We start from the raw sequence: 71644 nt of genomic DNA on the forward strand, positions 1-71644 counted from the left end.
TCAGGTTTCTAGCCAAAGTTTACAGCTCCAGGTCCAAATCCACTGTTCTTTCCATTAGATAGCTCCTGGTGCCGCTCCTGGTGCAAGCCCAGACCACCTCCCCTAGCATCCTCCTAGAATATTACAGACCACATCAGGCTCTCACCTCTCAGAACCAGCAGCATGGCCACATGTTCATTTCACCGGCAGAAGCTGCCCAGGCTCAGAGTTTTGTCTCGTTCTTTCCATCCACTGATAGGATGCAGGGCATGTAGGAAAGCAACCGTTTCCTGGGAGCACTTAACAGTCTCAAAGCCTTCTCATACATATTGCCCGCATTTTTCTGTACCACAGGACAGACAAGCTTCCTTTGCTCTGGTGGGGGAGAAGAGAAGAGTGGGAGGGAGGAGGGAAGCAGAAGGAACTTAATGAGTGACTTAGGATCCATTCTTAAAGGACCAAAGCACTAAGGATACTGATTTATAGGGAGCAAGATCAGCTCCATGGTTGGCTAGAAACATTGAGATTAACTTGATTTCTTGAGTACCTACTGGATGCCAGACAGTGCATTAGTAGTTTGTTATGAACATTACCTCATTAATACAAGCCTGTAATCTCTGCAATCATATTTTTAAAGGATTTCAGGGCACAAAACTGAACTAATCTTTATAATACTTTATTCATTCACACTATCCTCATTGGCCCATGCTTGGATCTTAATTATTTTTATTTCAATCATTCACTTTAGTGATCTGAAGAACACTCTTGAACCTACATCTAACTCAAGAATTAGAATACTAATGGTAATTAACCTCTACTCATGTGTTCCTTCCCTACATTGTCACAAATTAAAATAATGTACCAGTACCAGCCCTCTCCTATAGTTAATTTTCATAAGAGACTAGTAAGACCGGCTTCGACTGTCTTGTCCATTATCTCTCGATAACAAAATAAATAAATTTTTCTACATGATTAAGAAAAATCCTTCCCTATATCTCCCCTTACAAGAGGCCAACCCCATCCCCTATCATTTCCTTGTTCTTTTTTAGTTTTATTGTATATACAGGGGAACCTTAAAATAGATTGTTTATTTTGATTATATTTAAATTTTAATAAAAGGACTTGCTTCTTAGCTTAACATCATTTTGCTAGGATTCACCCATATTGTTGCTACAGTACAACTGCAGGCCATCCATTCTCATAGCTGTATGAGTTCCGTTGCGTGAATGTGCCACAATTTATCCATTCTTCTTTTGAGAGCCTTCTGTGTGGTGTCCAATCTTTTACCATTGCTACTAAGTGCTACTGTTGCTACTTAGTGCTACTAAGAACACTCTTGGGCACTTCTTTTAATGTCCACATATTAAAATATTTCTGACAGTTATATATCTAGTAATGGAAATAGCTGGGCCCATTCTCCAGATATGGAAACTGAGGCTCAGAGAGGTTCGGGAAACTGTTCAAGATTGCACAAACTGGTTGATAACCAGATCCAGGATCTGAATCCAGGACTGCCATGAAGAACAGAAGCAAGGAAGCGCTGGGAGAGAGGGGATGTAGGGGGCAAAAGGAATAGCAGGGAAACTATATTTTGTCCTCGTGAGACTAGAACTTATAGTTACTGAATGTCTTCAGCACCTTGCATACCCGTCCTCATGGCTTTGGCCTGTGCTGGGCTTGGGAGGCTCCAGAAGTTGGAGCCAGCCCTGGTTTGGGGTGAAGCCACTTGCCTTTTAATCCCCAGGGCTGACTGCTTGGTTACTAAAGTGGCAAACCTTTCTGGGGTTCAGAAGCCTCCTGTTCCCAGGGCACCTCCTCCCTCCTACCACAGAAGGCGCTCCCATACTCTGCCCCTGCCCAGCACCACCCTCCCCTACGGCGCCCAGACTCTGCCAGAGCCTCTCCTGTCCTTCCTGATGGGAAGCCTCAATCCTCAGCCGCCCTGGGCCACCGGCCTGCCCCCTCTACCCTGAAACACACACTACAGAGTGAGGCCACCCACAGAGCCATTTAATCATCCTGAGTGCAAGGACACACGGGCACAGGCGCCGGGAAGGGAAAACAGGACCTGCAGCTGTGCTCTGATGTCAGTGATGGGGCAGATGGGCACTCAAATAAAAATGAGAATTACCAGGCAAATACACCCTTGGCAGAGCAGCTGTTCGCAGGCCTCAGGCTTACAGGATTCCCAGATCTGCGTGTATTTAAGTAATGGCAAGACCTATAAAACCCCTCCCCAGAGGGCCCCCAGGCACAGATCCTGTTCTGGACAGAGGCCTCATTCTTTACCAAGTCCACAGACCTGCCCTCACCCACGCCTTCAACTTCTAATGGAATTTGCAATCCGTTTTAAGGAAGATTCGAATTTGAAAAATTCCTATCGAAGCCCTATAGATAGAGGGTCAGGGATATCTATGCACAGGGAGGACAGTCCGTGTCACCTTGGATCATCAGGGAGCATCCAGGCATTCACTGTGAGTCGTTTAAGAGCCCTGGACAGCAGAGGCTGCCTTCCAAGAAGGTTCGAACTTGACTCTTGCCGTTGCTTATACTCTGGGTTAAAAGAGGAAGAAAATGAATGACAGATGAAAAGTTAAATAAATAGCTTAGCTCTCCTGTAGAAGAAGTGATCTAGAGAGGTCTCTGCTTCAGGAAGGCAAAGCAGAGCCCCAGGGAGCAGCGGGAGGCCGTGGCCAGGAGCTCGGTGCTCATCGGACGGGTTCAGTCTTCAGAACCATCCCGCCATTCACCTGGGGTCGTGGCAATAACCCCTCAGAGCCACATGTGTCTTTCTATAAAATGGGACAATAATGTCTGCTCCCTGGGGTAGCGGTAAGGATTGAACAATAAGATATTTTTAAGTGCCAGCTATAAAAGAAGTAAGTCCCGGGGATGGCCTGTGTGGCAGCGTGACTGTAATTAACAAAACGATGTCTCTGGGAGTCTATCTTAAAAGTTCTCATGGCAAGAAGAGAAACGCGTCGCTCTGTGAGGTGATGCGTGTTAACTAGACTCCTTTCACGCCCGTTTTGCAATATATACAAAGAGCAAATCATGAGGGTGTACACCTGCAGCTAATAAAATATTAGAAGCCAATAATATCTCAATTAAAAAAAAAAACAAACAAAAGCTAAAATAAGGATAGCCCTGCCTTGTGATGATGAGGGGGGAAAAGAAAGCGTTCATAGGACATGGGCTTATAGTACTCTGTGAATAGCACTGATCCCTCCAGAAAGAACTGAGGGCACACACCGAGTTCTCCGCTCCAGCCGGACGATTATTGGACACATTCTAGTTCCTCACTTTGTCTGTTTCTTTCCTCTCTTCCTTGATTGGTTGTGGATGTGTACATCCACAGCTTTAAAAAATATCTCCCTGCTCCCCTGTCCCTACCAAGCCCTCCTCCTCAAGCACCGACTCCCCAGCCCCCAGCCCTGCCACCCCCAAAGGGGGGCCTTGGAGGGGAAGCTGGATTGGTCCCTGTTCAAGGGCCAGGGCAGGAAGCCAAAGGCCCTGAATGTCTCCACAGACGCCTGGCATGGCCGGCCTCTGCCTGGCCGCTGCTGGACTGCCTGGCTCCGGGACAGATGCTTCCCTGGGGACAGGGAAGTGGAAGCAGGGGCAGGTGCTACCAAGACAAAAAGGCTGGCAGACAGGCCAGCTGCCAGAGGGTGGAGGGGGCCCTGTGGGTGGGGCCTGAGGTGGGGCGGGGGGGAGGGGGGACACGTGACAAGCATCTGGGCCGCTGCACCCTGCTCACAGCTCTCGCCTCCCAAAGCTAATGGCCCAGGCAGACCATGCTGAACGCACCCTTTATTCTCGAGGCCGGACTCCCTCACTCCTCCTCAAAAGAGGGCTTAACCCAGGCTGGTGAGCAGGTGGCCAACAGCTGCTCCCTCGACAGGGCAAGACTGTCTCCGTGGCTACAAAGCAGGCCCAGATGCCACCCCTCTGCGTGAGAATGTTTCCTCCTGGCTGAGACAAGTCCCTCGGCAGAGCTGCCTGAAAAGGGCCATTTGCCAGGGGGAGGGGCTGAGTCCCACAGCTCCCCTTGGCTGTCCACAGGCACTATCTCCGCTCCTCTCCCGCAAGACCCCTTTCTCTTAGCAACTGCCAGCCCTGAGTCAGGAAAGCAAACCAATATATTCTCACAGGTAATTGCTGTCTATTCATCTCCCCAAGACTCAACTCCACGAAGGGAGAGGAAGTTTGCCCTATCAGCAGGCTACCGTCTGGGGGATTCTGTGATTTGAAGGTAATTATGATGCAGAAGGTCCTAGAAGCTCCCTTCCTAGCTCCTCACCCCTTCCTTGCCATTTCCCATGAGGTGCTGCCGACCTAGGTCATGAACAGTTAGGGACTTAAATCATCCCCCATATTGGTTACAACTGACCAGAGAAAGCACCTCCTGGAAAACCCTGACCATTTCATTTTTAAAACGCAGGATTAAAATAATTCCCCTTCACATCCCAGCAGACACACACACCGCCTTTCAGTATTCGAGGCCGGCTCCATTCGATCTACTCCAGCACCACTACTACCCCGCACCTTGACTGAGAACGTCCACCATCAGCTACATTTCCCGTGTTTCTCCGAAGGCTACAAGTCAAAAGTCTAATCCTGGCTCCGGCATAAACTAGGTCAGAGCATACCAGAAGGGCCGAGCAGTTGGTTTGGTTTTGCACGACGTGGGATTTTGTTTTCAGACTCTTCCAACTCAAAGTTCAGTTAATTTGTTTGCATTTTGTGTGTCTCCTTGGAAAGCCTGCATGACAAGTGAGAGTGGTCCCTATTCTATTTAGGTCATAGGGCATGTAAGGAGGGGTCCTAGTACTCTGGCTGGGTCAAACCCCCTGTTGAATGAAAGGCACCTTGTTTTCTTTCTAGGGACAGAGGTCCTGTTTTTCAAATACAGTTTATATTCTACCTACTGTGATAAACTTGCCGACCACCCCAGGACAGGCTCTGGGATGACTGCAAACCAGAGTTTGGATCTCCAATAGTTGTGGCTACTATTCTGAGGACACCTACACAGACCAGCTCCTGCCCAGGTGCTCTGCCCATCTCATCTGCAGACCTCACATTGCCTGGAAACGTGGGTACTATTATCCCCTTTTTGCTAACAGGAAAACAGACTAGGAGAGGCCAAATTCCTTCCCCAGGGTCACACACCCAGAATAAGTAACAGTTTCAGGATTCAATCTCAGGCATCCAAATCCCCATTTTCTTTCCTGCCATGTGTATTAAGAGGAGAGCCCCTGTCCATTTGGGTGCCTGCAAGACGGGTCTTAATGTCTGGGGGGACGGGGCTCTTTGTTCCTCGGGGGGGGGGGGGAAGCCCCGGGAGCCCGAACCCCAAGATTGTGCTCTCCCACCCCCTCAGGCCGCAGCTGTAAGAGACAAAGACTATGCTTATCTGGGGGTTGGGGGTGGGGCTGTGACTCAGCCTCCCCCTGGAAGAAGGTGCCCTGTGAGATGGCAGTGAACTGATCGCCCTCCTAATGGAGAGATATTACAAAGAGCAGAGCAGAAACAAAACAAACTAGCCCAGCTGCACCTGAATGCGCAGCAGCTCGGGAACAGCTCGGGCAGATAATTGGCTAATCCAATTTCCAGCCGGCTTGGTGGTGCATGTCAGCCACCATCACTTTCCACCACGCCTTCAGCTTCTCCAGGAGCCCAGATTTTTGAACGAGCAAAAGATAAAGAACTGACCCTTGTTTTCACATCTCCCCGCACCTCTCCCTCGGCCTGCGCTGACATTGACATGCATCCTTCCCACCCCGGGGGGATCTCAGCTCCGACATCTGTTCCTTTCCCCTGCACCTATGCACCCCACCCCGGCCCTGCATTCCCCTCTACAAAGCAGGACCTGTCCTGGATTCGCTAGCGGTGCTGGGGTTCTAACTCCGATTCTGCCACCTGCAGGTCGCATGACCTTGCCTTTGGCACTTGAGCTCTCCTGCTTCAGTTTCTGTATCTGTATATGGGGATAATAACCCCCAAACAGTATCTACCTGTTATGGGCTGAACTGTGTCTCCCCTGATTCGTATGTTGATGCCCTAACCACCCCCCCAATATTTCAGAATATGACTCAATTTGGAGATAGGCCTTCAGAGAGATGATTAGATTAAAATGAGGCTGTTGGGGTCAGCCCAAATCCAACCTGACTGGTGCTTTTACAAGAGGAAGAGACCAAGGGTTAAGGTCTCCAGGGAAAGGCCATGTGAGGCACAGCAAGAAGGTGGCCTTCTACAAGCAAAGGAGAGAGGCCTCAGAAGAACTTAATCTTGCCTGCACCTTGATCTTGGACTGCAGAATGGGGAGGGAACACCTTTCTGTTGTTTAAGCTGCTCAGTCTGTGGTATTATGTGATAGGAAGCCTAGCAAATCCACACCCTACCTGAAAGCACTATTGTGGGCCTCCGACTAGATGGAGCATCTAAATTGCTCTGTAAAGTTCCTGGCCCCTAAGTGTCTTCTACTAGTATGGCCACGTCTGTTAGTACAGTTAGTCCGTTAGTCCGGCCTCGCTTTCTGTAGCCCCCATTTGGTAAGCCTCATGCCTGTGTTGTGACGGGGTAAGTTCCTGGGAGAGCTAAGGAAGTTCTCTGAGGGTCCCGGGGGTACATTTCTGGTCTCTGCCTCCAGCCTACCCAAGGGCTTAATCTATAAGGGCAGCTCAAAAACATTTGTAGATATAATATTCTAGAAATATTGTAGATATGTAAAGGTAAATATGTAGATATGTAAATATGTAGATATAATATTCTAGAAATAGCTAGGGACTGGAGTAAGGAACAAGGCAGACCATCTTCAGGACGTTGATGATTTAGCAGGGAAGGAGGAGACACTAGTCGTGTACCATCACTTGCTTTGAGTAGTATCCTTTAGCTTCCACCAAAAAGCAGGTGAGCTCTGAATGAAGGTGCTGGCTTGAGTCCCTGTGAGCCCGGGGAGAGAGAAGACAGCAGCTAGCACCTGCCCGGGGCCTACTACGTACATTGTCTGCACAACAGCCCCAACTGGTTGACTCTGTTCTTAGTTTAGTTTTTCAGATGAGGAAATGGAGGCACAGGGAAATAACTTTCCTAGGCTCCGACCACGTGTAAGAGTTCACAGCTGGGTTCCAACTCAAGCAGTCTAGCGTCAGAGCCCAAATGAGCAGGAAGAGTGTGCTCATGGAACGCCGGTCAAAGACAGTTCTCGCAGGCTTGTGGTTTTCTGTTTCCATGGCCGGACACGCAGCCACTGTGATGTGGGCCAGGGACTTGGGCCCCCGCTCTGTGCTCTAGAATCCGTCACGGACAGGGGAGGCAGCACCCATGACGGGTCCCCACACTTTTCTTCTAGCCTTCGGAATGGCTTTGCCCCGTAACAACTGGACAGGAGACAAGGACAGACCTCAACAAAGAAATGCAGCCTCAGGAGGGAGTTACATCAGTGAGTACTCTTGTTTTCCTCTGGCCACTTTGTTGATGTGGACAATAGGACCAGAAGGGATTGGGCTTGTTTTCCCCACATTTACTGTGCTTAATGAGATGCTCAGCATAGTGTTAAGTGTTTTCCTCTGAAAGAGGATCTGTCAAGGCCTGGAGACAGATCTCAGATCCAAAGGGAGGGAGTAAAAATCCGCGAGGGGCCTATAAAACCTGTCCCACAGAGGAAAAGCTCAGGGGCTAGAGAGAATGTGTGACGGTTTTTGGAAAGAGCTTTTAGCACAGGGTGAGTCTAGCTCCCCCTCCCATGGGGCTGAGGGCCTGCCTCTCACTTCACCCCCAGGAGAGTGGTACAGTGGGTGCCTCCGAGAGGGAGGCTTGGAAACCTGATCCCAGCTTGAAAAATCAAAAACATGAGCAATATGGGCTGGCCGGGGGGCCCTGGCTGCAGAGGAAAGGCAGAGCAGCTGTGGCCTTGTAATTCTGGGGACAAGGAGACTGGCATGGGGTCATCTGAGGAGCTCTCCAAAACAGACCGCAGCGGAGAGAAGGTAGGGCACTTCCCGGGATGGGCGGGACAAGCCACTAGCCTGTTTGGGGGAGCTGGGGATATGAGGGGGAGGACTCCTCAGAGACAGGGTCTCCAGTGAACCCAGGAAGGACCCAATGGAGTTCTCTTAGGCCCGGAGAGCCTGAGGCCTGTCCCAGAAGGCACGTGCGTCAGGGAGGCCCCTGGCTCCCTTCCCTGCTCCTCTCAGTCCTGGAGGAGTCAGAAGCCCAAGTGGCAATAGGGGTGGGGGGCGCCAAAGGGGAACACTGGAAAGAGAAGAGCCAGTCCCACGCCCACCCCGCCGGCAGCCTCCAGTCTGCACCAGCCCGGGCTGCTACCATTCATGCATAGCCAAGACCACCAAACTGGAACCCAGAAGCCAACATTTGAGTTGCAAGAGGCTTTATCATTTAACCCAAAGCGTTCACCTTTGAAGAAACATCACAGGGGCGCCTGGGTGGCTCAGTGGGTTAAGCCTCTGCCTTCGGCTTGGGTCATGGTGTCAGGGTCTTGGGATCGAGCCCAGCATTGGGCTCTCTGCTCGGCGGGGAGCCTGCTTCCCCCTCTCTCTCTGCCTGCTTGTGATCTCTCTCTCTCTCTCTCTCTCTCTCTGTCAAATAAATAAATACTTTGAAAAAAAACAAAACAAACAAAAAAGAATCATCAGCTTTCCTTTCTAGATAGACCCTCTCTGGTGCATTTTACTTATTTGGATCACTAAGATTTGATGCATGTCCACGTTATGCCCACACCTGACAGATGAGTCTCACAAGCAGACACTACACCTCATTCTCCTCCAGTCCTCTCCACGGGACCCGATCACCAGAGACACGCCAAGGCCTGATGACTAAAGCATGCTCCTTGGGGACACGCTGATTGTAGAAAGCCAAGTGCCGTTAGAAGCAAGAGCAGCCCACTCGGTTTTCAGACGGCCCCAGATGAACAAACACATAAACCATCCCTCCGCCTTTTCTCTCCCTGCATGTCAAGCAGTAGGTGGTGCTGATAAAAACACCACCTCGTGTTTGCTCGGCACTTGACCGTTCCAGGGCCAGCCTCGTGGGCCCCAAGTCACCCTCCACCCCCCACACGACCCCAAACCACTGCCACCCCAGTTCCACCCACGTGGCTGCTTTCCCCGCCGGGCAGCCCCCTGCCGGCCACCACCCCCACCCCACCCACCCCACCCCGGCGGGGAGTCCACGTGTCAGGTGGATTGTCTCGTCACAAAGAACCAGCGGGCCAGAAGTGTGGGCAGAGAGCGGAGGGCCGCGTGTTCAGGCTCTCTGTTTATTATGTTCTCCCAGCCTTGTGTATAGTCGAGGCGAATGACAGGATTCCACTTTGCACAGGAATGAAACAACTCAATGAGGACTCCATCAGCCAAGCGGTTCCTACGGCAGATGAGCTGTCGCGCATCTCCCGTGCACGCCCCGTGACCCGGCCACGCGGCCGCCTCTCCCTGCACGCGGCAGAGGGACGGCGGCAGAAGGGTCCGATGGGAGGGACCACCACCAAGGGCACATGGTGCGCCGAGCCGGCCTGGACCTCACGCCTGGGAAGGCTGGCGGCCCCGTCCTGCCGTCTCCCATCCGGGCCCACAGCATCCTGTGGGGTCCTGAGAGGCCAGGGGGACCGGGAAACATGGCTGCTCTCGGCAGCTTCCTCCACAGCCTCATGCCGAGTGGCACAGGTTCTCAGAGGCAGGGGTGGCTCTCCGCCTCCCTTGCTTCTGACCCGGAGAGACACCTACTTAGAGAGGGTGACCCTCGGCCGACTGCAGGACAGCGTCAGATGGAACGTGGAATTCCTCTGCTTGGCTTGGGCGTAGGCACACCCAGGGTCAGGAGAGCTCTGGGCACTCATGTCGATGGGGGCCGTCTTGCCCCTGAACGTGCTGCTTTTCACTGTCCCTTCTGCTTCGTGGAGAAGCGGACGCCACGTCAGCCGCTTGCCTTTCCCGTCCTGTTCCTTCCTCTTCAGTCTTCCCCACTCCTACCCTCTTGACACAATGGGTTCATGACTTTCCCTCACAGTCCAGGGCCCCGGGGGATGGGGTCACCCTGGCCCCGCCAAGGAAAAGGACCCAGGCCCTCGCCCTACCCAGAGGCTGGGCCGGCTGCCTGGGCAGAACACCATTTCACAGCTTTGGTTTGCTCAGAGCAGCAAGTTCTGGGGCGAGCACCAAAGAAGAAAATCCACTGGGAATCTTCCAGCTGCCCATCCAGCCTGAGACCGAAGAGGGAATCGTGAGGGCTTAGCGCAGGAACTGAAACCCCACTGTGGCCTTGGAAAAGAAAGCCCCAAAGGGCATGACAGTCCCAGGATAGGACACACCCTTCGCCCACTGCCTGAGTTCCACCTACCCTGTCGCGTGGCCTTGAACACAGAGGCACGACCTAAGGCTAATGACCAGAGGGCATTGGACACAGAGGCACGACCTAAGGCTAATGACCAGAGGGCATGAACACTCATGAAGGATGGAGAGGCCCAGGAGGCGAGCTTGGAGGAAGCACTGCGAATGAGAGACTCGGCTGGCTGCGTAGGGAAACCTCTCCAGAGCTCCCTCCAGACACCCTCCAGAGCTCCCTGTCATCGGCCGACCCGATCGCTGCCTCATGCCCTGTGCAACTGGGGCAAAACCATTTTCATCTCAAAGGAGCACGTCGGACTGAGACAGCACAGGGTGCAGCCCCCCAGAGTCTGACTCAAGGCTGGCAGGTTCCCCATTATTGTGCCTGTTTGCCTCTGCGTGCGCTCTACCCTCTAGGCCTAGCCCCCCGTTAATCTCGGCCGTGCTCCTTCTCACTCCCCAGGCCGGTGCTTCCTGACCTCATCCACGCGGAATCACCCAGGTCGCTGTAAACAAACAACTGCTGCCGTGGGTCCCATCCCCAAGCTGTTCTGGGGTGGGACCTAGACATTTAGGTCTGAAAACTCGCCAGGGGATTCCTAGGAGCCGCCAGGGCTGCGAGCCACTCTCTTAGACCATCTTCTTTCCAAGCCTACTGCATGGGAACTTACTAAAACTGCAGTTTTCTGGGTGCCCCCCCACAAGACTTTCGGATCAGCATCTCTGGGTGTGCGTCCTGGGAATTAGCACTTGTAACAGGCTTTCCCAGTAAGCCCTGGGCACGCTCCGAGGATGCTGAGCGTCCTCACCCCACAGGCACCCTGCGACTGTGAAGGGTTGTCATAGATTAGGTTCTGTTTGGTTTGCCCAAGGCAACAGGTTATCTCCCACTGGCTTAAAAACAGGCTGACACTCAAGTGGGGCCGAAAACCCACTTGTGCGGTGGAGAGCAATCCTAAAATCCACCGCTCTGCCTGGCCTCCTGCCCTGGCTTGCCCTGGGTCTTCAAAGTGCCCAGGCCCAGAGCATGCCTTGAGCCCAGAAGGCAGTCCACAGCACGAGCCCGGCATGAGGATTAAAGGAAGACCTTACACGGAAGGGGCCCCTGCAGATGCCCACGTAATGGGGCAGGCGAGGACCCAAGGAAGAGGAACTAGGAGAGAGGGCAGGACGGGGAGACATGGAAGGTCGGGGATGAGGTATGCTTTGATATTGCTCTAGATGTTGTAAACATTTTTCTTTGTTTCATCACAGACCAAAATCTGGGTTGGCATGACCTAAGTGCCTGAACTTAGGCATCGGAGCAGAGAGCTCCGTGCCTTTTGTGGAAAGCAGGACAGAAAGCGTGTGAGGACAGCTCCACCGCATGGGAAGACCATCTCTGTGGGGTACTGGACTCACGCTCACAGTGGTCACATAAGCACGCACGCACGCAGACACTCCACGGGAGTACCATAAATAGAGCTATCACGTTCCTCTACACACAGACACACGCCCACATACCCTCCCATAGCGGCAAAATTCAGGACACCCAAGCTTGGTCCTTCACGCCTCCCCATCATGGGGGGGAGTCACCGGGCGCCATGACATCGCCATCTGCAGCCTTCATTCCATTGGCAAGAACTCCAGGCCTCAGGGGAGGCCACGGCCCAACACTCTTGTGCAGACTTCTGGGGACAGTGGAAGCGGTAAAAAGGCCCCTCTTAAACATTCCATTTTTCGGGAGCTCTGTGCTGTTCTGACTTACATGCACCTCATATTCAACAGTAGAGTTGGCAGCAGTTGCACATTTCATGTGTAAACAATGTTTAAAATACCCTGTTCAAGAATTTGATCATTAAATTAATTCTGGCAGCTTTAGCTAAGAATGGTTTTTTACCAGTGGGGGTAGGGGGACACTACCTGATCTAACTAGGAACACCCGTTCAAGGCTTCAGAGTCCTTGAATGTGAGATTTCACAGGATGCTTCAGTGTGAGGGCCAGGTGGCATGTGTTCTCGCTCTCCTTGGTGGTTCAGACAGACTCGCCAACCCTCGCTTACAGATATAACGTGTCATGGCAGGGCAATGGACCCTAAAACCAGGGCGACTCAAGAGCCCCCTTGGACTTGACTAGCTGCAGCCAAAGAAGGAAGAGTTTCACAGAGTGTCTGGAAAGGAATGAAACGCTGGAATCTGGTGCATCTAAAGAGGCCCATCGCCCCACACAGGGAGAATGCTTCAGCCCAGTTCTCAGTCACCAAAACTCCAGAGTTTGTGCCTAATCGTAGTTCTTCCATTGAGTCAAGCTGAAAGTTTTGGAGATCTGCAATGAATCCAAATCCATTGGCTGTGAATCATCCCAATAGTACTTCCACCATATTCTCCATGATTTGGTCCAGCTGGAGACTGACCTCTTCCAGATTCCTCTTCCACTTTCTGGTCTCTCTGCTGAGGAGTCACATCTTGGGCGTTACAGACTTGTGCCAAAGTCCACTTTTTCTCAGTCAGCTAGAGCTTTATGCTTGTCCTCCAAGGAAGGGTTTCCTGACACAGCTCCAAAAGCAGTCGCAGGGTACCGTGAAAGCATTTTAGGAAGATTCTCCACAGCCAGATGTTCACAGTGATCTTAGCCTCACCTCCTGTTCCATGTTCAATCCCAAAAAGTCAGAGATCAAGAAGGAAGTTGCTGATTAGCCAAGGGTGGCCCTCATGAGAGAGACCTTTCTAAGAAAGCATGCTCCCAGGAAGCAAGCTGGAGAGTTACAGCCTAAATTCCCATTCTCCCCCATCATAATTACATGACCTGCATGGAAGGGGGGACAGGGAGAGACAAGTAAAGTATTAGGCACCATGAGAGCTGTCCATGCTATGGGAATTCACCTCCCTTTGTCGAGCTGTCTGTCAGTCTAAGAGATCATGATGTGTGATGCCTCAGGGAGGTGAGGGCAGAGAATATAGTAAGCAACAGAAAGGATATATGGTGCCCCATTGCACAAAAGTCTACTGGTGCTATGTTCCCTGGTCATTTGACTTCTGGAATATTTCTTGGTAGAACTGAAGAAGATTTGCAAGCTGTATCCTTCTTAAAAGCAGATCCACACCAGAACTCATGAAAGGCATCTCCCAAGACCCTCCCTGGAATTGTGAGGGTAAAAAAGTCTTGTGAATTTCCTAGGCTAAGATGGGCAGTGATCACAGCTCCTCATACTGGTCCAATGGAAATGGAAGAAATAGCCATGGAGTTTGCCTCTTCTCCCAAGGCCACCCGTTAACGACAGTGCTAGATACCTGGGATTCCCCAGAGACCTCTCTCCATGGTGAGGTCCCAGCACCCAGGACTGGTCATTACATTGTGACAGCAAATCACAAACATGAGCCAGAGTCTTTAAGCTCTTCCTCACAGGGGTATGGTACAAGTTAGAGTCAGGAATCCTAACTGAGGAGGGTGTGGAGGTGGTGGAAATTGCATTTGCATTATTTACACATAGCCCAGCGTAGCAAATCTGCCTTCTCAGCGGCAATGACCCAAGGCATTATGGAGGGCAATTTGCTGACCCAATAAAAGGGTAATAGCAGCAAGGTGCTACCACTAACCGAAACACAAACATGGGTAAATGGAAGAGTCCAATCTCTGGTGACTGGATCTTACTTTGGAATGGCCTTTCATCCATTTCTCATCCCCAGGCTCCCAACCTAAGTGCCATTGCTTTGTGAACACCTATGACATATCATGTTAGAATATGGTCTTGGCAGCAAAGGGAGGGGAAAAGCCAGTGATTTCCAAGAGTCCCCATCTGAGGTCTAACTGAGCCTCCTCTGGCTTTGGGACAGCAAATCTAAGTACATTTTGGACCTCAGGAACCTGGGATAAGAGTCTTTCTCCATGAGGCTGTGTACTTTTCCCTGGGCTTGATCAAAGCAAGTCAGGGATGGCTCTTGCATGTTCTTCCTCGTGGCTTCTCGGGTCTGGAAGTCTATGTTTACCTGGAGACACAAACAGAAAGCATGGTCACAGGCCCTCAAGGGCCAAGGTGTCTGGCAGCTGCTCCTAGCTGTACAATAATTATTAATGACAGTGTCTTACACATGTAAGCTTATTCATACTTTTCAAACTGTTTTCTTAGAGGTCATCCCCTTCGATCCCAGCAAGAATCCCGAGAAGTCTGAAGACCCAATATTCCTCATCCCAATTTACAGATAAGGACACTGAAGAAAGGAGATACTGAAAAGCTGGTTAAAGTACTATAGAGAGTTGGTAACAGAGCCAAGGCAAAATCCCAAATCACTTAATTCCTAAGCCAGGAGGCTTCACCATGCCAGGAAAAGGGTAACACTGAAGGTAAGTATTAATGTGGATTCCTTAAAGTAAGCTTGCCCTCTTGTTCTTTCTTAACTACTAAGGAAACAAATGCCCCAAGAGGAGAGACTATGGTTATAATGGACGTCTCTGTTCCAAGCAGTATTATAAGGAGCCTACAATGTCCTGGCCACTGGCCAAAGTCCTCCTCCATCTCAAGTCAAAGGATAATTGAAGAGCTTCAGGGATATAATGCACCAAAACTCATAGATAGCAAATATTTTTCTTCTATAAAACCTTCCCAAGTAAAATTCTGTTTTATAACTCAGCGCAGCCATACATAGAAATTCATTTTATTATTTTAGTAAGTTATCATAAGATAATAGAAATGACTATAATTACTCATTAAGGAGCAGTGGCAGATGTTGACCAGGTGCTTTATCCCTAATACTCAAGAGTAGTCTTGAATGATACGGGGTATTATACTCTTCTACACTGGGGAAAACGTGGTTCAGAGAGACTAGCTAACTTGGCCAAGACGACACAGCTGGGAACAAGTGGATGCTCCTCCCACTAAGGCTTGCTGCCTTCCACTAGGAAACTAATATGGATTCAACGGCATCTGTCCTTGCAGAATCCCTATAGAAACACAGGTCCTACAGGCGCGTGCTTGACAGCTAAAACACTCCCTTACAGAACAATTTTTTAGAAGTCCCAGGCTCTGCACCTTTAAAGTGTTCCTCCCCCCTCCCCCCCATTAAGAGCCAGAGAGGTAAGGCTCAGTTTAGAAGACAGTACTCATCAAGACTGGCTCAAACCCCAACAAGGAGTGCAATGGATCCATGGATAGAAGACTCTTGCCACCACCAACACACCTCCCTCGGAGCCTGCACATCCACAAACTCCTCAAAGATCCTATGGGCCTTGGAAACCAGCTTTGCAGTTGACCTGGTCTTCTTGAACTCCTCACAGGCCAGCCAGAATTCCAGGTTCTCCTCGCTGAACTCTGTCTTCAAGAAGGCGCGGAACGCAGCCACCCCATCTGTGGATGTGGAGGGAGGGGGAAGGAAGACAGATAGGAAGGGACTTAAGCTCATGAACTGCAGAAGCAAGAGAGAAGGGCAGCCATAATGTGAGACCAGCCCTGACTGTCCAAGCCCCACTGCCCCACATCTGCTTGAAGACCCTACCTCTTAAACACACAGGTACCCTTGGAGACAAGCTCTACTTGGGGCTCAAGGACTGCAGTGATAGGAGGGAGAAGTGTTGAGGAAGCCATAGTAATAATGACTATAGGGGGCCCTGGTCACTCTTCATCAATCTTTGGTGGTCACTGCCTGTCCTTTAATGTAGAGTCCTCTGTCCCCTGAGTCCACTGGTGAACCTGTGTTTCTAATTAGGCCAAAGTAATATTTGTAATGCATTCCCTACCCTAATCCACGTTAACCACCCTGACAAAAAAAACAACCTGTTATAAGACAAACTACAGGAAGGGGTGAATGCCTCAGGACTAATCCTTCACTACTACCAGAAGAAAGCCTGAAAGTACACACTGAAATTCAGTCACTAAAGCCATTCTGTTACCTTCACAGGGTTCCTAGCCTCTTCTAAAAAACTTCTGAGGTGCTGTGTTTTAATGGTTTAGCCTCTGGATACTTTGTTTTAAAAGATCTTGCTTATCAAATTACATGTTTTAATTAAGATTAATTAGAATTTTCCTCCCAAATGATTTAACAATGAACACATCTTTTTCATTTTTTTTAAATCCATGTCATGCATATTGCCAAGGAGAGTTTCCAATCAGAGTAAGGTGAGCAGGGTTACCACGTAGATTCGGAAAACAACACCCCTTGATAGCCTATACATTCAGCTAATGTTTTTATATGAAAATATAGGTTATAAATTGTCTTAACCCTCAACACATTCTCCTCTACTCAAATAAGAGCTATTTCCTTCTACAGACTGTCCTCAGGGGATGGGCAGACACAGCCTAGAAGGAAGTTACTGCACTGATTAAAAATGGCTCTGTCAAGAATGTTGTTTTTGTTTTGTTTTGTTTTTCGTTTCTAAAACTTGTTAAGAGGACAAAATGTCAACAGTTCTAAATGCTGAGGGAGGGGATCACCTGGGCATCCGAGGCCCACAGGTGTGACCCAGGACAAGGAGCTGCCCAGGATCGTCCCAGGGATTCCTGGCGCCTCCTGCTATCAACATATTTAAATGTCTGTCTTTACCTTTGTGAACCAGTTTCATTTCTAATTAGAAAGTCACGGGGAGGGGGCGCCTGGGAGGCTCAGTCATTAAGTGTCTGCCTTTAGCTCAGGTCATGATCGCGGAGTCCTGGGATCAAGCCCCCCATCACAGGAAGCCTGCTTTCCGCCCCACACCCCCACTCTCCCCTGTTTGTGTTCCCTCTCTTGCTGTGTCTCTGTCAAATAAATAAGTAAAATCGTAAAAAAAAAAAAAAAAAAAAAAAAAAGTCATTGGGTATCTTTGTCTTTCAAAATAGATGTGGTAGTGCCCTACACTGGAATAATCGTCATAAAAAACCAAGACTCTTAGTTGCAAGAGCCAGGAACTTGAGAGAAAAGGGTTTTGATGGAATTGCCACAGTTAAGCTTTAAATTGAAAAGAAATCTAAGTTTGGAGGCCTGAGTGTAAAGTGCTTAACAGACGTAGGGTAGCCATGAAGTTTACCCTCCAAGCCAGTACATTTTTGAGAGTGAAGGGGGGCATGCCTATTAATTACACAGACACAATGAGCATAACCATGCTCACCACAGACAAAAACCAGGACATATGATCACCTTAAGACAAGACATATAGGGACTCCTGGGGGCTCAGTGGGTTAAAGCCTCTGCCTTCGGCTCAGGTCATGATCCCAAGGTCCTGGGATCGACCCCCGCATCGGGCTCTCTGCTCGGCAGGGAGCCTGCTTCCCTCTGCCTCTCTGCCTGCTTGTGATCTTTCTATCAAATAAATGAATAAAATCTTAAAAAAAAAAAAAAAAGACAAGACATATAGTTCTCTAAGATACGGAGTATGGAGAAAGCAGAACATGATGTGAGGCTGTTTCCCATCAGGCAGGATGGAAATAAAATTGCTCCTGTGCCAGGGAAGGAAGAAGAGAGTAGCACAGGTTAGACCCATAGGAGAGGTTGGCTCAGGACCCCACGTACCCTCATTCCAACCCTGGGTTTAAAGCCCTGAGAGGAGGGAGTAGAAACCCAAGATAAAAGGGGAATCGAAGAGAGCGTGAAGCACTAACACGGGATGATGAGGCACAGAGATGACCGGAGAATCATTCACTCAGTTTTAACGATTTCTTTTTTAACTGCTAATATACAAATACATCAGAAAACAGGTCATAAAATCTGCCCATAAAAATGCCCTGCAGATGCTCTATTTTGCCACACCTCTCTCCTCCAAGTTCTTACAGATGGACTCCAGAAGTTTCCACAGGCTCTGAGGAACTCAGATCTGAGAGCTCGCCTGCCCGCCAGGAGACTGTCATTGCCTGCAGAAGGGGCCCCTGTAGCAGAGGCCACAGGGCAGTGACTGGACGGAACACCAGCCGAAGCTGTGCAAGCTCCAAGGAGACTCAGTGCCCGCGAGAGCCAACGTGGAGCTGGTCCAGCAAGGCAGTCTCTGAGCGGTGACTAGTTCACACAGGACAAGAGCCATGGACGCGATCAGTGAATGCAGGGAGGACATGAGGACCACAGGCCAAAAGCCGTCTCCTGTGGGAAGGGCGGGGGGAGAACCCAAAAACACTGTGCATTCATCGGAAAGAGTAAATTCAAAGTGGCTTGGAAGAGTAACTTGGCAGGACGTCCTCTGTCTGGAAGAGAGCAAATACTCCGAATGGCAAGCTGAAGTTTGGTGCTTGTGTCAGATTTTTGTGTTGTTTTCCATCGAGCAGAAACAGGCGCTTTGTGAGCCACCTGACTCCAGTTACAGATCAAGAAAACTACCTTTCTGCCTCCCTTGCTGGTGCTGGTCACGATAACACTGCTAGGGCACCTCTCCAACCCCACGGAAGACAAGAGACAGACATTATCTCCCATCATCGAAGTCTCCGCTTTGTTGGGCCCTTGTGAGGATTGAAAAAGAGAGAACGCCCGCAAGCCCTTTCAGGAATGTCGCTGTACTTCTCCCAGTCTGGCAGGGGACGAAGCTGATGCTTGGAGAACAGGCTTGACAGAGTTCGCCCAGGTAAGACTGTGTAGCATGAAAAATACAACGTATACAAACTCCCAACCCAACACAGCCATGAATGTGAGCCTCCGCTCATTCATTCGCTCATTCACACGCCCATTAGGGGAACCAGGCGTTCCACGAGGTGTGCTAGAAACAGCCACAACGAAGCCCTCAGAACTTGCAGTGAAAGGGCCATTTGAGCCAAGAAACCATAATTTGGTAGTTACGGAGTGCGTGATAAGTGGGACAGCAGGGGAAGCACGGGCTGCTGTGAAAGCACCCAGCGGGGATGCCTGAGCCAGATCTAAGGACGGGAGGGAAGACTTGCAGGAGGGAGAGAAGCTTCTCGGCTGGGACGTGAAGTGGAGCAGCAGGAAGCTTTGTGCAAGAAGTGGGGGGCGGAGGGGAGGGAGAAGAGAATCACAGGAAGGGAGAGCCATACTGGGAAGGCCCGTCATTAAGAATGTCTGAGTTGTTAGAAAGAGTTCAGGAAAACTAGTGTAAACAATGACCGAGCCTACTTACAAGGCACATTAAGAGGTCTGTGAAAGAGCCAGAGAGACGGAAGGATAACACAGGACTGCAAAAGGCCAGGGAAGCGAAGCTTTCAGGAAAGAGGAAACAGCCATGTGTCCAGTGCTACCCAGAGGTCAAGCGAGCTATGGTCTGAGACACGGTTGTTGGACTTGGTGATAAGGTTCAGCAACCATGGGCAGGTGCGGTTCCAGTGGTGGGATGGGGGCCCTGGGCACGGGGGTGAACGTGGGCGTGATTAAGAGGAAAGGAAGCAGAAAGAGTCCATTTAGATGTTTCTGGCAACACGGGGAAGAGAGAGATCAGACAGCATAACTGGAAGGAAACAGGAGGTCAGGAAAGAAGGTTTGGGGGTTTTCTGGTTTTGTTGTTGTTATTGTGTGTGTTTGTGTTGTTTGTTTTGTTTTGTTGTAAGATGGTCTTGAGTGTGTTTGAAAGCTGATCTAATCAGGAAAGACTGGTCCTCTAGAAGGAGTTGCAATTAAAGGAAAGAAAGAGTTTAATTGATCAAATGCTGCCCCTCAGAAGGTACAGAAAGGGGCCTGAGAAGAGAATTATGATGGAGAGGAAGAGAAGGGGCTGCATGTGGATACAGGGAAGTTTCTAGTTTGGGTGCAGAAAAATGAAGGAGTTCCTGCCTGATTTTAGCTGGAGAAGGTGGTGGGACCTAGGGAAGGCAGGGTTTTATTTTTATGTATTTATTTAGGATTTGGGGCAGGAAATTTTATTTATTTACTATATGCCATACTTTTTGCTGGGGATTTTGCAAACACCAGTTCAATTTATTTTCACAACAATGCAGATCCATAGATAGTAGCACTCTGGTTTTCCAAACGAAGACATTAAGTCTTACTTACAGAAGTCGAAGACGTGTCCCAGTTCCACAGCTGAGCAAGAAGAGCCAAGCTTCACTACCAGGTCCATATGACGCCAAAGCAAGATCTTTTCAGACATATTTGCAGGCAGAAGGAAAAGAGCAAGGGAAGAGAAAGATGAAGGAATCAAAAGAACATATCTGGGGAGGGCAAATCCTAGACAAGGAAGGGGACCAAGAAGAAGTAGGAGAACTTGTCTTCTTTAAAGTCAAAAGTAGAAAAAAAGAAAGTGGGGTGGATGAAGATAGAAAGAACTGCTTAGGGAAGGGCCATCTCCGAGATGTATAAAGCTGAACAACCTCGAGCTTCATTAATTTGGGGTGAAGTCCCTGTGAAGACGGTCTACCTCCATGCCCTAGGCTTGAGGAGATGGCATGAGTAAATCAGATGACGTCACCACCTCACAGAACTCAAAAGCTAGTCTACTGTCACAGACATTGAGCAACAATTTAAAAATAATTAGTTGAATATTCTAAGTCCAGTGTGTGCTAGAGAGGTTTGGGAAGGGTGCAGAACAGCTACTCTGGAAGAACGAACAGGAATCGGGTGAGAAACAGGCAAAGACTTGTGAAGTCTTAGGTTCCAGCTCCTGGACAAGGCTACGATGCACCAGGAAGGGAGCAAGACATTTGACTCCGGGGATGCGCCCAACGTTCAAAGAAAGGACCATCAGCTTCAGGCTGGCAAATGAAGCTTGAACCCAGAGACAGCAGGGATGTGGGATCTAAAAGTTGGAACGTGGGAAAAGGGGAGAAGGATAATAGGAGGCTGAAAAAAAAAAAAGGTTGACATTAGAGAAGGAATTTTGGAAACGACCGCTGCGGGCCTTGACTGCACACTTAGAGCCACACATCACACTAAATGCTCCGTGAGCCACAGGCATCTACTCTGGATAGTGAAGTTATACAATAGGCCCTGAATTACTGTCATTTTGTAGAAGATAAAGGAAGCTTGGAGAAGTGAGATCAGTCACTCAAGGTCACATGATTAGTAAGTGGCATGGATACCAAGCTACAAAGCCAACGTTCTTACAGGAGTCAGCGGTCCAGTCCCTGGCTGGGCCTGACGGCGGGGCCTAAAGGATGCTTACACCAGCAACGGCTGGAGGGGGAGGGCAGGGGGTCCGTCTCAGCCCAAGACTAGGGGGCCATGAGTAACTCCACGGATGGAGATGTTTCCAGGAATGATGACAACAGATGAGGTGGGGAGAAATCGAAAGTCACCGTGGAAGGCAGAGGAGTATCTTGAGGTAGCAGAACAACCTAGAGACAAAGATGGACATGGGCAACAGAGTTCAACTGAATGACCGTGGAGGCAGTGGAGACTGACTCAGGCGGGGGTGGGGCTTTGAAGTAAAATGTGTGGCAAACTCATACCCAGCTCAGAATCACCTGTTGGCTTCACGGAGGCAACCTGCGGAACCCTGTTGGTGCACCTGGGACAGAAGCGCCACTGTCCCAGTTGGGAGCATCCCGTCTGATCAGAGTCAGACCCATAATTAGCTCAATGACCTTGGACAACACATTCAACTTCCCTGGGTCTCAGCCTCCTCAACTGCAAAGTGAGGGGGATGGATCTGATTAAGTCTCCCTGGGGACATTAGCGCTCTGCTCTGCGCTCCCTTTGCCTGCGTCAGACACAGCTCTCCGCAGACTGCTTCCCACCCTCCCCACCAGCCACATCGTCACTGCCACACACAGAGGACTTACCCCGGGCCAAGTCCTCTATTGTCCAATCTACGTGTATCAACTCCTTCCACCCTCACACCCACCTAATGTCAAGGCAGAGGTCCTGGCGTCAGACAGCCTGGGTCTAAATATGCATGACCTCAGAAAAGGGTCCTAATGTCTTGAAGCCTGCCTCATCTCATCTGGAAAATGGGAATTATACTGGGACTTACTCCCCCCAGATTGTTATGAGGACGAAATGAAGCGGTCCACGTTTAAGTGCCCTGTGGCTCACTATCAGAAATCAACACATGTTCGCTCTCACAGAAATTTGTTTCGCTACGAGGGCAAGTGACTTGGAGAGCTCAAGTTCAATGTGTGGGGTCACTCAGCCAGTAAGAGGTGGACAGTGGATTTGCACACACATCCGGATGACTTCAGAGCCCACTGCCTGTGTCTCCCCTCGTGATCACCGGAGAGCCCCACCTTAGCTCTCCCTCCAAAGGAAGGATGGACGAAAACCCCAAATCAAGCAATCACACTGAAAACCCATCACAGGAGGGCAAAGGTGACCTCTGGTTTACAGAGCTGGAGATTCTCCTGCAAGAGGACACCTGCCATCACCTCATCTGCGGTGACAACTGAGACCACTAGGTGCTACCAACAACCTGAATTCTGCCGAAAACTCTCCTCTCTCCCACGGCAGGGCCACCTCCCTAAGGCACAGGGGCATCACACAAAGCAGACTGGTGCATTCCCCAATGGTGGCCTGGGGACACTCTAATCAAGCATGGCTGAGTGACCCTGTAAAGACCTCGAGCTCTCTCAGGCGCCTCACCCAAAGATGTGGTCACCTGCATTTCCACGGCTGGCTTCAGAACATGTGTCCAGGATTTCAAAAGAAGGGCTTGAGGAGAGATGGGGAAGGGGGTGGGAGAAGGCCTGGGAAGGTCCGGACCTGAAAAGCCGCAGCATCTCGAGAACAGATTGTGGCAAAGAAAAAGCTCACAAAAGCCCCAGACAGACGGTGCCGTCCACAGCCCTCTCCTCTGTTCACCCTGCCCTCTAGTTCCCCTCGCTCCCCACCCTGCCGCATGCCCAGGCCTGCAGGGGAAGGACCAGGGCGGGGAGGGCCACGGTGGAAAGAAAAACTTCACCTGAGAATGTGGAAGTGAGAAGCGGGTGGAGCCCCTGCCCCCAGGCTGCAGGAGCCCCTCCCTTTCCAGAGCAGGTGACAGCAGCTGCCTTTGTAGGCAGACTACCTGGCCCAGACCCGGCCCCCCTTTCCTGCTTAGGGGACCCAGCAAAGGAATCACAGGGGACCAGAACCAGTGCATTTCTTCTCGCCTAGATCCTTCCCTTCTCCTCCTAACCCCTCCCCCCTCTTCCCAGGGACTCTCTGTGTGGTTCTCTCCGACTGTCAGCATCTCGCTCAGCCCGCATCCTGGCCTTCGGTCCTCCGTCTCTTTTGGCCCCTGCTTCCCTCTTCCCCCTTCCTTCTCTCCACCAGGACCCTCTCTTTCCCTTCTGCTTGTCCATAAGCTGAGGCTGGTTAAAAATGAAGGATACTCATTTATTTCTGAAAGGCTCATGAGCATTTGCTGGCCTCTCTCCCTGTGACCTGCTTCGCTCCTCTGCCTGTGTAAGGGCCTATTCAGCCAGAGCAGCCTCAACCCGGCTGAACTGCCATTTTGTTGTAAAACTTAAATTGACTCTGCCCCCCCACCCAGGGGAACTTACTTAAAAACAAGTCCCCGAAACCAGCCCCAGGTAACAAAGCTCAAATACAAGGGTGGGTCAGGCTAGGTGGAGACATCCGATCAGTGGGGAGGGGGTGGGGAGCATACTGTCTTCCTAGCTACCAAGGAGTATGGGCCCCGCCCTTTGGGAGGCTTTTGGGGGCCAATTCTAACCAAGGTGTGATAGGCTGGGTCAAATGTCTACTATAGGGTAAACTGTAATTTAATTGGTCACCTAGCATCACTGTGCAATTTTCTCTGTGTGTTACAATCTCATTGGCCACCTGTGTGTAGCCGGGCCCCACCGCATGGCCTTTGCCTTTGAAAGCTAGTCTATGAAACAGAGAAGGGTCTCTCTCTCTTGTAAGAGGCGCAGCCCCGAACGTTCAGTTAGATTCTTGATGCTTGGTGCGAAATAAAGCTTTGCTTGACCTTCACGTTGCACCGGTCTCGCTCCTTTAATCAAGGACCCATTTGGGGGGCCATAACACCTGGGCCCCTGAGTGCCCCAGAACCTGCTCCTTCCCAGATACCTAGGGGACTGGAGGCCCCCCTTAGCACCTCCACAGATTCCAAGAAGCTGGGAAGAGTCACCTGTCTCTGATCCCTGATGCTATTCTGCCTGGGGTTCTGTCCTGAAACTCTTCTGTCCTGGCTTGGACCCATAAACTAGCTCAGTGTCTCCTTGGGCACCATGCCTCAGTTCTGTCATCTGTGAAATGCAGATCCCAGCAGCTCCAGGGGGGGTTTGGGGGTGAGATGAGTTAATACACGCAGGGCCCAACCCTCAGGGAGCACTCCATGCGTGTTTGGGACTTTGGTGGCTTACGGAGTCATCATTCAGAGTAAACATCCCTAATTCCCCGAAACAACCCTGGTCACTTAAAGGTAGTAGGTGAAGGGTTCCTGGGAGATAGGAGAGACAGGAGGATCTGCCTTTTTTTTTTTTTTTTTTTTTCTTTCTTCTTTTTTTTTTTTTTTTTAGTTTCATTCTTTCAGTTCACTTTGGTTTTCTTTGTATGGCATGCTAAGAAGGCAAGGCTCTATGAACATTACATATTTTTTGAAATTAGTGTCGATCTAGTCACGGGAACGGAAAGGCTTGTGTCCAGAATTCCTGGAACACTCGGCAGAATCCTGGCATCCCCCTGAGCATGCACACAATCTCCAAGAACATCCCCGTGGCCGCACATGCCGCCTGCCGCCGGCATTCTCCCTCTCGGTTCTGGGATGCAGGGTGCTTACATAAGAGAAGAAACTGGGTCACTATGAATGAGCAGTGCAGCTGGTGCGGCAGGGAGGGTAGCTTAGGTAAACAGTTCAAGGTCCGGGAGCCCTGATTCAGCTGGCATGGGAGTGGGCTTGAGTCTCGATCAACTCCCAGGCTTGGAAAAATACCAGATCACAGGAAAGATTTGGGGGGGGTGGTGGTGGCAGGAAACCTCTCTGTTTACTAAAGTGCCACCCAAAAGACCAGAGTCCTCTTGCATCCCTGATCGATAGGAAAAAAAATAAACTGGTTCCAAGGTCAGACAGAGGATAGGAAAGGAAAATATATTTATAAAACCCAGGTTACATATACTGATGGTGAAGCCAAAAATCTCTTTCATTCAGAACTGAGTTCACCACTTTGAAATTGTGATGAGAACAGCATTAGGATCAAAGTCTTTTGTGTGTGTGTTATCTATAAAATAAAGGTTTTTAAACACATCACAGGGGCTTAGCAAGGTTTAGATAAGGAGGTTATTTAGAGAATAAACTATTTGCAGTTACTCACATTTATTGGAAGCAACTGCCATGCTAATTATACTTCAGTCTTACGATTAACATAATTTTCTTCAATGATCTTCACTTTGCTAGTATACATTCAGCAAGATGGGATGTCATAATAGTAGTAGGACCTGACAGCTCTTAGGCTCTTTGAGCCAGAAGGGACATGAGAGACCCTAGGATCGAGCCCTACACTGGACACAGGCTCTAAGTTTGGGTGATTTCTTATTCCTAGGACATGGTAGCAGCAGACAGGGGACGGCGTGGGTCTTACAACCCCTATTCTAATGTCTGTTCCTATTTTGTCAAGCAGGAGATGTTATCATACAACAACCACAAAAAGTCAAGCTAGAATCTGTATCTGCAGCTATGGTGAGAAATTAGCAAGGAGTTTGTATTGAAGGGGAGACAAAAGAGAAGGGGTCCCTAGCAGGGTAGAAGCATTCACAAATGACTCCTTCAATACAAGAGAAGTATTATAAAACTCCAGGTGCACTAGTCCATCACCTAAAAGATGCTAAAAAGTCCAGGAGTATTTGTCGAATTGAGCCAACAAAGGAACAAGGCAGGGAGGTTCAAAGAGGGAACATACCAGATTTGCCTGCAGGGCTTTTGAAAACCGAATCCCCAGAGGGAGTCTGAGGGGCAACGGGAAAAGGATGAGGGAGATCGGACAAAAGCTCCTGAGGCAAAGAGGGGTGAGGTATTATGGAATTTGAATAAGCCCCCCTGTGATTCTGACACATCCAGCTGCCTGGGGAAAGAAGCTGATGCCATCTCCAGCAAACAGGAATCCATGTTTTCTCAGTGAATTTAATGTTGGATTATAACCCAAATCACCAAAACCGGTCTCCTTTGGGGAGCCTCCCTCTCCGTCACATTATCATGCTTCGCACTTCACAACCACAATCACATTTAATCCTCGAAGCAACTGTGCAAGGCAGGTCTTATCATGCCCCTTTTACAGAGGAGGAAAGCAAGGTTTAGAGAGGCGATGTCGTTGGCTGGAGGTCACACGGCTGGTAAGCGACAGAATGGGTGCTGGAGGCCCATCCAGGTGCTTTCCATTCGATTTTGCAGCAGGCTTGGAAGAGTTACTGTCTTATCGGTTCCAGGCACTCCTTCTCAAAGGCTAAAGGCACCCACATTCCTGGGGGCAAGTAAAAATTCTAGCACTGCAGACAGGTTGGCAAGGAGGAAGAGAAGCTTCTTCCGACCCGAGTAGACCTCCCATCTCTCTAACCCTCAGCCTCCATTTATCCAGAAAACACACTTGCTCTATTTGTTTCTTTACTGTGCCCCCCCCCCCGTCCACCATACCTGCTACATAGCCGGCATTGGCGATACACGGACGACAGGCCATCCAAGGGACGTGTTGCCTCGGGACGTTGGAAGGCTGTAATCCAGAGCTCAGTGGGTTTCTTGGAAAGCACAGACCACCTGCCTCACCACGATCTTCCAGATTCATCGTGTTACTCCCTTAGGTTTTAGAGAAGTGCTTCTCAAGCTTCGGTGGGCCTTAACATTACTGGAGGGCTTGAGAAAAATTTCCTGCGCCCCTAGGCCACGGAGATGTTGACCCAGCAGGTCTGAGACAGAACTCCAGAATTTTCATCTCTTACAGGCTCCCAGCAGCTGCTGCCTTCTTTGGATCACACTTGCACTAACACTGTTCTAGGATTTGGGGGGCTTGGCGAAGGATGTGGGGAGGGCTATGCAGTGAGTGGGAACTAGATGGTTAAACTGTACATTCTAAAGCTAATGACCATTTGGATGAATAATTAAGGAATTTCATTTGCTCGTAACTTTCATGCTTTTGCTTGCTTGAGGTATTCTGCTTGGTTGCTGTGTGACCAGATCAAGTTGTTAAATTTTTCTGTATCTCAATCATTATCCCAAAGGGGCTAATTTTAAAAAACTAAAAGCTTCCTTATTGGACTCCTTTTCGCAGAGATGGATACTAATTCTGTGCACGCAAAAGAGCTTTCAGTTGTACTAGTCCACTAATCTGGAGTCCCTGGGCCTGGTGGGGACAGCTCAGCATAGACCCTCCGTGCTCTGTGCCAAGGACCACATGGAGGCCCAGGGGAAAGTGCTCTGTCACCCAGGTGTGGGATCAGGCTGAAAGAAGGGAGAAGAAGGGGAAGGAACCGTGTCTACAGCTTCCTCTTCTAACTGGAATAATCTAACTTTTATGTTTTAAAAAAAAAAAAAAATCCCACAAAGGAAGGAGGGAGGAAGAACAGAAGGAGGGAGATTCCGAGTTTGAACTGGATCAGAGTTCAGGACTGAATGTCCCACTAAAAGCAGGACAAATAACAAGCATATGCCTGAGCCTCATGAGGAAATCGAAGCAGAAGACAGACAATTTTGTGCCCACTCACCCGCAACCCGTCAGAAAACACATCTCCCGCAAGCTGGGAGCCTTCCTTCTCCTGGGTATAAGCTACAGACACAGGAAGGCCTCTCGGTGTGCGCACACACACACACACACCCAGGAGCAGCCTAAGTGCACAGCTCAGACACCACGTCTAACTGTCCCCTGGTGAGCAGGAGAAAGATGCCAACTTAACCCCCATTAGAAATCCTTCGCTAGCTAATAAAGTCATCAGCAATTTCAATTTTATTTTTCATTTCTTAGTTTAAAAAGAAAAAAAAAAAAGCCCTCAGCAGGTGGCTATCCCCCAGACCTCCATGCATGCCTCTTCAGCTTTATAAGCAAATGTGACTGGAAACCAAACTGCTCTAAATATTTGCTTTCCAAATTTCTTTTCACTGTCAAGTTTAAAAAACAAGGTTGTTTTCTTCTTTTCCTGAGGCTGGAGCCTGAGAAGTGTTCCCCACACAGCAGGACCCTGTCCAGGAGAGAAAGCTTCCCAACACAGGTGCTTTCGCCCCTCATTTGGTTGCTTGAACCATCTCCACTTTGAAGGGGTTTTACATAACCCGGCAGGCAGCGCTGACTCAAACCACCTGCCTGGGCGTCTGCTAATGGCCCCGTCTCAGCATCCTAGAACAAGAGGGTAGGACTGGATCCAGTGTCTGAGACATCCTCTTCCAGATCCTTCATTGCATAGATGAAGAACCAGATTTTCCAGAAGACGGAGGGATTCCGTCAAGGCAACCCAGCTCTCTGGGAGCAGAGGCGGGTTAGCACCGTTCGTGCGCAGGTCTGACAACCAGCTAACGTTCATAACTTAATTGCACAGAAGCATCTTCTCCAATTAAGTAGAAACCAGGCTCTACACCCAAAGCAGCCCTGCTGCCGTCAGGCCGGTGAGGACTTCTAATACCCACAAAACAGGACGACGAGGAGCATCGGATGTCGAGATTCTATTTGAAATCCTGAAGCTCCCTTGTCTGTAGGCAGCACGCTGGGTTATTTTTTATGTTATTTGTATGCATGTCCGCGTCTCCGAAGGCTGCATTCTTCACCAGGGAGGTGCTGTCCTGTTCCGCTCGGGGCCCCCGCCCCCAACCAGCTGCTTCACACAGACCTCGAACATAATAAACACTCAGTACACCTTTCTTCAAATAAATGAGGGCCCCAAACAGCCAGGCAGCACAGGGAGGGTAAAAATGCTCTATAAATTGAGAATGGGAACAACAATAATGATCTGAATTATCTGAAATGGAAAACTCAGGGAGGACAGTTGCCTAGGTAGGAAGGATTACCAGGGGGTTGGTTTCTAGACTAATGCACGTTTTTTTCTGGAAGCTCATTCAGTGATTCTCCTTTCTTTACTTTTGAGGACATTTTGCTATCTTAATTGAAAGCCTTGCACACCTCTGATCAACTGCTGTCCCTCCTAAGGGACCAGCACACATGCAATCCCTTTGGAAAAGCTTAATCAGCCCTAATTGAGTCCCAATATTAGCCCAAATTAATTAGACTTTAAGAAAGTTGTCAACACCCTTCAAGGTAACCTGGCTCTGTACCCTTAGCCTTCACAGGGAGAGAGCGGTCAAGCTCTAAAACCTGGAAATTCTGCCAGCGACCCATGAATACAGGTCTCTCTCTTCTCAAACGCATGCACTCCATTGGCTTTTTATTTCCGTGTGAAACAGAAATCAAAACAGAACATCGGACTCCAAGACAGATCACAGAACCGCACAGTTCAAAAAACCTATTTCTGCAGCGGTCTGGGACAAAGAAGCAATCTGGCGTCAGCTTGTAACCCCTTAGTGGAATCCCCGTCTCAGAAGAGTCCCTGGAAACCGAAGCCATCCCCCACAGAAGCAGAAGCACGCCTCTTCAGGTCACAAGTCACTGAATCACATAACATGGAAGCCCTTAAATCTCCAGGTCTTGCCAGAGCAGCACTCCAAATATACCCCAAGATTGCATCTGTTGACTGACCCACTGTAAACTCTGTCTATAATGGCTCCACATTAATAATTGGTGAAATTTGCAAACCTATTCTTTTTTTTTTTTTAAGACTTTATTTATTTGTCAGAGAGAGAGAGAACACAGGCAGACAGAGTGGCAGGCAGAAGCAGAGGGAGAAGCAGGCTCTCTGCCAAGCAAGGAGTCTGATGTGGGACTCGATCCCAGGATGCTGGGATCACGACCCGAGCCAAAAGCAGCCGCTTAACCAACTGAGCCACCCAGGCGTCCCTGCAAACCTATTCTTCAGGCATGTTTATTTTGCATTTTATAAATAAAACCATCACTCAAATACCGCCATATTCTTATAAAACACCTTTAAGTAGAGAACCCCAAATCACCTGAAGGCGTCCTCTTATGAAGATTCCCTGACCCCGGTGACAGGCAGCACACAGGTATTTCTATCACCATTTCAGAACGAGGAAACAGCCTCAGGGACTTGAACTAAGTGAGTCAGTCATGAGGTTGGAATAAAAACCAAACTCTAAGATGACCTTGAAGCAAATACAGCCAGAAAAGAAGGCTTAAGTTAATAGCAACCCTTGTTTAGCCTACTGGGACTCCAAAAAAGAAGTCAAAAATGGCCCCATAAGGAACAAGCCTTACTGGGAAACCCTCACTATCATTGTACATATGCCATTACCTTGGCAAAGCCACCACATAAGCTTGCTGTTTGTGACATAAGCCACATGTCACACACGCTGTATTTCTGCTGCCTTGTTTTCCTTCCTAAGTGTAATCTGCAGAACACTAAAATGACTATTTGTCTCGCAAAACTACATGCTGCAAATACACGCTTATTCTTAGATCTCGTATTGCGTTTTAAAATGTATTCAAGAGCATTTGGTAACCGGTATTAGGATCAGGGGCCTAGTCAGAGGGAAGTGCTGATCCAGAGGAAAGCAAAATCACTTCTGAGGACATCTGAAGATTGGGAGACTCCAACAAGGCCACTCAATTATCTAGTAGCCGAGCTGGGTCCAGATCAAGAACATAGGTCTGACTACCAACCAATGCCCTTAACCTCCTTGTACAGAATCATGTCCCCAATTAAGTAGAAACGAGACTCCAAGCTAAAAGCAACCCTTCAGCTCCCAGATCAATCAAGATTTCTAGTATTGACAGGGAGAATTTAAAAGGAGGACTGAAGGTCTGCGTGAAAACTTTACTTTGCAAAAGACCCTCTGTCTTCCTGGCCCCTGCTCTGCCTCTCCCATGTGTTTCATGGTACTAGGATTTTAAAGCCCGATGAATTTGGACTTGCTTGCGATGAGAAAAAAGCAAGAACTGAAAAGTTTGACCAGTGTCAAAGTGTCCTTGCCACAGGAAAATACGCATGATTATTTCTGCAATTGGGGGGGGGGGTATTGGGAAAACAGAAGAGGAGAGATAGCAGAAATGCATTCTAGTAAAACCCACACCCAGCCAGAAACAGAAGAGTGAGCTACAGCCAGGGTAGTAAGCTCCCCAAGTAAGAAGCAACAAACAAACACAAAACTATGCCAACTCAAGTGACTAACAAAATGCACAGAATATTATTCATTTGATGGATGAGTAAACCAAGACTTTCCAGGGACATGTGTGGGGGGAGTCATTTAATTTTATAAACAAGATCTAGGATGGGTACTAGACCTTCATTTCCACTGAGCCCATCAATCCAACTCCCCAAACTAAATTCTTTCCTGCTGAAACTGCTGAAAACATGAAGGCTTCTTGGGACCATCCTTTCAACCCAGAACGCAGAAAAAAAGGCCCTCTTCCCACTACACTTAAATTACGTCTTGTTATCTATATACTGCCCTAAGCAGGAGGCTCTGAGCGCAGACACTGGAGCTGTCTGGGGGACCCAGACATGAACCTGGATAGAACCTGGATCATGGTGGGTATTTGGTGCCTCTTTGGCTAAACGGATGATTGGCTGCGGCATGACAAAGCCTGAATTCTACTTACACTTATGGGACAGAAGCACATCAAAGGAATCTGCCCACCTCGTGGCTTCTTCTGTGGATAGTCTCCTAGGAAAGAAGAAACATCTCTCTTAAATATTTCTGTAATGCCCCTCCCTCTCCATCAGCAGACCCCTGGGGTTTGCTCCGGAAACCAAATCTCAACAATGGTGGGCGGGGGGCAGGGTGCCAATGAAAACCACCTGCATTCCTGCAAGTCTCTTGCCGTAACCGTGTACACTCAAGTAAATGATGGCAGACCTCAACACTGGAGTTCAGGGTATTTGTTTATTGGCTTTCAGTCTAAAACACCAAGCTGAAAAAGCACAGGCTATAGACATGTCAGGGTAACAACGGAAAGAAGCTGCCCTTAGGGTCAGAAAAAGTGGGCTGAGCTCCCGACTCCGACTCCGTATCTTACTCTTCACCTTTGCAATGGGGATTTAGGTGCCCCATCCCCCAACCCTGTGAGGGTTAAATGAGGTGCATCAATGACATCATCGAGCCCAGTCCTCGCCCAGTATAGGCACTGAACCCAGATTCTCTGAACCTAAGCAGAGTTGTAGAATGTATTTGAGTGTTTGTTTCCAAACAGAGAGCTCAGACTGACAACTAAGCAGAACCAAGAAGCGTCGTTCACCACAGCTTTGTAAGAGTGGTGGATAATATGGTTTTCTTGAAAGGAAAAAAGAGGGTTCCTGTTCTGAAAAGGAAAATTCTCATCCATGCATTTGGGGATATAAAAGGAGCCGCCGAGGGGCGGGTGGTTACTGTCACTCGGCTCATCTGGCCAACCTGTCACTAGAGAAGAACAGGTCCTACAGCCCAGCGGTGGGCGCCCCATGGGGAGCGCCCTGGCAGAGCCGTGTGGCCAAACTACTCACTTTAGAGCACGGTTGGGTTTGTCGGGAAGAATAGCTGTGAAATCGCTACAGGAGTCTGACTTGTGAGACAGGCATCCCAGGCGGGTCCTCATCCCTTTGTTCCTGCAACAAGCACAGGGGCAGAAGGACGCGGAACTGTCACGACCGACCGTGGCTGTCAGCTCTATAAAGGGCCCCGGGAGCTGCTGCTGCAGGGCCTGCGCCGCCTCCCCTGACCCGCCCCCCATCCTTCCCCAGGGGGGTCCCTAAAGGTTTCATGAACAAGAGGAGAAATACCTAGAAGATCAAGGGATGTATCCTCACTCCCTAACTCGACTCCTAGAATAGTAATAGGTACCCTGCCCCTAGAGGCCTCATGCTCTTTCAAAGCTCACATTCAAGTTGATAGTAAGTCAATGAAGGTCGTTAGCTTGGAAGAATTTCTAAATTAGGATTCTCTGTAGGGAAAGGAAATACAGTGAAGACAAAATAACAATCCACATTTCGCTCTCCCATCAGGAGGGCAGAGTAGCAGCAGCAGCTCCTAATTGCAAAGCCCCAGAAGTGGCGCCCGCACGGAGAGTAGAGGGTTGCCTGCGTAATACAGGAGTGCGTATCACAGCACCTCCCAGCACAAATGAAGTTTTCAGGCAAACTGATTGCGGCTCAGATGCTCCCTACTCATCCCCAAACCTGGGGATAAAGATGCGTGAACGGCTACAGAGCAGCAGACTAACACCTGTAGGGGAGGGCCCGAGCAGCTGGCACAATCAGCAGTTAAGAACCGGGCCCCTTTCTCCGTTCTTTTATTTACGTAACGAAGCTCTCATGCTCCTATTTTCTATTTTGGCTTCTCTCAATCAGCATGTTTAAAACTCTAACATGTATGTTTAAAATTCTCATATTTTCTTATTTTCCTAAAGACCAGACATTTACATGTTATCTGTTACGGAAGGTCCGATGAGGAATTACACTCTTTCTGACTTCCAACGTTAGCCCCTTTTTTCCTTTAACCAGAGATCAGCAAACTATGGCCATGCGAGATGCCCGTTTGTGCAAATAAAGTTTTACTGGAACACAACAACACCCATTTATTTACATACTGTCTAAAGCTGCTTTCCAGCATGAGGGTAGAGTTGGGTGGTTGCAACACAGACTGTATGGCCCATAGAACTCAAAATATTTACTCTCTGGCCCTTGTTAGAGTAAGTTTACTGACCCCTGACCTTTAACCACGGCAGCTCCTCGCCTGGTGAGCAAAGGTCAGTGAGAAGAGTTGGGTGTAATCAAATCAGGACTGAAGCGTGACTTCTAAAAGGGCACAGCCACGTGTACACTGGGAACAATGTGCCACGGAAATAGTCCCAGAGACGTTATTCTCTGTGTGGAAAGAAAGTCCTTCCAGCCTGACTTTCCCCTCCCCCTGATTTGTGAATCCTGGGCCTGGGCAGGGACGCCAGAGGCCGTCCAATTCAATATCTTCCTGTCACTCCAAGTGGGTTTTCATCCCCGACCCAAGCTAGTTATTCACAGAAATCTTATCCAAGAAATGTCTACTGGGATGGTATTATATTTGGCAAGGATGGACAACATTTGTATTCCACAGCCCGTCTCTGAGCGCCTTTTAAAGCTGGAACATCCAAGTTCCCAGAAATATCCCCTCTCCTGCAGAAAACCGGGCCTGCCCGTCCTGTGCTCCCACCTCTTATCTCAGCCAGGCGCATGATGAAGCCATCGATTTTGTGACATTTCCAGACACTGGTGATAGCCATTCTCTCTCCTGCGATGGTGAGCATCCTGGCCACTCACTCTTATAAATCACAGGGTGCTCTGCCACCAGGCCATGTGAGAGCAACGGATTAAGGGCCCTTGAGTCACCACATTCCGTGAATTCAAGTCAAGGTCTTGCTTGGGCTGTACCAAGGCCAAAACCCAACTTCCCGCAAGCCAGTTCACTCCTTGGTGCCCCAGGATCCTCAATAACATAATAGTCAGGTCGAGGCCCCCAAGAACAATTAAGAGGACTTAAAAAAAAAAAAACAGCAAATCCACACACGCCATCTAAAGACATTCCGCGGGGGCCCGTGTAAAGGGTATACTCGTTACCGAGACAATGGTGGTTCTCCCCAGTAGTCTGGAAAAATCTTCCACAAAAAATTCTTTGGGGCCCCATGGTTTTGATTTTCCATCTTGTGTAGCTGAGATCTGAATTATAACCTTGTTAGTTAGGTTTGAAATAACGGGAGCAGAAGTGAGAGTCAAAGGTTAAGGTTCCTTCAAAAGGAGAAGGAAGGAAGGAAGGAAAGAAAAGCAAAAAGAAGCAAGCTTGCCCTCATCTTTCTTCCCTGTTCCAGGACCCTACAGCCGCCCCTAATTGGTTCAATGCAAGCTCACACAAGGGCCCACCCCCTGAATCCTGCAGTCAATGGGAGGCTTTGGCCCTGAGGTAGGTTCTGCTTGCAAGGCCACAACCTTGCAAGAAGGGCACCAGGAAGGGGTGCACCAGCCGCACCGATGGCCCGAGGGAATGGACCACCCAAGGGAGTGGACGGCTGGGGCAGGCTCACGCGGGTGAGAAGCAAAGCGGAGGGGGGGAAGGGGCAGGGAGGGGGAAGGGCAGGGGCGGGGAGACAGGTGAGCATCATTACCTGCGTGGCATCAGTAAAGCGGCCATACAGGCACGCGCTTACGGTTAACCCTCTGGCCGGTGTGCAGGGACGTCAGGGCGGGAGATAGGACTGCGGGGCACAGGGATTTTCCCTTTCGCGGCCTCTCACCTAAAATCAAAGAATCTGCTGTAAGAGGGGGGTGGCCCTCTCTGGTCTGACTGTGCTACAGATCCTCTCAGACGGCGTCTGCTGGCAGAATGCCTCCCCCGACACAGCCCCTCCCCACACAGGCCTGCTTGTCCTAAGGGAGGGTGACAGGCTAAGGGTGAGCCGGGAGGGCCTGCTGGCTGGATTCTATTGCTGCCTGTGGGTCAGGAGCATCTAGTTCCCCAAGAACTGCCCATGGACAGTGAAATGGGGCACGTGCCCCAGGGGAGGAAGGTTGGGGCCCGGCAAGCCAAAAATTTCTGTTCTCTTTGTCTCATTCCAGCAGGGCCCAAGTGACCAGCCAGCCACGGATGGGGGAGGGGGTCAGCACTTGCTCCAGAATTACTTGATTGGCTGCTCTTCTGATTCTCGCCTCCCTCTCAGGGAACCCATCCCGGAGCGTTGGGAGGGTGTGAGTAGGGGGGAAGGCTAGAGTAACTCCTAGGGAGACTTGTCAGGCCCCCTGGCCACTGCACAGGCCTGCTCCTTTTACAGGATCCCAGGCCCATGCTGGAAAAAATGAATATGCAAGCCACTCTCTCCTGCCCAGATGGAGGCCACCGACCTTCCTTCCGCAGCCTGGGGACTAGCCCGTTCCTGACCTGGAGCGTGGAGAACAGCAGGAAAGGGGATACTGAGGTTGAGGGCTTGGTGACTGATCATCTCTCTCCAGAGGGTCCCCTTTCTCAGTGCTTCAAACCCTTTGTTCCACAGAAATGATAGGAAGAAACACATGAAGAGAGCAGCCTATCCGTAAAGGGCTCCCCCGGGGAACCCTGACACCAAACATAGAATCCATTTTAAAAGAAACCTAATTTAGATAGATAAGGCCCCTACTCGATCTACTCCGTTTAAATTATTTTGCTATTACACAGAATGTTTCACAAAAACTTTTTTTTAAATACCTTCTCTAATAATACCAAAATTCATAAAATTAAAAGATTGCTTTGTTAAAGCTAAAGATTAATAAACAAATACATAAAAATAGTTAGACTTTGTATCAAAGCTCATCCTCAAGGAGACTGAGCTCAGACTGACATTCCCTTAACCTTTGTCCTAACGGGGCATCCACCTGCCTGCCCAGGAGTCAGGAAATCGAAGCCTTTCCCAGTTTTAAGGTTCTCTTCCAGCTGCAAGAAATCACTGTTTGGGTCACCTATGCCTCATTTTCTCTTGCTCATGGTCTATATCACCGGAAGGAGGGAAAGCCCGTACCAGGGGCCCTTGTTACCCTAGTGCTGAACAGAACCAGGGATGGCTCCCCACAGACACAGCAGGCAAGGTCATTTGGGGCAGGCATTACCAGGCCTGCAGTCACTGCCTTGTGGCTCTTCCCGTTCCCACTGCTAGCTCACCCTGGCTTGCCGGGGCTGCTTGCACGCCTGCCTCTCTCCCTCCCAAATCCCGTGCTGCCCACCACCGCCCCCCAGACCGTTCCCCATCCCTTCACTTAGCTCAGCCTTGACTTCAATTCAATGAGTCTGCAGGAGACTGTGGCCCCAGCTTCCTCATTCATCCCAGCACCTTGGGGGCTCTAATTCCATCTGGCCCTCGACTTTTGGTGGGGACGGAGTTTGGGGTCCCCAGAACCCGGGAAGGCCCATGGCAATGTGCCCTGTTAGGTGGACATCAAGTGACAGGTGACTCTGGGGCACACAGGATGGCACATAATGGAAAGCGGGTACTCAAGGAAAAACAAAAAACAAAGGTTAAAAGCAAAGAGCAAAGATTTTTAAAGAGGGGAAGAGAAACTAAGAGTCTCAGCGGGGAGAAAGCAATCAAGATGCACGGAGAGGCAGGTTAATTAAATATGGATAATGCAATCAGCACACATGGGCACCTTGAAGAGCAAAGAGAAAAACAAATGCAGTACTCACTGTCTTTGACCAGTCCTCATGGCCTGCGGGTCTTTGCCAACTGGGTGGTCAGAGAGGCTGCGGGTTAAGGAGTTCTGGGGAAAGAGTAGATCTATCTTTTAGCAGTCAGATCCTTGCTGGGTGAAGAACACGCGTGCACGAATGCACGCGCACACTCGTGCGTGCACACACACACACACACACACACGCATGCATGCACAACACACCTCCCACCCCTTGAGCTGGGCAGCAAGCGGCCCCGCGGAAAGCTCTTCTCTCTGCTTGTCACATCCAGTAAATACTGAAGCAGCCTACACCCAGCGGGCGGCGGCTCAGCTCCCGGGCACAGTCTGCACGCCCGTGCTCGCTGGCAGGATGCAGGAGGTGCCCCTGAGCAGAGCTCTCCTGGCACTCCTCCCGTACCTTCCTCTTCACTAACCTGCTTCCTTGCTCTCGGGCTGCAGCTCAGGGAGAAGTCCCCACAGCCCAAAGCTGCCTCCCTCTGCACCCAGAGGCTATGCAGGGGGCAGCGAAGCCGTAGGTATTAACTCTTTCCGGCCACCGATGAGCTGAAAATCAAGTGTCCAGGGGGCCCTCTTCTAATGAGCTCTGCTGCTGGCTGAAGGCTGGTGCTGCTCAGGGAGCAGGGAGCATAAAGATCTTGCCCCAGACAGCTGCTGACAGCAGGAGCCGAGCCGAATCAAATCTCCTAATGAGCCAGGAGGAGGGGGGCTGTCTTGCTGGGTGTGATGTGATGTGATAAATGCAGAGAGCAAGAAAGCTACGGGGCAGGTCACACATCTACATTCCACCCCCTTTCTCCCAATTTCTATTGTGCTTCACTACCAAGCCAAACCACACAGCCCTGCAATTACCCCCTCTGCCACATCTCAGCTGTCCCCCTGACTCCGCAGAGGCATTTCTCCCCCCCCCCCCACGTCTGTCTCTACTCCCACCCCCCAGCACCAAACACACCACTCCTCACTTCTTAATGAGAAATTTCCACCTCCTCTGCCTCCTCAAAACATGTACATTTCCAACTCTGTGCTCCTGGCTTTTCCTCCAGTGGAAATTCACCTCTCTCCCTCATCCATCACCTAGCAACTTCCCCCTGCTTGCATTCGTGATGGAGTGAGACTTTTCCCTTTGTTCTGCCCAATCGGTACATTATCCCTAATTTTTCTGTCTTCTGCAATTTTTTTCTTCCAAACCACCTTACCCACATGGATCTTGACACTGCCTGTTTCAGTTCCAGAAGGAGGGCTGTCTCTTCCTGCTTGCCCTAGTACGGTAGTTCTCTGAGTATGGTCCCTGGACCAGCAGCGTCAGCATCACCTGGGAATGTGTTAGAAATGCAAATTCTCGGGCCCCACCCCCAGACCTAGAGAATCAGAAACTCAGGGGACAGAGCTCAGCCTCCCAGGTGATTCTGATGCGTCTGAAGTTTGCAAATCCCTGCCCTGGGACAAAGCATCCCTTCTCCCCATTCCACTCTAGTCTCCTGCTCCCACTCAGGAACTAGCTCCAAATGCACCTAACCTTTACCACAAGTCATTTTGGATACCCAGAAGGTGACATTTGCTGGAGGCATCAGAAATCTCCAGGGAAAGTGATGGCTTGATACTAAAAATATTAGATTGCATTTGTTTAACCTCCTATAACGTAGAAAGCATATTCTTGTATTGTTATCAACTACTCAATTCCAGAGCCGGAGAGGTTATTATTATCCCTGAGTTACAGATGAGAAAATTGAGGCAACTCAAGAACCAGATTTATTTTCTCAGAACTCTTACAGTGGAGCTCTTCCCACCACGTCATGCCGGGACCCAGAATTCCTGGCAGATCTACTGGTGGCATGACCTGTATTCCCGCAGTCTGCCGCAACCCCACACTGCGGGATGAGGGGATGAAATAAAAAGTCTGATGCTGCCTCCACAGTGACTCATTGTCTCTCTCGCAAAGTGTCCACAGTGTGCCTCTGTTAGGTAAAGGGAACTTAGTGTTATGAAATGAGACGCCAAAGAAATGTTTCCCATTCTTTGGAACCCCTGCTTTGCATGCTGATGTTAGCGAATCCTTTGCTTCTGGATATTTTATTCATACACTGCACTGTACAAAACAGGTTCAGAGTTAAACGGGGAATAAAAGCCCACTGACAAGCACTTCCCTTATCCAAGACTAGGTTCTATGGTAAGGTGGAGCCTCTCCAATTCATGCACAGAGCCATTGTCCAACAAGCCCTCGTTATGTGCCAGGACATGGGGCTAAACCTGCACCGCTGTTTACTTAACTCTCGCAACAAACTTCCAAGACTGACATCTTTATCAACCCCATTTTACAGACGGAGAAACAGAGGCAAGCCAGTTACAGTGGCAGAGCGGGTGCCTGCTACCAAACTTCCTGTTCCCAACGCTTGCTCTGCCCTTTGCTTTAACACAAAGGTGGTATCCTCACGGGACTCCTTGTCCGGTGCTGAAATGGTGAGATAAAGGGCCCCTCCAAGTCTCATGCTGTCCCATCTGGCAACCGGGATTGAAAGGCATTGAGGAGATAGGGCAGGGCTGCAGAGGGACCCAAGTCTCAGATGGAGGCTGACTAATATTAAGGCATTGGAATCTTCAATTAGCTTTTGGAAAAATAATATGGTCATAGGAAGTCAATAAACCAACCCGAATGTTTAAGGAAAGATAAAATCATTAACAAAGTTTCAAGAAAGAGCAGGAATATGAAGAGCAGAGAGACAAGAGTATGCAGACGTGCATCCGGCACGAGTAGAAAGAAAAAATTAAGACTATTTTTTTTTAACCGAAATGTTCCTGAACACCAAAACGTAACCACACAGCACCCTAGTTTGAGAAGCACAGACCTAGGACTGGCCCCCTCTCAGGGGAGGCCTCTAAGTTAAATCTTCCTTTCCATAGAGGCAGGTGCATAAGGAATTCCAGGTGCTGGGCAGGGGCGGGGTGGGGAGGCTGAGATGAAGTGGAACGGAGAGCGTAAGCTTTCTGGCATGGTCTCCTTTCCTGAAGGAGAGAGATACGCAAAGGCAAGCAGGCTGGAGTGCTAGTGAGAAACGCACTCGTCTCCTTGGACTCTGTGTCCCAGGACTTCTAGCCCTGGCCCAGGAATACAGAGCTCTAGATTCTTTTCTCGTTACTACTCCTGAGTTTCTGGCTGGAGACTGGGCACGGGACATCTCCGCTGGCGGTGACACATGGTTTTTCCCAGCCAAACAGGCATTACGAGCCCTGCTCTGGCTTCCCAGGCTGCCCCACACACCTCAGCCCTTCCCGTTCTTGGTTTGCTCCTCCTGGGAAACCCACCCTTCCCAGGCCTGGGCTGCTGCATCTCTCTGGCCCTGATGCTCACTCCTGCCTCTCATGAGCTCCAGACTGGCTTTTCCAGGGGACAGCTAGACAATTCCATCCTTCCCAGACTCTGCAGATGCAACTGTGTCGGAAACACCACTTTGCCCTCCGAGTCCTCCCTTCCTGCCGGGCTCCCCCTGCTTCTTCATGAAATGACTGTCCTAGTCCCTCGGGGTAATGAGTGTAGGTATTTCTGGTTTCTTTTTCTCTATTGCCCTGTTGAATTGATTTTTAAAACTTATCTTTATATTTCTGAAACACTTCTCAATTTTATCCGCCCCCCCATCCATTGACCCGGCCCCTCGGAGGTTACCGGGCACCTCCCATGGTGTATGCCTCATCCACCCCCTCCTAAGTAGCTGATTTTCCTGCCCCCATGTCATCGCCTCCCCATCCCCATTAACCTCCCGGCACACTACACTACTACCAGAGTTACCCACCGATCAGGTACCATAAATGGTCCATCGAGTAATTTTTGATGGACTTCATGGTAATGCTTTGTCCTGCCTGAAATTCTCACAATTTGGTCCCATTTAGCTATCCAGTCTTGTATCCCATTGTGCATACACACATGCACCCACACACCTGATTCTCCATTGCCCCCTCTGCCCAAAATGTTCCCCCTGCCCCCCTCGATCTGCCTCTTTTTTTTTTTTTTTTAAGATTTTATTTATTTATTTGACAGAAATCACAGGCAGGCGGAAAGGCAGGCAGAGAGAGAGAGAGCAGGAAGCAGGCTCCCCATTGAGCAGAGAGCCCGATGCGGGGCTTGATCCCAGAACTCTGGGACCATGACCTGAGCCGAAGGCAGAGGCTTTAACCCGCTGAGCCACCCAGGCGCCCCTCGATCTGCCTCTTAACTCCCAATTCCTTCTCTAAACCTAATACCTTCAAGATAAAAATTCTCCTTTCCAAAGCTTTTCAGAACGGTCTCAAGAAGAAGGAATCCCTCCATCCGAATACCACCACACTGCTGCGTGACTCTCTGACAGTCCATAACATAGTCTGTAGGTTATCCTTGTGATTTATGTTTTCTGATCCTCCCAAATGACTACGTATTCCATGAAGACTCTATGACTTACTCCCTTGCTATCAATTCTCATTGCTTTGTATGAAGCAGGTGTTTAATAAATGTCAGCTGCATTTGATTTTGAGTTCATGAAAAAAATCTGAAAAATCACTGAGGATTTCTTATGGAGGAAACATGTTAGACTTCCGCGGTCTCTGGGTCAAGTCTGAAATCGGTCTGATGCTAATGACTCTCGGGGCAGCAGCATGGGTACCTAAGGCATTTGGAAACTATTGTTCCCCACAGCCCGGTTAGGGCAGGCTAGAATTAATCAAGAGCAAAAGGAGTACCTGGCATTGTCACACAGGCCACAAAAATGTAATTAAATTGAAGATAAAGGGAATTAAAGTCTGCAATATAATATTTTTAAAAGCCATGTTAGTAGAGGTGGAGGTTTATTGCCAAACGCCCCCTGTGTGGTTATTTAATCAACATACCACCTAGGACAGTACCATATTAAAAGCTTTTAATAAAACAGTCATTCAGATATTAGATTTGAATTCTGGTCAGCATGCTAAAGCTCTTCCACAAATCTTTTAAAAGCAATTTCCACTTTGTAGCTTCCTAGTAACAGCAGAAACATGAATCAACATATGCTGCATTGATTTGGGGTTTCCATGGAGACTGGAAGGACACAGGGAAAGGAAGGACAGAAAGAGGCCACTCGGCCCAAAAATCTAAAAAAAAAAAAAAAAAAAAGTCTCGATTTCATTCCTCTGAGTATTAACAGCCTCATTTCCTGCTCATCAGTTCGAGCATCCGGATATTTAATTTGTAATAAGTCTGCTCAACTTCTCACAAGGAACATCAGAAGGGTAGTGGAAAGAAGTCAGCAGGCAAAGGTGTCGGCCCATGAGGTTTGCCAAGAGAACTGAACAAGCGCAGGAACTGGAATGGGAAGAAAGGGCCTCTGGTCCTAACTCTGCCATTAACTAGATCTGTGATGCTAACTACCTTAACTAGCTCTGTGATGCTAACTACCTTAACTAGCTCTGTGACACTAACTACCTTAACTAGCTCTGTGACGCTACTACCTTAACTAGCTCTGTGATGCTAACTACCTTAACTAGCTCTGTGATGCTAACTACCTTAACTAGCTCTGTGACGCTAACTACCTTAACTAGCTCTGTGACAATAACTACCTTAACTAGCTCTGTGACGCTAATTACCTTAACTAGCTCTGTGACAATAACTACCTAAACTAGATAGCTATGCAATCACTAACATGATGAAGAGCTCTGAATTTCAATTTCCTCTTCTGTAAAACCTACAATTACCTGCCTATTTCTCAGAATGGTTATAAGAAAGTAATGAAAGTGTCTCTGGGAAGGAAAATGATTTGCAAATTCTAGTCCACTGTATACCCTACCACGGTCGGTCCCCACTTATGACCGTTCCACCTATCAGGGTTCCCTTATGATTGTCTGACTTGACCATGGTGAGAAAGTGATACACATTAAGTGGAAACTACACTTTGAATTTCGCCTTTTGCTCTTTTTCCCAGGCTGGTGATATGTGGCGATCTCAGGATGCTCTCTGGTGATACAGCTCCGTGGCAGCGAGCCTCAGCTCCAATCAGCCACCTGAACACCAGAGTCAACAACTGATACCCTTACAACCACCCTGTACACTTACAACCCTGCCGTTTTTCACTTTCAGTGCAATACTCAATAAATTACAGGAGATATGCAACACTTTATTTTAAAATAGCCTTTTCTGTTAGCTGATTTTACCCATCGATAGCTAATGTAAGTTTTCTGAGCATGTTTCAGGTAGGCTAGGCTGAGCTATGATGTTTGGTAGGTTAGGTACATTAAATGCATTTTCAACTTATGATATTTCAACTTAGGATATTCAGCTTATGATAAGTTCTTCAGGACATAACCCCATCCTAAATGGAGGAAAATCTGTGTTACGTTTTGTGATGCTCTGAGCTTCTCTTTAAAGAGAATTTTGCCAACAAGCAAGTATATGCAAAAAAAAATTTTAAAAAGAGAAAGAGAGAGATTGCTGAGTTAGTGGTAAGTAGACTGACCTGGAAAAAAGAAGAGTGAGTGACCAGGCTGAGTTTCCATCCCCACTCTGTAATCTGCCAGATCTGTAACTGTAGCAAGTTACTCTCCTTGAGTCATTTTCATCACAGGTAAGAGGAAGATCACAGCACCACTGCCGTAGGCTTGTTAAAGGATTGTTATACAGCTTCACTGAGGGATTCAAGCAATGCTTGGCAAATGGCAAATGAGTGTTTAGTGTGAGCCAGTCATATTAGCTATCAGCTTCGTCATCTGTAAAATGGGAATTAGAAATCCTGCTCCTTCCCTACTTCCCATAGATTATTTGGTTGACACCTGCTCAACTAGTTGATAAACTGCTTTGGAAAGTGTACTAAATAAATACAATGTTATTATTTAAAGATTCATGTTTACTATCTGCTAGCAGAGGTGAAACAAAAGTGAAACACGTTTGGGAGGATTTTCAAATGTCTAGGCGTCTAGGCGTAGAGGGGGTGACAAGTGTCTCTGCTACCTTCTTCATTGTCTCAATCCATCATTTGTCTCCTTGCTACTCACTGCAGCCTTTTCTTTTTTCTCCCTCTTTTCTCTCTTTACTATCTTTATGCTTCTCCTTTTAAGTGTGTCTAGAAGGAATTTTAAAATTAAACTTCAGAGACTTTGGATTCTAAACAGAAATTGTTCCTTAGGCCTCCTAAGTTAAATGGCACATGAAGATGGGGCAAAACGACACAAAATCAGGAGACATTATAGGATTATAGGAATTACAGGACTGTCTCTCCAACAGTGGTCAGCAGCGTTGGATATATATCTATGTATTTAAAGAAACACATCAACCAAATGTAGTATGTGGAATATATTTTGGATCCTGATTCGAATTTAAAACCATAAAAAAAATATCATGAGATAATTTGGGGAAATTTGAGCACTGATTAGATATTGCTATTAGTATGATATCGACATTGAGGTTATTTTTTTTCTTAAGCAGCTTTTTACTTAGAGATACATTCTGAAATATTTAGAACTGAAATGCTATGCTGTCTGCAAATTGCTTCAAAATCATCTAGGCTGGGAAGCAGGAGGTAGTGCACAGATGCTCATTGTTCTATTTTCTTGACTTGTGTATATTTGAAATTATGCATAAAAATGTTATAAATAGTATGACCATTGACAATATGTGCTTCAGTAAAATGAGCCTACAAAGTGTAAACTTTTAGTGTAAGGAAACTGAAATATAGAAAGAGGCAATTTGAATGGGGTATTTATTTCCTGTATTGTAAGTTTTCTTCTCCATGAATAAATCCATTTTCAGAAAAGCCTTTTATTTGACTTCCAGGAAGCAGGTGCCAAAATCCGTAGAGGCTTAGAATGGGTATGACTCTTAGATATCACCTACAGAAATTAAATTTTAAAGAATTTGCCCAAGATCACATTTTTAAGGCATGGCCAGGACTCCAGCCCAGAGCTCCAGGGATAGAATCCCACTACATCCTTTCTTCCACTCCCGAGTTGCCCACCCGCACATCTGGAATCTGGAATCTAGGGCGGCAGACGAGGCTGCAAACGATGATCTGTTTGTTTACCTCCTCAAACCTTCTCCATTCCTGTTGTCATCGAGCCTTAAACAGCAAACTTGGTTTTTCTGAACGAGCTTTCCAGAGACCAGCAGCTGAGGGGCAGGAAGCCACAGCACAGGGACAGACAGAGCAACAAGCACGATCCTCCACACCCCCAGCCTGATCTGTTTCACCAAGATAATCAAGCCCTCAAGTATGAGAAATTTCAACCTCTCTCCCTGTCTCCTCTCCTGCGAGTCTATCCAAATTTACACACAAGCTTACTTCCTACCCACCACTCCCAGATGTGTCTACTCCAGGAAGATCCTTTCTCCTCTGCACTTCAGCCCCTCTTCCCACCTGCCTGGCTTCACCAACCCTTTATCTTTATACTCTGTCCTTCCCCCCATGCTATTATTCTACATTTACAAATAAAAATACTTTCATTCAAAAAGAATTCTCCCTGGGGGTAGGCGAGGGGTCCTCATATTGTCAGCAAAACTACCCAAAACATTTCCTGTTTCCCTAGTTCCGACCCTTTCATCAGACCTTTACACTTCGACTTCCATCCCTACCATTTTGCTGAAAGAGCGACCTCTATATTGTGAGGCTCAGCGGTCCAACGGGCCTTACCCTTATGGGGCTGTTAGCTTCATTTGCCACGGTGACCGTTCAGGCCAGGCACCTCCATCCCCTTGACCTCCTTAGCCTTACACTCTCCTAACTGGTCTTCCCGTGGGTCTCTTTTGCTGGCCCCTCCCCTGCTCCCCCATAATGCTGACATTCTCCTGCCCTCCAGTCTTGGCTTCCTGCACTTTTCTCCTTAAATGCTCCTGGGAAATCTCATCCTTGCTCAGAGTCCCAACCGTATCAGGTATTCTGATCATTTCTGAATATGTTTTCCACTAATTCCAGACCGTCTTCTAATTATATAAATTGTCATGGCCCGTGGATTGCTGAACATACCCCCTCCGGTATCCCACAGACACAACAAATATACATTCATCTAAAAATCGAGAACACAATCACCCCTTCTTTTCCTGACCCATTCTATCCCCCAGCCCCCTGTCACCTCACACACACATACAAATCTTCTTCCTCTGGAATTCCTGGTGTCAGTTTCTGACACCACCATCCACTGAGTAACTCAAGCCCGAAATAGGGGAGTAATTAGACAGGACTCCTTTTCTCTCATCTCCTAGAGTCAGCCAATTACCAAATCACACTGATTGAATCTCCCTGGCAGTTCTCACATCTGTCCCCTCCTCTCCATTCTTACTAGTACTGCTCTGCTCCATGTTCTGCTCCATGGTTCCTGGTTCCTACTTTCATTTGTCTTTGGTCTCTGTGATCCAGACACGCTTCTCTACATCAGAACATGCCGTGATTAGGTACCCACAACTCTCTTCTCCTAACTGGACTCTTAACCCCACCAAGGGCAAGAAAGTGGGCTCATTCATTCATTCACTCATGCATTCATTCATTCATACATTTATTCAGCTAACATTTAGGTATCTCCTGAGTGCCAAGCAGCGTACCAGGCATAGTACATTATCTATGCAAACACTGCATACATGAAAGCTATATTTTTCATCTCTGCATCTCCAACATCTAGCACAGTGCCTGGTACCAAGAAGATGCTCCACAAATGTTTGTTGAACATAACTGAGCCAGCCAGTGGACAGATGAGTGAGACCATGTTTACAGCAGGATGCTGGCAGGGAGAGGACGGTGGACAGGCGAGTGAGATCATGTTTACAGCAGGATGCTGGCAGGGAGAGGCAACTTAAAGTCATAGACACGGCATAGGCTCCAGCGTCTGGTGACAAGGGTTCAAGTTCCAACTCTGCCCATTCGTGGCTGGGTCATCTTGGCTGAAGACCTTGCTTTCTTATCTATGAAATCAGAATTCCTAAGGCCATGCCAACCTCCTGTTGCGTAAGCAAACATGGATTGTGCATTACTCAGCGTCAGGAAAACATGAAGTCATATTGACAGCATCTTAGTCCTAGAAAGCAGGGGCCCAGCACCAAATGGGGGCGGGGCTGGAGGCTGCAGAGGAAGGGGCGGCAGGCCCGAGAATCGGAAGCAGCAGGACCTCGTTCTCAAAGCCCTGGGGCTGCGATGTCAGTACGAGGGGCCATCATAATTGCAGTGTGGCTCTCTCCTATCTCACAGTGCCAGGGCACTGGCTATCAATCTCTTCCCCTCCTGAGGCAGGCACAAAAGCTTTACCACTTGCCATCAGGGTCTACAGCTGTGGGCAGAAAGCAGCTCCAGCACTCTCCCCGCCTCTGAATATAAAACAGGCTCTTGCTAATCCTCCATTTTCAACGACTTTAGCCTTCCTCCCAGCTCCATTCTGGCCAGCCACTTAGAGTCACACAAAAAGGAAACTCCATAGCCATCAGACCAGGGATGGGCTCTGGCCCTGGTGCAGCAGGCTAGTGGTGGGAAATAGTGGAGTGGAGTCTGGGCCACCTCCAAGGACAGATCTTGCTCTGGGATCTGCTCCTCCCTGCACAGAGCCCTCAGGGAGTGGAGGTGACTCGCTTTTGTGCCTGTGCGGGGTGCACATTAATGTCTGCACTGGGGGCAGGGGGAGGGGCCGGGGCTGTGTGGGTGTGCTCTGATGCACACAGATGCTGAGCAAATTCTGACATGTTTCCTTGGGAGACAAGGCCTGGTAGGAAGGTAGGAATCTACCTTAAGCCACTCAGCTTTTCGGAAGCCTTCTTCCTTCTTGGACATTTTGTTGAAAACCTCAAAAGCCTTTTGGAAATTCCATACACAGCACACTAATAAAGGCCCTGATGGGAAGGCTGATGCTGTCCAGACAGTGAAAAATTTCCTGATCCCTGAGGCAAAGACAGAAGCAAGGAGCATTTCTGGAGATGGAGGTGTTTGGACAAAGAGGAAATTAAAAAGCACAAAACAGAGAGCCTGGGATCAGATGGGCAGCACAAAAACACTAAGCCATAAAGTTATTATGCACAGCAAAACTCAGGTTTACACGGCGCAGTCACAACCTACAATAGCTTTCACTTCTCTGGCTGAATTTGACCAAGTTTCTTAGCCTCCACGAGCCTCAGTTTGCTCTGGGAAGTTGAGAAGATGAAACAGCATAGTGCAGGGAAAATACCTAGCTCTGGTAATGGAGCTACCACTATTCCTTTTAGAGGTATTCCTTTTGGAGGTAAGCTGAGTGCTTGTTCCTGTGCCCATTTTACAAACCACAAAAGCAAAGCTGTCCAACAGCCCTAGGGAAATTTGAAACCAGGACCCCCAGGGTTTTCCCTACTTTACACACATTTCAGCAGACTCCGTTGCTGCTGCATACCCATCACTGAAATCCTCATTTGGAGGATTTTTTTTTTTTTTTTTAATGGAAATATGATGGGTTTCGGTCAGCCATCCAACCACATTCTTACTCAATCCCCTGGGACTACCTCGCGTTTGGGAAATGGTTATCATTAACCAAGCAACCATGATCTATAGGTCAGAGTTAACCGACCCATGAAAGAAAGATCTTGACCTCAGTAAGAGATTTAATTCAGTTAGACAACGATCATGAGAAAGTTTTCAGGGGCATCTGGGTGGCTCAGTCAGTTAAGTCTGCCTTCAGCTCAGATCATGATCCCAGGGGCCTGGGACTGAACAGTGCATCGGGCTCCCTGCTCACCTCAGGCGGAAGGGGGGGGGCCTTCTCCCTCTCCCTCTGCCTGCCCCTCCCCCTGCTTGTACTCTCTCACTCTCAAATAAACAAAATAAATGAAAAAGGGGGGGCAGAAAAGAAAGTTTCAGATTCTTCGTGTGTTTGGCACTGGGTGAAATTAAAGAAAAAAAGTGCCTGTCGGACCAGGTTCCTTGGGGCAGCTTACCAATGCCTGGCCACAGTGGGCTACAGGGCTCTCTACAGACTCCAATCCCTGCTCACCCCAGACCTATCGACCTACTCTGAAGATTGAGCAGAGAGCAAATGGTTAATAAAAGCTAGTTTACTGGATTGATTGGGTGCTCACGGGGCTATCATTTCCAAAATAATAAGAGCCATCAATAGCATCATAAATATCACATTGTGCGTTCACAGTGTTGAGATTTCCCCAAACATGTATAGGCTCTCAGGATAACAGCTGTCTCGCTGCCCCACTTTCTAGCACCCCCCCCCATCTTCCAAGAAAACCCTCAAGGTTTCCAAATCTGTAGGAACAAATAATCCAAAAACAGCCCCAGTTGCAGGCTGGGGTAGGCCTTCCTTACTTCACTAGGTTGAAAGCACCCCAAGATCAAGACTTAGAAGGACCTGAAAGCCTGTGTGTGTGAAACAATGCATTGAGAGTGAGTGGCTCTAACACAGAAAGCGAAAAGCCGCTCTCCTCCTCCACGCCTTCCAAAGGTCACTACCAACACAGCCCTCAGAAGGACCCATTTAGCTGATGCCAGGGACTCGTCACCTCCTGTAAGTGGCAAATGTGCCCTCAACTCACTGCTTAGCAATTGGTGACCTGCCCCCCCCAAATAAATAAATGGTAGCTATGTATGGAAATGGATGTTAACCACATTTGTTGCAGTGATCACTTTGCAACACATACATACATCAAATCATTATGTCATACACCTGAAACTAATATAATGTTACATATCAATTATATTTATATTTTAAAAAAAAAGAACGCTTGCCCCAGAAAGTCTAGTGTTAAGAATATGTCTAAGAAAACAATCTGGAAGGTAAGCTAAATTTTAACTATGATGTTATTTCAGCATTGTATATAATAATAGAAAAAATCTTTTTAGTTAAAATAAAATAAATCGGCGACCTGCCGATGGTTGTTAGTTCACTTGATGGTGGGGAGCCTTTCACAATGTCTCTGTGTATCAGATCGTCACATGGTACTCTTGAAACATCTCCCAATTTTGTCAATTACGCTTCCATAAAGCTGGGAGCGGGGGGGGGGGACACAGAAGAAACTGGTGACCTCAGATGTACTTTAAATCTCCCTCCACTCATTGGGATAGTGAGATCTTCTGCACCGGCATGTGTCACCGGGGTTAGTCACCAGCAACGCTGGAGACCTGCATGCTGAAAAAACAAAACAGATGCCGTGGGCAGCCAGACTGCTGGGCAGGCAATCCACTGAAAACAGCAGCAGAAAAGACATGAATGGAACGAAAAGAGACAGTGTCAGAGTCCAGATAGCAAACTACAATATTCTCAGAGCCTGCAGGGATCTGAGGGAAGAAACTGCATCTCTCCAGGGCCAGAAAACAGGTTTCAGGGGACCTGGGGAGTTAGGACTGAGGAGAAGGGAGAACAAAAAAAAAAAGAACCTTTGCAGCTTGGCACCCACTGAGTGGGAAGAATGGCAAAGTCCTGCACTTCGTGCTCCTGGCGGGGGTGACAGGCTTGCCCCCGCTGCAGAGCTCTGTGAGAGAATGAACGAGGACCCATGGGAGGACAGTGCCTTTTCTGCCCCGAGGTGCCCTGCCCTTCTCACAAGACCGAGGCTGGGGATGGCCAGTCCAGGGAGCCCTCCAGGCCCTGCTGGAAGGAGCAGCTCTCTCTTACCTGTCTGGCAGTGGCAGCGCAGCAGGGAAGGTATGGCTGGCCCCAGCCCCAGCTGGGCATGGTTCGGTGAGGCCCTGAGTGATAGAGTCAGCCACCTCCCGGTACAGGGGAGAAGGTGGCGGAGGGCAGCCCCCCTCACCTCAGCGCCCCTAGGAGAGCTGCCGCACCATGCCGCTCGCGCGTGGCTCCCCGCTCCCGCTGGCTCTGCTCGCCTGGGGCTTTGCATCTCATGAACGGGGAAAGAGCGAAGAGCGGGCGGGCGGTGAGGGAAGGGGGGGTGGGGAAGCGGGGGGAGGGAGAGGGGCACTCTGACAGATGATGCGCAGAGTCGGGGGAGGACCGAAGCCTCGAGCAGGATGGCACTGCCTTGTGTGGCTCTCCCGCTGACAGCTCGTCACGGAGGGGCCGGCTGCTCTGGAAAATTCAGGGAGAGGCAGAGAGCAGAGGGGGCGGCAGAGCCGGCAGGTGGGGAGGGAGGAGGTCCCCAGATTGTGCAGGGGGAAGGAGGTGACGTGGGGTAACTGGCACAGGAGAGAGAGGATGACCTGCTTTGGCTGAAAAACAGACCAGGTTGGAAACATCCCTTCATGAGGCGGTGTGGGGGAGATACCGGAGCACCATATTCCTGGCCTGCCTTCAAGGTGGTCTCTATCCCCTTCCAGAGCCAACCAGCAAGGCCACTCTGCCTTGGGAATTTGGAATGGCTAGACACTTTAGATCAAGCACAGCTCCAACTTTCTCAAAGAGAAGAAAAAAGAATTGGCATGAAAGAGTGTAATGCGTGAACTATTTGGTGTCATATGTCACTCTACCCCGCAGGCAAGTCTAAGTGCCCCCTCTGTCATCTGCCCAACTTCTGACCAGGAGATTGTGGTGTTAAGAACAGGAGAAAGAGGCAGCACACACCCCACCCCACCCCCAGGAGGGGATGGAGTGTGTCTTGGGATGCTTCTGTCTGTGAAGTTCTATTGGGATGGTCAGGAGCAAAATCTGCTGGGCAGCTTGGGCCAGTGCCTGGGGAAGCTTCTGAGCCTGAGGGATACCCCATAGCAGCTGATGCTGGTCTACTTGACCTGCCACTGGGGCGTAGCAGGGTTCACTGCTCAGGCCCCAGAGCTGACAGTCATCTGCTCTGTTTACAACCACAGCAGAGGAAGAGGCTGACAGGGAAGAAAATAAACAAACAGTGGAAGCCTGAGAAGACCAAAGGAAGCTGCAGCTGGGATAGCACACAACAAGCTTGGCTAATGAGGGGAAGAGAGATCTCGAGAAGGGCTTCTCTGGGGGGAGGGGACAGGAGGCAAAGAGGGTAGAGAACTAGTGTGCTGCGCTAGGGAGCTGCCCACCCCTGGTGCTCTTCAGGCCTGTCTCCAGAGTCCTGACAAGCGCTGCCCCAGGTGACCCCTCAGGGGAGCTGGACCTTGCCTCTGCAGACGGTCACAGTCACCAGCTCACTGATGCATTAAACATCACAGCAGTTCAACAAAATCAGGTCAATGCAGCAAGCCGTCGTCGGAGCCTACTGCGTGTTGGCGGGGAAGCAAAGGCAATGAAGACAACTGACTTGGGTCTGACATGATCCACAGGAGAGAGACTTACCTAAGTGACTCTAACGCATGGATAAGTAAGCGGAAGACTCGGTGCCACCACCACACCAGGGGGAAATAGAGACAGCCACCTGAGCCGTCACATTCGTCCTCCCAGAGGAGGTCTCATCTGACCTGCACCTTGAAGGTGACCTGTGGATTTTGACAAGCCTGAGTTTAATGGGGGGAACTCAAGACAGAGGAACAGCCTGGGCAAAGGGATGGAGTCTAGAGGTGCCTGGTATGGTGTGAAGAATAGTGAGTGTTCTTTCTGGAGAGGCTGGAGCAGGACATGAAGTGGGATAGGAGGAGGCCACGGTGGAAGATGTGATTGAAGGGGCACGTTGTGACCAGGTAGGGAAAAACTTCAAATAAAAGAATGATGGTCAAGTCATTTTCATGATCAGACCTGTACTTTGACAAGACACTGAGTGGAGAAGGACTTGGCAGGGGCGGGCGGGGTGGGGGGGAATCCAGTCCAGGTTATGTTGTAAATCCCCAAGTGAGTAGACAAGCACCAACATGAAACAGTATACCCAAGAGGAAAAAACAAGGTACAGAGATTTGGGGCAGCTAGATCAGCTAGACTTGATCTGATCTTGATCTGAAGGGTAGGAAGGAATTGAGAATGGCCCTACAATCTCTCATTTGAAAACTGGCTTCAAAGGCCAGGGGACCCAGTCCTGCCCTGCAAGGAACCTGATGAGTCTAAAGAATCCAAGTAAGCAAGGAAACACGCCCTTCCCTAGAGCCTCCAGAAGGAACAGAGCCCTGTGAACACCTTGCTTTTATCCCAGGGAGACTCGTGTCAGACTTCCAGCCTACAGAACAGTTGGCATGGGATCATTTGTTACAGCAGCTGTAGAAAATAATATAGAGGAGCTGTCCTTGGTCATGGTTAGGATGTGTCTTGCTCAGTGTAGACATACAGAAACCATGGAAGAACCAACATCAGAAATTAGATAACCTCCTCATTTTAGTGAGGTGCAAAGTCTAAATATCTCCCTTAGAGTATGTCATCCTCGCACACATGCGCAAATATAAGCACACATGTGCGTGCACACACATACCTGTGCGCACACACACACACACACACACACACGCCCCACAAGTGAATGTCTGAGCTCAGTCTTAAGTGATTCATTAGGCTCCCTCCCCTTCCCAGGCATATTCTACTTCTGGCAAAAGTGGCTACCTCTCTTTAATGAGCCATTGTTGAGGAAGGCCTTCTTTGCTCTCCCATATAGTATCAACTGTCAAAGGAAACACAGTTAATGCTTAAGGCTTAAGAAAAGAAAAGTAGAGAGGGGGGCACCTCCTTTAGCAGAGGAGAGCCTCTGACAATGAGAAAGCAGAGGCTGCCAACTTGAACAAAGAAAGTAAACAAACAGAAACAAAATCAAAATAACTCTGTCCCAGGGTAGGAGAAGTAGATTCTGCATAGGAAGGAAACAGAATAGAAGAATGGATAGACACGGTTAGTCAGAGGGGCCAAGAGAGCTGCTGAGCCTCACATCCTGTGGGCCAATCTATTTAGAGGTCTGTTAGAGTTCAACCCTCCTTATACTTGGATGCATAAGGGCACAGGCCTGCACATGTTCATGTGCAAACACACACATGAGCACATGCGAGTGATCTCGCAGAGTTTGAAACGTGCATGTATCTGGAGGTTATTTATAGAGAATAGGATTTATATCTATCCAGGAATTCTGTTCTCGACCAGATCATTCTGTAGGTCTGAATGATCCTTCAACCATACACACTTCCACAGGCAGCAGATAGAAATGATAAAGAACATGGATTCTGGTACATCAAGAACAGGTACTCTGTATACAAATTCCACTTCAGCCACTTACCAGTTTTGTGACCTCAAGCACATCACTTAACCTTTCTGTGCTACAATTTCTTTTCCTTTAAATTGGGATATTCATTGCACCTGCCTCATAAGGATGTTATGAAAATTCATGGGTTTGTATGTAAGCAGTTTAGACTATGGATAATGGATATCCCATCTGCTCCCTCAGGATTCACGATCCCCCTTGATCGCTCATAGCATCTTATACTTATCCAAATGTGTACGTGTGTGTGTACAATTTTAATTACCTGGTTTCTTGTCTGCATATTCCCACTACTAGACTATAAGCCCCACAAAAGCAGAAGCTATACCTTGTTTCACTCTGCCTTTTTCACCTAATCTCATTCATGTGTTCAAAAAATCAAAGATGAAATAGAGTTTTCTTTCTTACCCAAGATTTAATTCCCAGAGTATAGGCATAGATGTCTAAAACTTTTATCTGTACTAGCTCTCTGTGAGCAAACCATCCAACTTCTTTGAGTCTCTATTTCCTCTTCTATTATATGACAGCGCTAAGTTAGGTTATCGATACATTTTCTTCGATTTCCATAATTCTACAATCCTGTACTATATTTCTCCTGCTCATCTGGAATAAATCCTTGGAAGACTTTGGACAAAGGATGCTTAGTAATTTGATAAGACCACTACTCAGTTATTATCTATCACCAGGAGTGTAGACTGTGGAAGTGATGGCCCTTGGTTTGTTCACAGCTCTCTGTACCCATGCCCTTGGACACTCTCTCCTGCGCTGATTCTAGATGTGGCCATGTACCTTGCTTTAACCAATCAGACACGAGCAAATATGATACAAGTAGAGGTTTGAGAAGCACTTGTGAACTGGAGTTTTCTGTCTCTTGCTACCTTGGAATCCTGTGGCCACCATGTAAAGAAATCCACACTAGATTACTGGATGAATAGAAACATGTGATCTAGTCACCACTGTCCTACCAACCAACAGCCAGGCAACTGCCAGACATGTGAAGTCATACTAGATAATCCAGTCACCAGCCAATATACCAGCTGACTGTGGACACATGAACAAGATCAACTAAGCCAGCCCAACCAAGATTGCCCAAATGACCTACATCATTATGACCTCAATAAATGATTGTTGTTTTAAGTCAAGAAGTTTTTAGGAGGTTTTGTTACACAGTAAAAGCTCACTGATACATCATAGAGTATCCCATATTTTGAAGCCCATTCTGGTACTTCTAGCTCCATTTCCTGAACATCAGTCTTTTTTATTGTACCCCCCCAACTTCATTAAAAAGCAAAAAGTGACATAGGCAACTAAATGAAATCCAGGCTTTATGAGAGATTCAATTTGTGTTTGTTTCTTCTGAAACCTTGGACAATCTTTCTTTGCCTCAGGGTGGTTATATAATATATAAATAGATATACAAATTTATTCACCTATCAGGGCAGAAGCCACTTATCAAGCACAGCTTTGGAAGTAAACTTTGTGCAGGTGATTTTGCCAAAGTGTCTAATTTTTCCACCGGAATTGCTTACTCTTAGAGAGCAAACAGTCATCTTTCTTTGCCCATCACAGTCCCTAGGGTAGCTTTTTGGTGATTTCCAGACCTGTAAATCATGGCCCAGATACATTTATAAAATTCCCAAATGGCATCTGCAAGGCCATTATTTTTCCAAATAAGAACATTAAAAATTTATCTACCATTGCCATCATTTTATAAAATAAAGGTAATTTTGATGCCAAAACATACAGGACATAATCTCTGAATGAAAGATAATTCTTCCCATGAAAGTACAATTGGCAACCCAGCACCCACATTTAGGTACATAAATATTAATATAAGGAAATATTACTTTTTTTAATTTTTTTATTTTTTATAAACATATATTTTTATCCCCAGGGGTACAGGTTTGTGAATCACCAGGTTTACACACTTCACAGCACTCACCAAAGCACATACCCTCCCCAATGTCCATAATCCCACCCCCTTCTCCCAAACCCCCTCCCCCCAGCAACCCTCAGTTTGTTTTGTGAGATTAAGAGTCACAGACACATGCATATGCCCATGTACGCACATGCACACAAAGATACACACAGTACACTGTGCTATTTTTTTTCCTTCATTTTTCTCTGACCACTGATTTGCCTTTGGCACCTATGGATGGACTTGACTTGTGAACCACTAGCCTACAACACTGCATATACAAAACAATTGCGTGGTAGAACACCTAGGGGATATTTTAACATTCATAACCTCTACTAAAGGGGTTGGTTTTTTTTCCGGACTGACCTGGAAGCCTACACTAGAGCAGATTCTGACCCTTCCCACCACTGCAGCTGATACAAGTGAGATAAATTTGCAGCACCATAAAAGTGGACATGTTATAACAAATAGCTGCCAACTCGCATTTTCCCAGAACACAGTTGAGGGAAAATGATCTTCCTTTATTCCAGCACACTCAGAACGGTACAGCTAATGGAGATCAGGAATCTTATCGAGGGGACTCTGTGGATCAAGTCTGAATTTTGAGAAACTGCAACACGGCTTACAATCACTCTTAAATACACATTTAGGAAAGCATTCCCTCTGAGACTAATATCGAACATGAATGGCCCAGTACATAGAAGTGGTCACTAGACAATGCAGAAGCAAATGAAAGAATAAGAGAGTTACTACCTGAACAGAAGAGAGATTTCCCAGCCTGCACCCTGCCCTTAGATATGAGACATTAGACACAAAGAGCAGAACACACTCCAGTTCAGGGTATGTGTTGTCCACATGCTTAAGATACATGTTTAGTCAACCACTTATATACATCCTGTGTTTGGTAGATGTGGAATTTCAAAACTTCCATAGGATCGGGCACCTGCATCTACCCACTTATGAGCATCTATACTGTATATACTCAATATAAAATGTGTTGAACGAAAAAAAAAATGTGTTGAACGGATGAATGAATGAACAAATGAACCTCTACATGAGATATGGGTTATTTATTAATTCAATCAACATATGTTTATTTAGCACACTGTGCTATGGGTCAGGCACTGTGCCAAGGATGCCATTGCTAGGAATACTCCCATGAACAAAATAATCTTGACTTCTTCTCTAGTTTTTCTTTTCCCCTACTCTGCCTTCATCCCTTTGTCAAAACCCACCTAATTTGAGAATCCACCAGCTAGTCCTGAAGATAATTCATAAATATCCCAAGGTCTTTCTCAAAGATGACCTAATAAGCCCATCTTTTGTTTTTCAATTGTTTCTCTAAACCTAGTCTCTTATTCTAAACTCTTATTCTAAAGGTAGAGAATTTCTCTACTTGCCCAGGTGATCTCAAACCTGCCTCACCTCTCTTGACTTTTCCAATCCTTCTGCCTTAGGTAGGCATCTCCACTCAATTTCAATTTCCAGCCCATTAAGGGGCAACCCTGGAAGCTAGCCCCTTCCTAACAAGAAGGAAGCTCTGACCCTTCCATGAGTCAGTTCCCTTATTCTTAAATAATCTTTCTCTTGCCTTGAAAAAGAGCAACCCTTCAGCTATTGTTAAAAATAGATATCTGAACCAGGCTGAACTCCAGCTGACTACTGTAATCAAAATTTTGATACCCAGAGAGGGCAGACCGTAAGAGGAACTCTTACAAACTACTACCTTAATGAGGCTTATTCCTTATTTGAAAGACGGAAATAAAATACATTTTCTCAATTATAAAACACATTTTCCCTCACATTTGAACATTTCTGTAGCAAGACATTTTATAATCAGCATATACTTATAATATGGTAAGGTTGGTGACCCCCATCCGTGTCAGTGGCCCTCAAATAATAAAGCTGTATTAAAAACATAACTCATCTTTCAATTGATGGAATCTTATAACTGAGAAAATGTCGTGGGCCATGACTCTTCATTGCCAAAGGCCAAGTGAGTGCTTATTAAAATGATTCAAATTGAAGTAGGACAAAAGAAAAGCCACGGGAAAGCGTAGAGTTTCCAAAATCTTTAATGCATTAATAATGTCTCTAATTCAGGGAACCAGAGGTAACACTGGGAAGGATGGCATAAATACTCATTTTCCCCACTTGACAGTTTCTATAAGGGCTGATGATCATTGGAAGTGAATGGATTTGAGTTCTCCTGTCTCTTCCTTCCCCTGCTACCCTCTGGCACAGGAGCTACTGGATAACAGAATGAAGAACAACATAAAATCAGGGAGAAGAAAGAAGCCAAAGGCATGCAGATTCTAGAAACTAGCTGATAGACTTTGAATAAGGAGCTGACACCATCTGGGTCATTGTAGGGTCTGTTTCTTTGTTTATATTTTTGTTTTATTATATCCATCGTAGGACTAAAGAGGGACGGTCCTGGAACCACACTGTCTTCATCTGAATCCCCGCTCCACTGCTTAAAAGTTGTGTGACTTTAGGCACATGACTGAACACAGCTGTGCCTCAGTTTTCCTATCTGTTAAATGGGGATCATATATGAGTTGATACCTTTACACTTACAGAAATGTCTGCCACATAGAAGCACTCAATAGGTCATTTGTTATTATTTCCTACTTGAAATTTCCTTAAAGAAAAACAATCCCTTCTCTCTGGAAAGCTGAAAAAGAATGCCATTAAGTCCTAGAAAAAACTTACATTCTTCCGTGATGGAGATTTATTTCGCCTCCAAGATTAAAGTCACATATACCTTTCCCCAGGACTTTTCCTTTTTGTGGGTGAAAAAAAAAAAACCCAGCAATATTATTCAGGTGAAGGTGAATTTGCTACGGGGCTAAGTCCTTTTTCAGTGTTCAAAATTTTACCAGTCCTAAATGAGAAAAGGCCAAGTGGTCGCAGCCGGAGTCAGATGCCATCATTATTTCATTTAGCCCTGAAGTAAGTCTTATTTCCTACGCACAGAATTTACTGAGGAAATTGGAACAGGAGGAATTAGCAACTGTGTGCACACATCTTCACAACGAATGTGTAGTTCCTTATAGTCAGCATGTCTATGTAAGTGCTCAGAGACATACTGTATGTCTGCAAAAACATAAGAAAACAAAACAAAACACCCAGAGAAACATTATTTATTTGGATGAAATTAGACTGTTTTTGTTTTTTTTTTTTTTTACAGACCTGAAGAAGATTAAACAGAAGACGGGTTATTGAATAGACAGAGCCAGGACTAGTGCATTCTGATTCATTCTTTCATATTAAAAGCAGCCTCTCCATTTTTGCAAATGACATATCTGAGAAAGAGTATCCAAAATATATAAAGAACTATACAACTCAACACCTCAGAAACAAATAACCCAATTAAAAATGGGCAGAAGGGGGCGCCTGGGTGGCTTAGTGGATTAGGCCTCTGCTTTCAGCTCAGGTCATGATCTCAGGGGATCAAGCCCCACATCGGGCTCTCTGCTCAGCAGGGAGCCTGCTCCCCCCCCCCCCGCCTGTCTCTCTGTCTACCTGTGATCTTTCTGTCAAATGAATAAATAAATTTAAAAAATCTTTAAAAAAATGGGCACAAGACATGAACCGACATTTCTCCAAAGAAGACAAACAGATGGCCAAAAGACACATGAAAAGACGCTCAACATCACTTATCATTAGAGAAATGCAACTCAAAACCACAATGAGCTATCACCTCACACCTGTCAGAATGACTAAAACCAAAAACACAAGAAAACAGCAAGTATTGTCAAGGATGTTTGGAGAAAAAGAACCCTTGTGTACTATAAGTAGGAATGCAAACGGGTGCAGCCACTGTGGAAAACACCATGGAGGGTCCTCTGAAAATTAAAAATAGAGCTACCCTATGATCCAGTAATTTCCCTACTGGTATTTACATGAAGAATACAAAAACGCCCTTATGTTATTGCAGCATTATTCATAATAGCCAAATTATGGAAGCAGCCCAAGTGTCTGCAGACAGATGAATGGATAAAGAAGATCTGAGATCGAGCGATCGAGCAGTCTATCTTTCTATCTTTACAATGGAATATTATTTGGCCATAAAAAATGAAATCTTAACCATTTACGACAACATGGATGGAGTTAGAGGGTATTATGCTAAGTAAAAGTAGTCAGAGAAAGACAAAAACCATATGATTTCACTCATACGTGGAATTTAAGAAACGGAATAAATGTACAAAGGGAAATAAAAAGAAACAAACCAAGAAACAGACTCTGAATTACAGAGAACAAACGGGCGGTTACCACAGGGGAGGTGGGTGGGGCGATGGGAGAAATAGGTGACATAGGTGACGAGGATTAGGAGGGTACTTGTCATGATGAGCACTCACTGGGTGTTGTATGGAAGTGTTGAATCACTACACTGTACCCCTGAAACTAATATAACACTATGGTAACTACACTGGAATTAAGGGGAGCCTGGGTGGCTCAGTCGGCTGAGTGTCTGCCTTTGGCTCAGGTCATGAACCCCAGTGGCTCAGGTCATGATCTCCAGGTCCTGGGATCGACCCCTGCAACAGGTTCCCTGTTCAGTAGGAAATCTGCTTCTCACACACTTGTGTGCTCCCTCTCTCAATCTCAAATAAATAAATAAAATCTTTTAAAAACACACACACACATACAGCAGTTTCCCCTCCTGCTCTATGTTTATCGCCCCGAGCAACTCCATCCCTGGGCCAGAGGGTTTTCCACACCATGATAGAAACAGACCCTCATTCATTTCATCTATGCCATCTGACATTAAAGATATTGAAAAGGGAGCTATGGCCAAGTGGGAGTTTTTATCAGCAAGGCCCAGTGTTTGGAAACCAGAGAAGTTCACTCCAGTGTGTGTGCAGGAAGTGCAGAGGGGAGGGAGGAGGCGGGCTTCTGCAGACCCTAGCTGCTCCAGACACCTCCCAGGGAGCAAAGACTAGTGTAGAGACCCAACCCTCAGTGGCAGGACAAGGGAGGCAGGCCTGAGAGCTCTCCTCACTCCAGCCTCTGGGGAGCAGCACTTGCCACAGGGAGCATGGAAAGGACTTTACAGGAGGGGCTAGCCACGCGCCAGATGGCTGTGTCCTCAGAAAACCCTCATGTATGTCCCTGTTGGAGGCTCTTCTCCCTGTGCGGTGGCTCCCCGAAGTCAGCTTGATTGCTGTGGGAATGTTAGCAATCCGAGGGGATTCGTAGCACCATGGGGACCACAGGGAGGATGCAGGGGAAGAGGATCTCCTGAGTGGCTGCAGAGCGAGGGGCCTTCCCGACAGGACGGATATCTCTATTCCAGAAGCTGCAGGTCTGAAATCTGAAATCAGGGATCCCTCGGGGCCTGTAATGAATGCTGTGCTCCAGCCGCCAGCATGGTTCAGCTGTTTGATTAATGCCACATGAAAAGGCAAATTTAATAGGAGAGCAAACCCTTCCAGGGTGCGTGCCCTGGATAAGATCCGACACCTCACACCCCTGTGAAGAGGACTGCAGAGGGCTTGGTGAGACTCCTTCCGGAACTCTGGGCCGAGGGCAGGAGTGTGGGAAGAGTGTGCCTTGGTCTCAGCTTCTGAGTCCTGAATGCATAACAATGTGCCCTGAGAGCCAGCCAAGGGGAGAAGGGCCTCCATCTGCTCCTTCCCCATTCTCTGCTCCAGCGAAGGGGAGGGGGCACCCTTCAGCTGTCAGGCTGGTCCTGACTGGCTATTGGCTGACACATTTTGAAAGCCATTCTCAAAGGCTTTGATGAACCGGCTTGTTGCTGGGCAGCAGCTGAAGCCATTTGCCCTGGAAAATGGAAGGAAGCAGGTGTAACCACTCACCCCAACCTGACCCCCCAAAATGTCCCCCTCCGCCCCCACGTATACTGTACAACTGACTGAGTTACTTTGTCCCTGTACATTTTAATAAGCGTGCCAATTTCTGACCCCTTCGCATCCCTTCCCTAAAATGAAACTGAGGGCAGCCCTGTTCTTGACCGCTCTGACAAGAAAAAGGAAACGCCAGCCCACGGCGGTGTCCTGGATGAGACTCCAGGTTCTCCTCAGGCGCACTCTGTCTGCAGATGTGGGATTGCTCTCCAGATGTCGAATTTCCATAGTCTTCATGGAATAGCAGAGAGGCCGGAAGTCATAGGTATCTAAGGAAGACTGAATACTTTTTATTAGATTCTCATTTTATTAAGTCAAAAAAAAAAAAAAAGAAAGAAAGAAAGAAACAAAACCCGAAACAACACTTTACTTAAGAATTAATGCAATCTCTAATTTTTACTAACTGATGGGATTTTATATCTGAAACTGCTTTGAATTTAAAATTTAATATTTGAAAGGACTCTTTGGCAATCAACTAATTGGATCACCACCGCAATCCAGTGGGCTAAGTGCCTTTGAGGAAATTGAGACACCAGAGAAAACGAAATTATCGAAGGATTTATTGTAGTCATATAGCAGAGCTGGGATTCATATTTGAGTTGTCCCAATCCCAGCTGAATATCCTCTTCAAGTTTCCAATTTTAATAAATAAATTACATAGTTCATGAATCATTATTTTAAAAAACTGTCATATAAGTTTACCTACCATGTGTGTCATGTTTTCTTGCAAACCTGTTACATGGTGCCCACGTGGCACGTAGGCCCCCTCTTCCTCTATCTGCAGTTCTATTTCAAATGAAGCAAAAAGCTGAAAGTGGTGGCAGAGAGGGAGTTTGAGCTGATGGACAACAGACAGTCCGTGGATGTCCTTGAGCAGAACTGTGACCTTGTAACAACATTATTTTAGGAAACTCTATCTGGGAGCAAGGCACTAGATGCTGAAGAAAAGCAGATCACAGTTATCACTTCTCTTGGGCTGTATTCATGCCCAATCTTGCTATGGGACAAATGCAACTTTTTGCTCCTCAAAGCATACCATGAATGAGGTTCCTGCAGCTGCTCCTAGGATGAGCTACGACTTCAGGGTTGACCTCAGGATTAGTCTTTAGAAGCATCTGTCACATCCAGCAGCCTGAAAAACTGAATGATATTCACAAAGGATCTTGATTTCCAGCTGGTGATGGGGCACAGCCTGGCTGAAATTGGGAAGCAGGTTCTTCTACCTAAGTAAACAGAGTCAAAAGTCCAGTCAATCCTTGAGCTGAAATCCTTGAGTTGTCACCTGTCCTCTGATCTTTCCTCCATCACTGATGGCTTCTCTGCCTTTAAAGCACTTGCCCTGTATGTCATGTACTTGTTAACAAAGGAATCAACAAGCTAACCTGGGAGAGGGGTAAGGGTCCCATCCTAAGTAAAGTATTTCCATTATCTGTGATGTCCTAAGAAAGCACATATTCCATTTTTCTGTGACTTCCTAAAGAAATTCAATTCTTTAACTTTGTTATCTAACCCCTAAGTGATAACAGTGATAGGAGTTTTAGACCAGGTCAAAGGCATGGGGATGACCCAATATTTTCAAAGAGATAAAAGCTTCTGTCTCGTGGTATCTTGCTTACTTATATCACAGTTGTCTGCTCAAGCACATGGCCCAGTAAGTCACCTCCTCTAAATATGAGTGCCATAGGTCACTGACTAAGTAGGCAAATGACAAAAGGGCAGGAGCACTTTGGTTGTTTCCAGCAAGTTCATTCATGAGCTCATCTGATACTCATTCACCAGAGAACGTGTTATGTACCCTGCACTCCGCAATGCTGGGCAAGATAGAGGGGTCCATAATGCTCCAGACTCAGCATACAATTCCAAGTCAGAGCCCTGACATAACTTTTTCAAACATCCCCACCTCTAGGGAGGCCTGAATGTCTCAGTCAGTTAAGCATCTGCCTTCGGCTCAGGTCACGATTCCAGGGTCTTGGAATCGAGCCCCATGTCAGGCTCTCTCTGCTCAGGAGGGAGTCTGCTTCTCCCTCTCCCTCTACCTGCTGCCCCCTGCTTGTGTGCGCTCTCTCTCTCTCTCTCTCTGTGTATCTCTGTCAAATAAATAAAATGCTAAAAAACAAAACAAAACAAAAAAAAAAACAGATCCTTCCCCCTTAGGCTTCAACTTCTACAAACTCCCAGCTCCTTCCCTCCGAAGGGAAAGGACACTATTTCCTGCACCCAAATTTCTGAGGAAAATGCTTGCTTAGTAGCAGAAGCTATAAACCAGAACTGTCCTCTGAGGGCTGGGAAAGTTACGGCATCTGGTCCGAATGACAAACTACTCTGGTCTCTCGGATCCTACCTATCCCCCGCACTCCACCCCCCGCTTTGAACAACCTGGAGAGAGAGCAAATAGAAATCATCCAGGGGTGACCTACCAGTAAATCTGTACAGACTTCAGCTAAGAAAAATACTACCCTTTTATCTGGGATCTTCAACTCACCACAACTCCCGGGTTTCTCTAACTTTATTTTCTCCTAATCCATGTTACAGCATCCTCCCATTTCCCCCTCTGTTCTAAAGTAGAAATGCAGAAACAATATCAACTATAACCTGATTATCTGTAAAAATTGGGTCAGCACAGGTCATGGATAATAACCACAGACAATTCTGAAGAATAATTTCAATTTGGCTTTGGCCCACATTTGTTTATATGTGTCCATTTCAAAGTCGATTTACCTTCCTAATTAGGTTTTGGTGGCCTTCCCTCAACGTGCATTGACTGAGAAGTCAGAAGGGGGCCATGGCGTGGGCTGAGTGTTCAGAAAAGCTGGTTTGAGATAAAAATTTATAGGCATGAAACCTCCAGTTGCATCATTCACTTAACAAATATCTATTGAACAGTAACAAATGGGATAGTATGGCACTTGGCTTTGCAGGAGATGCACAGTAGGAATGAGATAGTCTCTGCCCTAAAGAAGTTTCCACCTTCTTAACAAGAGTGCGTAAAGACTCTGCATTTATACAATTGAGATTTCACTATAGTTTTAAACATGAGCCTAAATGGTTTTGGTTTTTTTTTTTTTTTTTAAGAGTTTATTTTTTTATTTGAGAGAGAACGGGCAGGGGGAAGGGCAGAGGGAGAAGCGGGGAGATACGGGGGTGGGGCTCGATCACAGGACCCTGAGATCATGATCTGAGCCAAAGGCAGATGCTTAGCTTACTAAGCCACCCTGGCACCCATAGAGAGCACTGTTTTTAACCCAAATATCCACAGGGTCCAGGTGATCTAGTGGGATACAGATAAATAGTAATTCCTCCAGCAACCACACAGATTTCCAGGTTTCTCTGCTTATAAAATGCAAGTATTTCAGCTTATATGAAACAGCACAGGAATCACTTCCCAAAGTACATGAGCGTTCACGATAATGGGTTGGAGAGCTTTAAAGCCCCTTGAGACTCGACGTCTGAATTCACTGACAAGTTAATCACTGAGGAAGCAAATACTTGATGTCTCACGTTGTCCTCAGTTTAACGATTTCCAGGCAAGCCCCACCACAGATTTGCTTCTGGTTTATATCCCTGTGCCTGGAATCAGTTACATTCCCCCTCAAAGGGCAGAGGCCTTCCACCTTCCCCAATTCAGTCATTCACAGATGTAAGGCATGCCAATTTGGGAAAAGCAAGTAAGGGAGCTGTCTTGGACCCACAGGGAAAGTGACACAAACGTGTAGCACCATGAATTAAACCTTCACCCCGGTTCTCCCCACTAAAACTGGTTCCTTCCCACTCCCTCTCTGTCATTTCCACTACACCAAAGGGAAATGGCTATGTGAGTTATGTGCATGTCTCTTGTTAGCTGTGAATCCCAGACCCACTCTTCCTGCCCCCATTTCTAGGAACCCATCGCAGACTCAAGACATCCTTGGTAGATTGCAAGGAGAGTGTCCTCATGCAAGGAATGAGTGAAGAATTCATGGAAGGCACCTCCAGCCAGGATTACCAAGGGCCAACATTTTTGCATCATTTTCAGAGGCCCTCACTATACCCATCACCACTGATGCTCATGCAAGCCAGGTACAAACGTAAGTCCTGGCCTCCTGACAGCAAGGGACCTCTGAACTCCATTTCACACCTTCACTGTCTGTGAAAAATGTTGTTTGATCTCTGAAGTGGAGTTCAGAGGTCAAACAACATTTTTCTCACACAGTGAAGGTAACTATTGTTAAGTGAAATGACAAATATTATGGGTATTCTTACTCTGTATCATGCTTTTTTTTTTTAAAGCAACTCTATCTATAGTATGCACCATTAGTATAGGTGAGCGTTGAAGCAGAAAGCCTTAGAAATGATCCCATAATATTCACTGAATCAATGCTACAGTAAGAGTAAATATTTGAACATGTAAAAGCAAATGACAACATAAATAAAAGGACAAGGGATGTGGAGGGTGAGGTTTCTTTTATGATAAACTATAGAAATGATCCCTGAAAGTATAGTCTTAAGGTTTCTTTTAAAACAAGTCTGTATAGGAGAACTGTTGGCCCTTTCCAATTCTTGGAAAACATTCAAGTTCCAGAAATGCCTCTCCTTCCCCTGACTCAGCAAGGAAAAAGCAGCCCTTGACTTTATTAGGTTCTCCTATAACTGAAGAGTTTTAGGAACAAGTCAGGGAATGAGAAGGTGAGATCCAGTGCCTTAGAATCCCCAAGAAACTTTTTAGAAATAGATCCTATAAATCAGGGTAATAATTTGGGTTTCCTGTTCAACCAGGGCTAATCATGCCACACATGAAAGCTGAGCCACACAGAAGAGATCTGAGGACCAAGATAAAGCAGGTAATTGGTAATTAACCACCTAAGTAGGAAGACCTGATGTCCCCAGAATGCCTTCCCATCTCTTAAAATTAATAGGGGAGAAATTCCCCTGAAGAAGTAACACTTTAAATTGTCAGTCATTTACATCTCAATGTGAATTTGTTTCAGGTCATCTTCTAAAATAAGGTGCTGATAGGAACTAGAAAGGATCATGAAGACCCCACATGTCTTGGAGGATACCACCATAGTAAACAAGGCCTTGACAAAGATGGCAGGAGAGGCAAAGTCAGCCTGCCTACTTTGCTTTTTTGCTTGGAGCTGGTCCAGCTGAGGAAGATGGCCTCCTGCCCACTAAAAACACTGGAGCAACTATGAACACTGGCCATTTGAGCTTGGCTTTGAACCTAGAAGTCCAGCTTTCTAAGAATATTGGGCATATGAGCTTGGTTTTGACCTAGAAGTCCAAATCCAAGAATGAAGCAGAAATGTCAAGAATTTGATTTCAGTATTTGTCAAACCATATTTATTCCTTTTCCTACTCCTACTTCTACCTACCATCAGGAGAATCATTCCAATAACCCTCTAATGTGGAACCAAAATGATCTTCATGCTGTGGCCAGAAAAAAGTTCAAGGGGCAGAGGCACCTAAGACAACTCTCTGGTCATCAAAATCAATAAGTAGCAGGTATTAGACACTCACTATTTGTCCGCATGGTGCTACATTTCTTATGTGGATCATTTCTTATGATCATCACAACAACATGTGAGATAAGTTTATCATTGCCCAGTGATAACAATGAAGCTGAGAGAGGCTAAGCCAAGGTCGCACGGCTTATAACTAGTGCAGCTGGAATTGAACCAAGGCAGTCCCACTCCAAATTTATAACCAGAAGGTGAGGCAGCAGCAACTCTTGGGAAGCAGTGCTAGTTAGTTGAAGGTCAACCAGGAAAAGTCTGCTTCCTGCTGTGTGTCTTCTACCCAGTGACCTCATCTCTTCCCAATGTGACATGCCAAAAGAATTTTTGCTCATAGTATGTCCCAGGCTGTAGTAGAGAGGAAAGCCTGGCCTGGGCCCTGTGGTGTCCTTCAAGGAGATGCATGAAGGACAGGCGAGACCTGGCTCCCAGCCACGGTTAGCCCTGTGCTGAAAAGCAGTCCTCTCTACGGTGGCGTGTCTGAGCTCCCCCACCCCTGAGATGAAATCATGGCTCAGACAAGGGGTTTGAAGCCATCAATGGACTGACAGCACAATAGCCATGACTTTCACAGCATGTGTCTTTCAGCTGCAGAAATAAGGGCGGATAATTTTAGCTCTGCGTGTCTTAACACGGCTCCATCTCTCCCGCCACCAGGCTGGCTCCAGACAGAGGCCAATTATGTCCTTCTGCTCTGAGGCTCCTGGACCCCGCGGAGAACCACTGACTGCAAAGTCTGGGGAGTAAGTTTGGGCCTCAGGGCCAAAGAGGGCTCGGGACTACCACGAGCTCTCACCCTAAGGGATAGAGCCATGTATGGGCAGGAAACCGCTTCCTGTCTGACCACAGGCCTGAGGCGGGGACCTCTGAAAGAATATCCAGGGAGACGCTGCTGCCCTAACATCTGCTCACTGACACACAGCTCCCCTCAGCAGCTCTCCACAGGAAGAGGACGGGGAAGGGAAGAATCACCTGTGCGGAATGCCGGGACAGCCGACGTCCTTTGACCTAGAAAGAGTGACCTAACGGAAATGTCTTTTCTCGTTTTCCACATATCTCCTTCTCCTCATTTCTTTTTTGGTTTTAGTGGCTCATCCTTTTCCTGCTTTTTCTCCTCCTTTTGCATATGTGCTTTTATGTACGTGTAGGACTGTGTTGTTGGTTGTTTTTTTTTTTTTAATACTTTATAGGACATCATACACCTCTCTTAGAAAATCCCCATTTTATGGGTCTATGTCTTAGTGGGGAAACCTAGGGTCTCATCATTTACAATGTTGCTCTCCTCAGCCCATCTCTCTTTGCTCACGAAAGCCCAGGCATGGTGCTTAACTAAGGGAAAAGACACAAGAATCCCTGAGCTATGCACACACGAGCTCTTCCCACTCAGCCACAATGTTTGGCTCAAACTCCCCAGAGCCCTTTGAAAGGATGACATTTCTCTTTTATGGTCTGATGATGGTCTCCACATCAGTATGGTGCCTCTCACCTAATTGCCTTTAGAACCCAGGCACTCAGCTTCCTCAGCTCTTAGTGAACTGTAGGGCCAAAGGCTGGCTGGGTACCTACAATGGTGGGGTGAGAAGATACCAGGCATTGCCACTGAATGACATCATATCTCACTGGCACTTCCTTACCTAGTTAGAATTTTGGTTCTGACAAGCTCTCCCTATTCTCCGTCTTTAAGAAGAGGATACCAAGTTGCAAACTACTGTCAAGTTAATTCTTTTTTTCAAGCCTCATTACTGCCCTTTACTTGCTTTGTGAACTCCACAAATCCTAACAATGTCTTTGCTTCAGTTTCTTCATCTTTAAAACAGGGATAACAAAAACCACTATCCTTTAGGACTACTGTGACAAATAAATGTGAAACATTACAGTTCTTGGCTGAAAACTATAGAATCCAACTCTGGACAACTTAACCAATGAGACAGCTCCCAAACTCAAGAGGAAAACCTGGAATGCTCAGGTCCCAGAAAAAGCACAGTCTAGGAAAACACCAATATTCTTGGTTCCATAAATGAACAATTTCCCCAGGGCAGCCCTATCTGGACTAATCAACCCTACTCATCTTTACCATCTTGTTTCATTGAACTCAAGTTTCATACTTCCATGGGAGAGACCCCGATTGGTCCAGAATAGGTCACACATCCATCCTCATTACCAGGGGAAAGCATAGAACTTGGGTTCACAGGTGTGGTATAAAATTAATATCCAATATTACCTGTGCCTCGACATCTGGGGAAAACATGGAGGACCTCAAGTGGCCTAACCACAAATTCATTCTCCACCCACTCCATTCCTGCAAATAAGGTCCCCTAGTCAAATGAACCTTTGTATCAAACAGATAGTATGTAGTGCAATTCCTGTTTATCCCTGAGTAGCTGGCTTCAGTTCCCTGCCAACTCATGGAATTACTCAAACAACCCAATCCATCTCCATGTGAGAACCAAGGGCCACCCTGTCCTCTTGATACTATGAAGTTTGCCTCCCACAGCCCTTGCTGGTTTACTCTACTTCCAAGAGTAACCCTCTTGTGGCTCTGTGTGACATGCGGTCTTCTCCTCCCCCCTGAATATATATGACTAAGAAACTGCTGTCAATCCCATACATATATACATACAATCCCATGACACATGCCAGGTGTGTCCGGCCATTCCTATAACCATCACCAATGGGGTGAAGAAGAGGTGAATAAAACAGGTGCCCAAAGATCACATACACTGGGGGATGGGAGAGTTCCAAGAGGAAAATCCAGGTGGTTTTACCAGAAGATGAGAAGGAATGCAAGGAAAGCACAAACAACAGGTGTTCAGTAGTACATCATGGAAAGTGTTCAACACAGAGCCTGAAAACCAGAAAGTGATCCCAAAAAATGTAGGTAGTAGTAATATTATTTCCACATTGTCCTAGAAATCAACAGTCCCCGAGAAGACTCTCCCACTGTAGTATTTTCGTGTTTATAGAATCCTTTTTGCCCACTTCCCTGGCACCTCTCCCCAGCACCTTCCCAGCAGAGCAGAGCAACAGGCGTCAGGAAGTCAGAGGGAACACCCCCTTACATGACACCCCCTTGCGTGGGATTCCTGACTTGAGCAGATGGATGAGGCACCCGGAGTACATCACACAAGCGCCTTGCTCTGCGATTAAAGTCACTGTCAGCCCAAAATGCATCAGGCTGGAAGGGAACAGGTGATGAACCCATACCTCCCTGCACTGAACCTTCCCCTGATCATTTCCCTCCTCCTGGTGAGAGTTAAAAACACTACTTCTGGCGACTAGTGGCCTTCTGAGCTGAAAGTTTGGCCACGGCATCATGACGTGTTCTAATCACCCAGACTAGACAGAGCCCCTGGGTGTCAAACTTCAACCTGTTGCCTATCGCTCTGCCATGAATATGTAATTCTTCTGGTTTCGGAGAGTTCTTTTCCAAATAACACAGGTCCCACCTTGTCAGCAAATACCTTTGCAGAGGTCTGCTCTCTTTAAGCTGAGAATCAAAATAGGACACAGACCGGGTACCTGACTGGAAGCAGAACACCTGACTAGGACAAGACCCAGGAGAAAGGAAAGGAGGACTAAGAAGTGTCTGGGGACACACACCAATGACAAATACCAAGACGGCTGCTCAGTGGACTGGGGGCAACCAGCACTGGGTCCACATTCAGCAGTGGGATCCCCTGACTTAGGGATGTGGCCGCAGGCAGGCATCATCCTAACGCCCCTGGCTGCCAAGCACTTGGCATCGGCACTGACAGCCAGGAACATGCTGGCCCCAGAGATTGTCTAAGTTCCCTGAGTTTTCAGATACTGCACATAGCCTGAGACCTCAGCTCCTGGAGCACCAAGAAACCCTAACTCTGGCTCCTCACCATGTCAGCCCCATTTTCCTCCTTGGCTTTCTACTACTCCAGCACTTCATATTTATATTATGTTTAGAAATGAAAATTCTAGTAGTAGCAGGGCCCCTGGGTGGCTCAGTCAGTTAAGCATCTGACTCTCTCTTGCGCTCTCTCTCTTTTTAAAAGATTTATTTATTGGGGTGCCTGGGTGGCTCAGTGGTTTAGGGTCTCTGCCTTCAGCTCAGGTCATGATCCCAGGGTCCTGGGATCGAG

The 71644-nt window shown here is 47.6% G+C and overlaps 1 protein-coding gene across 6 annotated transcripts; it reads right to left on the reverse strand.

The window, feature by feature from the left end:
- Positions 1 to 9218: 9218 nt before the first annotated feature.
- On the reverse strand, positions 9219 to 51036 carry RGS8 (regulator of G protein signaling 8). 6 transcript variants are annotated; one of them, XM_045074325.1, is made up of 7 exons: positions 50826 to 50844; positions 37276 to 37349; positions 35231 to 35359; positions 32604 to 32705; positions 31724 to 31788; positions 15477 to 15643; positions 9219 to 14288 (listed from the first exon to the last, which is right to left on the reverse strand). In XM_045074325.1, exons 3-7 carry the CDS (start codon positions 35254 to 35256, stop codon positions 14106 to 14108), a joined length of 543 nt encoding a protein of 180 aa, XP_044930260.1. In that variant the 5' UTR covers positions 35257 to 35359; positions 37276 to 37349; positions 50826 to 50844; the 3' UTR covers positions 9219 to 14105. The 6 variants fall into 6 exon arrangements, with proteins under 6 accessions (XP_044930260.1, XP_004767974.1, XP_004767971.1 ...); XM_004767917.3 differs by lacking the exon at positions 50826 to 50844 and adding an exon at positions 37694 to 37960; XM_004767914.3 differs by lacking the exon at positions 35231 to 35359 and having other exon boundaries at positions 50826 to 51036.
- Between the last annotated feature and the right edge of the window lie 20608 nt (positions 51037 to 71644).

The sequence above is a fragment of the Mustela putorius genome, unplaced genomic scaffold (genome assembly GCF_011764305.1).
Source record: "Mustela putorius furo isolate JIRA1106 unplaced genomic scaffold, ASM1176430v1.1 tig00537335_pilon_pilon_pilon, whole genome shotgun sequence".
Taxonomy (NCBI): Eukaryota; Metazoa; Chordata; class Mammalia; order Carnivora; family Mustelidae; genus Mustela; species Mustela putorius.

What these genes read in the sequence shown, in the direction of transcription:
- RGS8 (XM_004767914.3), bottom strand. Translation starts at nt 50,885, where the DNA reads ATGCCCAGCTGGGGCTGGGGCCAGCCATACCTTCCCTGCTGCGCTGCC. An exon ending in GCGCTGCCACTGCCAGACAG is followed by an intron (nt 37,350 to 50,825) that starts GTAAGAGAGAGC and finishes CTCTTTCCCCAG; the next exon opens with AACTCCTTAACCCGCAGCCT. An exon ending in TGTGCTTCTGTCCCATAAGT is followed by an intron (nt 15,644 to 31,723) that starts GTAAGTAGAATT and finishes CCACATCCACAG; the next exon opens with ATGGGGTGGCTGCGTTCCGC.